Below are 72089 nucleotides of genomic sequence, written 5' to 3'. Positions count from 1 at the left end.
ACTGTTATGCATATATGTAGAGAGCAATGCTTCCTGAAGTGATGTTGGTTTGGAGCCTCACCACCAGTTCCTGTTTTAGGGCCAGACTACTGCTGCTCACACTCTGCCAGCTCTGTACTACAGTGGAGGTTGAGGTCTGTGAGAAACCAATTGTGTATTTCATAATAAAATTCTCTTCTTTTGCATTTTTGATGACAAAACATGTCAAAAGGGCAGTGAGAGGCTGTGGAGAACAATGTTGTTGTTAAAATGAATGGTTAACTTAAGTTTTCATGTAGCATATGCTTTCTGTCTGTTTTAGTTTTTGCCCCCTCAAGTACCTACAGAAATGGAGAAGAAGTGTCCTTTGAAGTTTGCTCAGTCAGTGAGAGCTGTCATGGCTAAGTAAGCATGTCATGTTGCTGTTTCTTCCACGCGTTTATCAAATTATCATCACAGGCTCATTGGAAATATGTGCCTCAGCCTACATTTTTGTGTAACTGCAAAAGCGTACTTCAATATACTCCAGGTTTTACTGCAGTTTCTATTTAAAATGAACACTGTAGGACAGTATGACACCAATATATAATTTGTTCCTTTTCACAATAATAATATTTACAGGGATATATTATAGATGACTAAAGGGTTACTTTCACCAAATGAATACTACAAAACATCATAACAATCTTCATAATTGTAACCGAATACATTTGCCTCCTTGTGTTGTACAGTATTGAGTTTGATTCCTGTGAAACACGGTTGAACAAGAATTACTTTTTGGACCCACATTATAGTAGATGTCCTTGACTACTATGTACTTCAAAATATAAATACGATGAACTTAATGTGTTGATTATGTATTGCAGAACCCTCCTGGTGATATTAGAGTGGGATACAGGTCAGGTTAGGAACAGGTTTTGTGGTATGGGTAGGTTTAAAGGTGGGCTAACGTGTAAGGGATGGTCAACAGTGTAATTATAAATGTACAGAAATTAATGCAATCCCATGCAGGTATGCAATCGAGCATAAGAACAATGTAAAAACATATATTTACGCAATAAGTACATTGTAATGAATGATTAATTTCAGTGTAAGTACATTTTAATTAAGGACACTTAATATAAAGTGGGGCCGACTTTTTTTTCAAATCAAAGTTAAAATTACCCAGTCAAAGTGCACTTTTGCTTATGCTTTTGAAAACACTATTGGTTGGGTTTAGGTCAGTGGTTCTATAGGCGATCTATATGACAAGTCTTGCCTTCTTGTGAGCAGATGACTAGAATAATGCTTAATGCACTATAAAATGTAGCATAAAGCATACATTTTCATTGGGCCTCGATTGGAGATTATATTTCACAGACATTTAAATTGTAAACACAGTAAAGTATTTCAGTGTAAATATGTTTATCACAAGTTATTGTGCGTTTACTAGATCTCTGAAGCTGCCAGTCACAGACCACACTTATGAAGACTGCCGTTTGATGATTGCTGCTGGAGAACTGACTCTGCCTATGGAAGCTGGACTAGTGGAGTTTACCAAGATCAGCAGAAAATTGGAGTAAGAAAACAGTTTATACGTGTAATTTTAAGAATACCAAATATGCATAAACTTGTTGTTTTCATATTGGTGGTGTAATGGTACACCTAAATTAGGGTTAAATATGTATCTTGGTCTTAAAATCACAATGTGATACATTTTCAGTAGAACCTGAAGAAACCAAAACCTGAAAATGTCTTCTTTTTTAATGAAACACTTATTTACTGAACAATTTGTGGCTTTATTTTTAAAGAAATATAATTAGCATTTCAATTCGTCGAATACAAATTTGGAAAAGAATAAACACAAATGAACACATAAGCTAATATAATAATTTAAGCAAGCTGTGAGCACTTAAAGAGGTAAATGTAATGCTACTTGATATATTGGTTATTTATAACGAACTGTAAAGAGGAAGGAAGGAAGAAAAGGAAGGAAGTACTGTCTTCATTTGCGCTTTGTAACTTTTATTAAAGCCACCTATACAACAATCTGTCTCTGTTACAACCGACTCAAAGTCGTAACATAAGAGAGACAATGCAGACCAGTTAAAATGTAAAGAGAAATTATTTATTAATAAAAGACAATTAACAAAGCAACCAAAGTCAGTGTTAATGGAAGTCAGTGGGGAAGAGTGTGTGCATAGTAGTGACAGGTGGTAAGGAGGGCAACATGGTGGATCAGTGATCCAGCAAGAAGGACGCTGGTTCGAGTCTAAGCCAGTTGGCATTTCTGTGTGGAGTGTGTATGTTCTGTTCGTGTTTGCATAGGTTTCCTCCAGGTGCTCTGGTTTTCCTACAGTCCAAAAACATGCAGTAAAGGTGAATTGAATAAACCAAAATGGCCATAGTATATGAGTGTGAATGAGTGTGTACGGATGTTTCCCAGTACTGGGTTGCAGCTGGAAGGGTTTCTGCTGTGTAAAACATAAGCTGGATAAGTAAAAGGTTCATTCTCCTGTGGCGACCCCTGATAAATAAAGGGACTAAGGTGAAAGAAAATGAATGAAAGTTCTTTATAGATGACAGATAAAGAGTCTCAGGTGAGATGACTTGCCTACAAATCACAAATACACAAACAAAATAACCAGCTCCTAATAGTCTCAAACCATCAAAGAGCTTCAAAAGAGCATTTGTTGTGTTACTTTCTTAATTAATCAGAAAACATTTGAAGTTTGAACTTTGTTTCTTTCCAAAAGAAAAAAAAACTATTTTTGGACATGGATGCGTGTTGTCTACTGTAGTGAAGTTGAACTTTTATTTACGCATAAACTAAAAAAAACTGACAGAAATACTGATTGTAACAGGAGAGTTGGGGTACAACACATTTGAGGGTCCAAACACAGTTTAATAATCAAGAGTAGTCAAGCAGGCAATGGTCAAACAGGAACAAACAGAAGCATGCAGGTAATCCAAAAGAATTGTCAGGGTCATAGACGAAGAGATCAGTACAGGCGGCAAACAACATAAAAACAATAAACAAGGTGAAGGTCAGGAAACACGGCAAGGCAAGACAATGGAATAACGCTTCATAAAGTTACAGGTAAACAAGACCCAGCAAAGTGTGTGTGTTTGTGTGTGCTGTTTATATGATCCATCTGATGTGTCTACCATGAGCTTCCAGCTGTGTGAGTCCTATTCTGGAGAGAACTGGAACTGGTGTGTGTGTGGTGCATGATGGGAATTGTAGTTCTTATCAGTGGCATTGTCCTCCAGCCATCTGCACAGGCTAGATCGCTGATGATCGTGACACTGATATTGGGATTGACAAACTACTTGTCAAAAGTATGGTAAAGCTAGACTTTTCAAATTAGGATTTGCACATACAGTGTTTTCAACAACATACCAAATAAAAAGGACTTTAACAATATGAATACTGTACAAAAATATGTACCGTTACACCCAAATATTTGGAGTTATTAAATGTTATGCGATGAGTAACATCTCTCTCTCTTGAAAACTCAGATTAAAATGGGACAATGTGAAGAAGGAGTTGGAGAGTTTTGCCAACATAGCTTGTTCTTGCAAAGGCGGGAGGATCACCGTTGAGGAATTCGCCAGCTTCCTCAAATTACCCATCAGCCCAGCTCTACAGCAGCTCTTCGCTCTGTTTGACAGGGTAAGTGAGCTCATGAAAGAAGATGCATAATTGTAACAATCAGTTGAATTATAATAATTTGTGGATTTTTCCCCCAAATTCTCTCATATATCTGTTTTAAAAGCTTGCTTAATACAGAGTTTGTTATTCAGAAACAGCCAATTTAACATCCGAGTATGGATAAATCAAGTGATATCATTTTTTATTGACTGACTTGCCTAATTAAAGTTGTGTTTTCTATTTCTGTTTGTAGAATGGGGATGGCACTATTGATTTCAGAGAGTATGTCATTGGTGTCACGGTTCTGTGCCGACCAGCTAATAATGAGGAAGTTATTCAGACTGCTTTTAAGGTAATGGTAAAGATGCTGTTTTTGAAGTAATGGTTGCAATACATACATTCCCATAGAGTGTCTATGCAACGATTACAAGAAGATTTAATGTACTGTAGTGAAAAAAGATGCTGGGATGTGGTAAACCATTAAAGCAATGATGTGTTAGTGGTTGTTAGCACATTGGGGTGGTTTTTCTCTTGAGTCTTGAGCTACTCAGCTAAAAGAAAAGATAAAAGATACAGTAAAGAGGGATCATTAATGTGTGTTTTATTGGCCTTCTGTGTTTGTATAAAGTTTGTTTAGTTTATGTTTTTGTCTGCAGTTGTTTGACATCGATGAGGACAACTGTATCACACAAGAGGAGTTCAGTAGTTTGCTACGTTCAGCTCTTGGAGTGTGTGATCTCGACGTCCACAGCCTCTTCAGAGAAATTGATGCAGATGGATCAGGACACATAACTTATGGTCTGTATGCCAACTGTACAACAGCTTTCACTGTGATAAATGCTGTCGGTCAGTCATTCTAAAAGTGTGATCCTTCAAAGACTGTTAAATGGGTTTTCATAAATTAGATGTCAAACAATTGGAGTGTATTGTCAACCGCCAATAAAAGGAAAAGTAACAGCTCAGATATGTGTGCATGATGCACAATAATCAAGTCTTTTCTAGCATGTAACATCCAAAACTTGATTTGCCATATCTCAAAAATATTTTTGACAACAATAAGCTATTTAGTAAAATACAATTAAAAATATATAATTTATTTTCTTAACTTTTAAGCTGTTTTCTATTTTTATATATATATTAAAATGCAATTTTCTTCCTTTGATTGCAAAGCTGAATTTTAATCACCATCACTCCAGTCTTCAGTGCTGATTTTCCACTCAATTTTTGTTTATAATTTTTTTCTCCAAATTTTTTGATGAATGGAAAGTTCAAAAGAACAGCATTTATCCGAAATTTAAGATCAAGCATCTACTCAATATTAAAATAACAACAACAAATAATCAAGGCATCGCTTTTTTCCAAACACATTGTGTTTGAAGTTTAGCAACAAATAGCATATCATTTTAAAATACATTTCAAGTGTTCTCTGGGCTGCCATGATAATTACACTTTTTAACAATAAGTATTTTTTACATGCCATTTAGAATGTTCGGTAACATTTTACTTGAAGAAATGTTCATAGGACTGTCATAAAACTTTTAGAATCATGACATGACACAAATCATGAATATGAATGAGATTTTATGCATGTTTATCACAACAGTCATTAGGTGTCATTCGCTCAATTATCACATTTTAAAAAACAAAGATGACATTGTTTGTTATGACAACTTGACATAAACTAATAGATCACAACTGGTCTTTATCTTTATCATGATGATTTGACTACCTAAACAACAAAACTTGTCATAAATCTTTCATAAACATGGTTGTCATGAAGCCATTATAAATATGTAAAAAATGTCATTAATATTTTTTTTACCTCAACTACAATGGTACAAGCTGAATTTGTTATTAAAATATAATTAAATATAAATGGCGCTCTTAAAAATTAATTTGACAGTAATGACACTTTTTGTAAAGTCCACTTTTCAAGGACATTATAGCTTTCATGATATCTTCGTTGTTACCATCCGAAGTTATTGCTTCGTCATCATCTTCGTCAGGGCCCTCACCAGCTGCCATGGCGTCGTTCGTTTTTTCACCCTCAGAATATTCATCTTCGTTTCTGGTCTTTTTCTTGTCTTTTCTGGTACCTTTGCGTGACATTTTTCTTCCCTATGCTTTTATATTTGTGTTGCTTGACTTAAGATACAATTCTGGTTGGTATTGTAGGATTGATCGCAAGTTAGCAGCAGAGCTAAAAAATTTCAACCTCTCAGCACCTCGCCATAACCGGAAGTCCGTAATGACACTTTTAATGTGACATTTTAATGTCAAATAGTTTGTTCCATTAAAAACGTGATCTGAAAAGCATTTATGACATAATTATAATGCCTCATGACAATCATGTTTTTGACAGATTTATAACAAGGTATGCTGTCTTGGAATTGTCAAGTTGTCATGAAAAAGATAAAGACTTGTGATAAAATAAAGTTTGTGATCATGCGTCATAATTGTAAAGGTTTCATGACAGTCCCCTCAAGTAAAGGGTCACCAAATGTTCATATTGTTATTTCACAGGAATTGTGACAGTGGTTGTAGTTTGCAGAACTATCATTATTATTATCAATATTACAGTTGGATACCCTGATCTGCCAAAAATAATTGTGGCATAATTCTTATTCATGAAATCTACGATAGATATTAAAGCAATATTCTTCTATAAACGGCTTTATAATAAAATATGTTTATCCTGACTTCACTATAGCATACCAAACACTATCACAGTCCAGATTTCTTAATAGAGATCATTGATTTGACTTTGATTCTGAACTGCGTCTTTATTTAATTTGTTTGCATGCATTCAGCAATAATTAGCTGATATATCAACATGAATGCTGTGTTACTGAGGCTTAATAGTCCAACAATTAATTCCACAAACAATATTAGCCAGCATCTCCCAGGGCTTTAAGTGTGAATTAAAGCAGAATTATGTAAGCTCTCTATGTAAACACCTTTCGACAAAATGTCTGCACATTCACATTATTCACATTATTCTTTTAGTATACCAGAAAGGTTGACATGCTTTACCCCTATAGTGATTTATTGCCCAATTCAACTTCAAATTGTTTTGAAATGAGGAATTAGTTTTGTACTGTAGTACTTTCAGGAAGTTTTAATGACCTCTGAGCTCATTTCAGGTCATCAGCTACATGTTTTAGCCTACTTGAATACCTCAAATACATTTTCAGGAAACATCTGTGCCTGATTCAAACATACTCTTTACCTATTATAGCTGGTTACTAATTTCATCCCTGTCTATTACCTCGCTTCATTAGTCTGCTTTCATTTTGAGTTCAAATTTCTACTAACTTTGCTATTTCAATGTCTCTGTCAGATGAGTTTCGTTCCTTCGCTCTCAATCATCCCGAATATGCAAAGCTCTTCACCACCTACATCGAGCTCCAGCGTTACCAGGGTCTACAGGGGGACGAGACTGACTTCGACAGTGCTTTTTCTCACTGCTGTACTGCTGCTTATGATGAGTATCAGGAGGACAGTGCCTCTGATAAGAAAGATGACTGACTCAGATGAAGGAGATTGAGCATGCAGACATAAGGGTAATACTCCAAGCCATGCCATCTGAACATGTGCCTTAAGCCTGCATGGGTGGTGTGCTTCTGCAGACGAGCACATGCCCTATCAAAAAATCTAGTTTTCTGTTTACAGCATCAAGTGTTTCATAAACTATTTAATGATTTATTTAAAAGCTTGTTTATATGTATAAGCATGCTGAAACTGTTCTTATTGTGATTAAGGTAAAAACATATCTGCAGCTTTTAGACTTAATGGCATGTAATTCCACAGTTTTATATGAAATCTAATTAATACTTTTGAATTGCTTATAAATAATTAGAGGAAATGTAGATTTTTTTAGATTAGGTACTTTCATTACACACACATGAAAAAACATGAAAGTTTTTTTTTAACTTGTATATTATTGCATTCATTCATTTTCTTTTTAGCTTAGTCCCTTTATTATTCAGGGGTGGCCACAGTGGAAAACAACACCAACTTATTTATGTTTTTGCGCAGCCCTTTCAGCTACAACCCATCACTGGGAAACACCCATACACTCTCATTCACAAACAAACACTACGGACAATTTAGCTCACCCAATTCACCTACAGTATAGTACATTTCTTCCCTGCAGGCACAGGATGTCAACAAGACTTTATATTGACATTGTACCCTAACATATCCCAACTTCGTGGGGATGTTGGATTTTGCTTGTAAATGAAAATCAGGTTGACATCAAAATCCAACGTCAGGCTGATGTCAATGTCCAATGTCCAACCTAAAATCAACCATATATCAACGTTTAATCATGTTACACCTTGACGTTTGGTGGCTTGATGTTGGCTTTTAGTCACGTTCCAGTACAACCTAAAATCAACCAAATTTCTACGTAATTTGACATCGTTATTGAACATCAAAATAACATTGTCCTTGGATGCTGACTAGACGTTGAATTTTGATCACCTGACATCATGACCTAAATCTACCCTTATATTACCGTCTTACGATGTTGTGTGCCTGCTGGGCTTGGACTGTGGCAGAAAGTGAAGCACCTGGAGGAAACCATGCAAACATGGAGAGAACGTGCAAACTCCACACAGAAATGCCAAGCCAGAACTCAAACCAGTGACCTTTTTGCTGTGAGGCGACAGGGCTACTTACTGCGCCACCTTGAAGCGCACCCAATTTCATGAAATCTAATTATTCATTAATTTTCTTTTCGGCTTAGTCCCTTTAATAATCTGGGGTAAGCACAGTGGAATGAATCCACTGCTGGGAAACACCCATAAACACTCATTCACACACATACACTACTGACAATTTAGCTTACCCAATTCACCTATAGAGCATGTGTTTGGACTGTGGGGGAAGCTGGAGCACCTGGAGGAAACCCACGCTAACACGGGGAGAACATGAGAACATGACAGTGCTACCCACGGTGCCACTGCACAGGCAAAATCTAATTAGTAGATATAAATGGTTTATTTTCCCAGAGATAGGTTACAACTGCTGCATAAAACATATGCTGGATAAGTTGGCGGCTCCTTACGCTGTGGTGACCCCAGAATAATAAAGGGGCTAATCCGAAAAAAAAAAGATTGAATGAATGAATAAATTGTTTATATGTTGGGCACATATGTTTTTGAGATCCTGTACTTTTAATACACGCAAGCAAAAAAAGAGAACACTTTTCATTCAATTTTCATTCAAATTTAATTTAATAAAATCTAATTAAATATTAATTGAAAAAATATTACACATTTCCTTCACTTACGAGAGAGACACACACATTGTGTAAAATTTTTAAACTGAGTTTCCACTCAGAAATTACAAAAAGAATTCAACAAACTTCAACATAATACATGTTCCACATGTTGTATAAAAATGAGCACACTAAATGAAAGATTTAAAGAAAAATAGAAAATCTAAACATGTAAAAAAAAATGCTTTCGTTTGTGTTTTCTTTATTTATAACTTTTTTTTTGTCAGTGAGCATTTCTCAATGAGTTTTTTCTTCACATTAATATTTAAAAAAAGATTCCTATGCAAACTTTTCTTTTTCTCTCCATCCCTTTTCTGTTCTTTTCTTTCTTCTCTGCTCAGGGACTTTGGTACCGAAAGTGAGTTGTAATCAAAGGTTTTGCTTTGCATCTTGTTTTTATTTGCATTCCCATTGAGGGGAGATGTTGCTGAGTTAGCGTTTTGTTCCTGCTGCTTGTTCAGACTAATACTCTGTTGCATGCACTGAAAATAGGCCAATTTGTGAGCAAACAGGCAACACAACACGCCCACAGTATCAAGCACCATAGGGTCTGCTTCCAAATTATCCCACTGCAGTGGTATTTATTTAGCAATGCGGCTTGCAATTAGGATTTTGTTAACACAGCAAAGTTAGCTTCTTTTTTTGCAATTAAAAAAATCTTTTGAATTTTAACTAGTATTTGTTGGCCCTTTTATGTTTGAGTGGATGAACACTTGTTAGAAGAGTTTGTACATTCTTTTGAATTATCAAGAGATGTAGAAGGAAAACTTGCTGATTAGCCGACCCACTGACAAATACGTTCATACTGAAAGCATCCACTAGGTGACAGCAACACCCAGAATATAAAATGACCGACTGCTTAAATCACTCGAGAAATCCATCCACTGTAAATCTGCAGTGAATGTGCAGATACTGTAAATGTGCATCCATTATAGCTCATATAGTCCTACTTTCATTTCACTGAGAGTATGGGTATGTGTTTTTGCGTACATGATGTGTACACTTTTTGTCACTTCTCCTTGGTCATTTTATAAAATGTCACTAAACATGGAGGTCAGAGGTCAAGTTTTCCTTTCTGTGCTCATATGCTGCATTCCATGTGGGATAAATCTACGTCTGAAAGGCACATTAATGTGGGGGAAAAATCATCAATGCCTTGTTGAAGGGTCGTTCCGAACCGAATAGCTCTAAATTAGTTACTTCAAAGGCCCATTTGGTTGCTGTTAAACGTATTTGCACATTCATTTGGGACAAAATATGTTACAAATAATAAATGAATTGAAGGGACAGTTTGTTTCTTTTTAATCTTTGTTTCTTTTGGTTAGAACAACCTGTCCAGTCCTGTCCGATGGGGCAGTGCTGCAGATTTGACCTCCCATCAAACTTCTAAACATGACCTTCATTTTCTGGTTCCAGTGTGTTTAATTCAGATTGAAGCTAAACATTACAGAACAGTGGTCCTTCAGGAAGATGGATAGATTGAATGGATTAACACGTAGGGGAACTGGCCATTCAGTATGAAACACAGCCCTAGTCAGCCCTGTTTAAACAGTGGCCAAAACCCTCTCAATCTGAGCCGACACTTTGATGACAAAATGCAGCACAAACTGTTTGGTAGAAGACTGATATGGAGTCAGCATCAGCACAGCTCAGCAGAAAAATATTCTGAAGGCACACAGTGGTCATAAAGAGTCCGTTTGTCATTTTAAATGTTCTTCAAAATGGCAAGCGAGACACCCTGGCTACATCCGAAGCGCAGGCGGTTGACTTGTTGCCTCGCCGCCCTATCAGGCAATGACACCACAGGCAGCGTTTACGCACAAAAGCACCTCACAAAACTGATTTTGAGCAGTTTTCAGAGGCTGCATGAAGATTTAATGATCTACAGCAAAGCAGACAGAGCCCTGGAGATGATTTAAGTGAATGTTTGCTTCCTACAATGCTCATTTATCACTAGAAATGAAGTCAAAAGTTGTTAAAATACACAATCTGGCCACCAACGATTATTTTCAGACATCACCGAATCAAGTGCCAGATCAGTGGGATATCATATAGAGAGGGATACATTTTGTTCTCAAACATCAGTCAGATGAAGGTAATTGAATAAGAACTGCTGGATAAAAATGACATTAATGATACTTGTTTAAATCTATTTGGAGATTGTATTTTAAAGGGATTGGGGCGTTCACTTGGTTACAATATAATGAGAAAAAAACTACAAGCATTTATACATATATTAGAGCTGACTTATTTAGGACAATCTAAAATAAATTAAAATAAATAAAAAGGTAAAATATCACTGCATATTCTTTATATTAATGACATTAATCAATAGGGAGGCTCCGATCAGAATTTTTACAGCCGTTACCGAGTACCTATTCCTTATCATGGTGATTGTCCCATACCAAGCATACTGATTCTGAAGCTTCAAGCTTTATAATGCATAAAGCACATTTTCCCTTTATACTTCAGTGGAGATCTTGCCTTACCTAAATAATAAATTAAAGATATTGCATATAATTCCTTAAACATGTATCTTATAACCATTTAGCGTAGACATGTAATGGTCAGATGCAGCTTTACAGAAAATAATAGAAAACACACTGTAAAACCCAAAATGTTAAGGAAACTCAAACCATTTGAGGAATCTGATTGCAACAAACCATTTAAATTTTAAAAGTAATCCTAATGAATACTGTGAACCTAATCCATTTGAGTAAATAAAGCAATCTGAGCACAGAAAAACCCAATAAATGAAGAAAACTCAAACTTATCGAGTACTGTAAATTGTACTGTGAACTTACTCCATTTAAGTTGAAGTAATGAGGTTTTTAATTAACTAATTTCCTTCAACGCTGAGTTCAAAACTCTTTTTAAATGAGTAGACTTAACTTTCAGTCAATTTTGAGTTAACTACACTCATTTCATTTAATAAATCTGACTGTTGGGTTTTACAGTGTACATACAAAAAAATTGGTAAGAAAGATCACTACCGAAGCAATTTAGAAACATTGCAAATTATGGAAGAAGAGTTCAACATGTCTCAAAGAAGTTTGGAATGCATATTTGATGCAAAATAAGTAGAAATGCACACCTAGTCTTTACTTCTTTAACAAAGGAAATAGGCCTATAAACTACTGTGTGAGTAATGACAGGAAAGCATGGGGAGCAGAGAGAGGGGAAGGATCGGCATAGGACCACAAGGCAAGAATCATCCGCCATGAGCACTGGAGTGCATGTGTCAACACACTAACCACTACACCACTGGTGCCGAAACAATTGGCTGCTTTAAATGGTTTAAGTTACCTTAACTTTTACAGTGCAATAATTCCAGCCAAGTATTCATGAACTTTCAATATTGTTAAAAACACAATAAGATGTAAAAAGATTTGAGTTCTTATATGTTCTTTGCTTGTAAACTTGTAAACTTGTAAATATGATTATCGGCCGATACCAATCTATGGCCGATCAATTGGAGCATCCCTATTAATAATACTAGCATAAATTTAATTGGAAACGCTTCATATTTTAAAAGGATCGGGGTGTTCACATGCTGACAATATAATGAACAAACTACAAGCATTTATAGATATAATTGAACTGTAATCGTCTTTTTTCAGGGGAGTCTAACAGAAATTAAATAATTTAAAAAGGTCAATTAGCACTGTGGCGCAGTAGCACAATCGCCTCACAGCAAGAAGGTCGCTGGTTTGAGCACCGGCTGGGTCAGTTGGCATTTCTGTGTGGAGTTTGCATGTTCTCCCTGTGTTTGTGTGGGTTTCCTCCAGGTGCTCCGCCAAGGGTAAATTGGGAAAGCTAAATTGACCATAATGTATGTGTGTGAATGAGAGTGTATGGGTCTTTCCCAGTGATGGGTTGCAGCTGGAAGGGTATCTGCTACGTAAAACATACGCTGGATAAGTCAATGGTTTATTCCACTGTGGCGACCCAAGATTAATAAAGATACTAAGCCAAAAAGAAAATAAAAGAATGAATCATTGTTGCATATAGTATGGATATGAGTATGAATGAAATTTGGACATGCTACATCTGGGATATTGTCCTCTTAACACACACTAATGCCATTTGCATAATGTCCATTCACAAATATTCTCCCATGGCCTCATGGGAGAGTAAAATGTCCATTGAAGAATTTTGTTGAAAATAGATCATCCAGGTACTTTTTTTTGGTCAAACACTATGAATTCAGACATGCTTCTCAGCTCACATATTGTTTCTCACATATACTGTATATTATGAAGGCGATGTTGGATGCATCGGATCTGACTTGATCATACGATACAGATGTGTCTTCCGATGTCCTGCCAGCATTATACTACGCTTTTTCATCTTTCAGATGCAACCCCTATAACCTTGTAGATCAAAACCACATGTTTACACACAAACTCAGCTCAGCTGTCACAAAATCAAAAACTCAGAATAATGAATCATAAGTGAATAGTGCATTTTGCCTGCATTGTAGCTTGATTTATCTCTCAGAGAAACCCCCCTGTCCATGAGAACTTCATGTATACCTACAGTATGTAGCATCCATTGCAAGTCTGCCAGATGGCCATTTGGAACAGGGCCTACAAATTGGTTAGTCCTAATGCAAATTTGTCTGCACAGGATGTAATATCTGTCCTTTTTAAATATTATAATAGTGGTCGGTAAAGAAGACAAAGGTTGATCTTTAAGTGGTTCCATAATGCACCTTTGGTTGTGCTGAGCTGCAGTATATCAAAACCAAGTCTGTCAGTATGGGTACTCTGCCAGTGAGTGCTTTTGTCAATATATCTTCAGAGGGCAGATCGGGGATGATGATATGATGATGTCTTATGAGTAGCTAATGTTCTCTCTCGTCTGATACATCGGGATGAAGGATGGGATTGCAGTCACTTCATTAAAGTCCTGCTGCTCCGCGCGCTGTGATAAGCAGCTGTGATTTCCACCGTCAATTTGTTTTAACCTTTTCAAACATGAGGGGGGCATTTCATTTTAATCACAACTGATGAGATTGCACGGAATCAATTAAGGCGCATTGTTGTTACTGTTTCCTTTTCTCCCTCACCCGCGCACGCTCTCTCTCTGTTTACCTTGTCGTTCTCTCTTGCGCTGTCCTTTTCTCCCTTCTTTTGCTACCAATATTGCAGCATTCATTTTTATTTCAGCCTGAGGTGAGTCTGCCTAGTCAAATTGTGGACAATCAGGCCAAGTAATCGGGTTTTATTTGCGAAACACCAAACAAGAGTTAGCTGTTAGGGCTTTGGCGGGGCGGTCTGTGCTGGAACAGATGAGGGGGCTTGACTGAAAAGGTCAGTGCCGACAGGCTGCACTGCTAATTGACGGGTTGCAAAATAGCTGCAAATCACAAGCCCTTTACTCCCATTGCATGTGCAGACAATGTATATGTTTTTCCTTTAGAATGAGGGCGTGCATGTAGTATGTTTCATTTTGCAATTTTCCCATTGCTTCTTTCTCCCCCAAGTTGTCAAAATGTCAGAATATTGCTTTAAATCAGTGTGTTTTATTGGTTTAATTTCGTTTTCTCCTTCTTTTCCAGTTTGTGTGATCATGCCCTCTGCAGCAGGAGGTCCTGGCCTTAAAGTTCTTCTCAGCGAGAGCACATATAAACCATGCATTATCCTTGCTAACCGCTGGATGAATTCATGCTAATGTACTCAACTCTGCTCTCTCGGGCAGGACAAGCAGAGCACACAATGTAATTTCACGGATATCATCACCACACCTGCTCTTGATTTTTTGCGTGACTAAAGATACATTGTTCAGAAAAAAGATGATGTATTACTTCACCCTGTGGTGTTTCTTTTTAGGAATGAGCAAAAAAGTTCTGTCATGTCAGTTAAATATTGTTCAGTAACAATAAATTCATTCATTCATTTTCTTTTCGGCTTAGACCTTCTATTAATCATGAATCGCCACAGCGTAATGAACCGTCAACTTATCCAGCATATGTTTTACACATGTTTTATGTTTTGGATGCCCTTCCAGCTGCAACCCATCATTGGGAAACATCCATACACTCTCATTAATACACATCCATATGTCCATTTTAGCTTACCCAATTCACCTGTACTGCATGTCTTTGGACTTTTAAGGGAAACCAGAGACCCTGGAAGAAACCCACGCGGAGACGGGAAGAACATGCAAACTCCACACAGAAATGTCCACTGATCCAGCCAAGGCTCAAACCAGCTACTTTTTTGCGGTGAGGCAACAGTGCACAGTGCTACCCACTGCACCACCGTGCCGCCCCGGTAACAATAGTTCACATTAAATATTTTATATAGGGCATATAGTCTAAGTTATTTTTTTAAGCTTCTTAATATGTTAAATGCCAGTGAAGCGTTATTTCATGTATATATGTACATATTATCTTCACAAAGGTTCTTTGTAAAATTAATTCGACACTTTACTTGCATTTTATGTTTTCCACTGATGTAAAATTCAAATATAGACCCGTGCGCAACTATGTCATCATAAATATGTAATTATTATTATATATAATAGTTACTAAGGCCGTCTTAACTTAATTGAACTTACTGTAAAAAAACATTTGTTTTGCAGTAAAACTAGAAAGCAGTGCATTATTGTAATGGTAAAGTTCATTAGCCATTACTTCAGTCTTCAGTGTCACATCACAATAATTTTGTGTTACATTTTTTAAAGACTTTAAATAATTTTTGTTTGATAGAAGGTTCAGAAGATTTAATTTATTTGAAATTCATTATAAATGTGTTAATAACAGGTTTGTGACTATCATTATAGTCACACTGGAATAATGTCATTGACAATACAAAACAAATTCAATTTCGGTTCAGATTTGATGATGAGAAAATGAGTTCTTCATTTGTTTAGCTGTGTAGCCAGTTGTGACAGACAGATCAATTAATATTGACATTTAGTTGATTTGAAAGCTCCATGCTGCTGGGTTTTATAGATAAGAACACTTTTATAGTAGTAGTTCACTGAACTCAGTTCATCCCATTCAAAACATCATACCGTACATGTCTTTACACTTTTTTTTTTTTTGGAAAAAAAAATTATTACTTAAAAAGTAATCAAGATGCTTAAAAGGTCATTCCTATTTTAGTCTCATGCTATTTGTGTTTTTTTCTTTTTTTTTTTTGGTATGTCACAATATTTTTTTTTACAGTAGTCCAGTAACACGTCTTTCAAAACATGAAGAAATTGATAAAGTTAGCAACCACTTATATTTTCTTAAACATTTTTCATACATTTTCTCTTATATTTTCTCAAATTTCAAACTACATAAATATTACTATATTGTAAACTATAAGTACTGTTTTTCTCAAACTTGTAGAAAAAAAAGAAATTATATATATATATATATATATATATATATATATATATATATATATATATATATATATATATATATATAATAATATTTTAAGCTTCTTTATATGTTAAAGAGTGGAGCGTTATTTCATCCATATATGTACATATTATCTTCACAAAGGTTCTTTGTAAAAATAATTAGACACTTTACTTGCATTTTATGTTTTCTACTGATGTAAAATTCAAAATTAGACCCGTGTGCAAGTATGTCATCAACTATATTGTACACTTTAAGTACTGTTTTTCTCAAACTTGTAGTATATATAATTATTTCAATCAATCAAATAAACAGTTTTGAAAAAATCAACATGTGAAATGTGCAAAACGGAAAAAAAAAAAAAAAAAAATATATATATATATATATATATATATATATATATATATATATATATATATATATATATATATATATATATATATAGGTACCACCCAGTGACAAATTTTGTACCTTTGTTATTTCTATCTTTCTACCTTTATTTCTACCTTTAGTCCATCCAACTTAATGCCTAAATTTGTGATAATTTATGCAAAGTCACAATATAGATATATAATATATAATATAAAATATTGTTTTGACATTGCTCTTATGAAGTTCACATTTTTAGTTTTATAGCAAAATCTAATTTACTGAAGAGGTGCGAGTATCTACATGATATTTACTTCTGTTATTCTTCTTGTAAGCCACCTTCTTTTCGAAGTATATTCATGAATGCATTAATGGTCAATGCTGCATATGGATTGTAAAACACTATAGGTGTATTGATCCAAGATTAAATCCAAACTGCATGTAAATACAATCACTAGAAAATGAAAAGGGCAAAACTGATCCCAGGTCATTAGTCTTGTCCTGAATGACACAAATGACCCCATATTAGTGATATTGATCTGTCACAGAGCTAAAAACAGCATAATTAAGGGAAATCAAGAATACTTATTTAGTGCAATAAGTGTCATTCTACTGTGAGCCCAGATGCGGTCAGACATCATCTAAAAGTATAGGGATTCATAGATATGAAACATATTCAAACATTGTGCCATGAACTGGAGAATATCTTTATCATACAATTTCATTCAATGAAAATAATGTCTAAATAATAGATATAAATGGTTATTCTGAGATGGGGTTTTACAATGAGATTGACTCCTCAGGTCAAAGGTCAGGGGCTGTGTTTATAACATGATTGACTTATTATAAGATGCCCACAGTGGCTCATAATACCAGTGCATACTCCCGTCAAGTGGAGACTACTTGCAATATTGATGGAAAATATGCAAATCTCCTTCATGCCTCGAAGGAAAGGTTGCTTTGCTCCAAAGGTGACCTTCAGCATCAGCCTTTCCCCACATGTACAGCAACATCTTAAAGTAGAAATGAGGGATTCCAGCTACTTTAGGAGGAAGAATGTGTTTTAAAGAACAAATAAATCAGCCTCTAAAACCTAGTTTCTTACTTTTGTTATCTAATCTGAAGCAGAATATGTACAAAACTGCAGAAAAACAGGCCTGTAAAGGTTTCATAAAAGAAACGCTGGAGAGCTTTAAGGGGACATTCATTGACTTTAATGGGATGAACTGATTGCCCATATCTAATAGAAATCGTCGCCTTTGGCTAAAGCGGGTGTGGAATTAGATTACACGTGGAACACAATGCTTTTACTGCTTCTTAGAAAACAACTAATTGAATCTATGTAGAAGAAGAGAGAAGAAACAGGCAACTCAAAGGATGAATAAAAACAGACTTTAAAAAAATACAAAATTGTAGTAGTGTTGGGAGAGGGATAAAGCATAGTCATAGTTTATTTGCTTTTTTATGTCTTGGCAAATTACACAGGGTGTGAATTAGGAGGGAAATTGCTTAGATTTTGGGGGTAAGCGAGATTTTTTATTAAACACATTTAAACGCATGCGCATCTAAATAAGATGATAATTCACAAGACAGTGAGTTTTATTTTTTGTGCAGCAGATTGACACATGAGGGATGATATAGTAAAAATATGTACAGTTCAGAATAGGCCCACTTCCTAACTTAAATGAGTTAATTTTTGTAATCAAAAGGCATAAAGTGTGTCTGGTTAATTTAAATCATGGAATAAAATACATTTAACAGTTAATAATTAAGAAAAATGTTTTTGTGGTTAAACAATGTCACAATTTTTATGTACATCAATACTTTAGATGTATTCATTTTTGAGACATTACAATTACAAATCTTATTCATGTTATGTTTGGATTGCTGGATTCCATCCATGTTTTCCAAATCATGGAAATGATGGGGAAAGGCAAGTAAAGGTGTGTTCATGCTTTACTCAAAATGTATTTATTTATTTATTTTTTGCTCGTTCAAACTACTTATTTAAAATGAGCTGAAATAACACAATTCTTAAAATTTCATTGGGACAATCTTTTTTTTTAATGTTCAATCCACATAAACTTGTTAAAAGTGTTAAGTTAACTTAGTCAATTTGTGTTGGGACAACATAAATGAATTGTGTGGAACCCTGCATTTTTTTAAGTGCTCGAAAATGATTGGAGACATTGGAAACATTTACAAAACATAAGGTTTTCCTACACTGTGACTTTTGAATTGTTTTCTAGATTTTTTGGCATCTTATACTGTAAGAAATGCTGGGTTCCACGCAATTTATTCATGTTAACTGAACACAAATCAATTAAGTTAATTTGTTTTTACAAATATAAGTTGATTGAACATAAAACAATTAAGTTATTCCACAAAACTCTAAGGAATTGTGTTGATTCAGCTAATTATAAATAAATAGTTTAAATGCACATTTTGCGATTGTTTTAATGCTGTTAGCACAAGACTTAGTACCCCATTCTGTGACGTTCAATAGCATCTAAGCTTGTCAAGTTAAATGTTTAAAAAAACTAATTTGACCTTTGCTTTAGCACAGCGCTTGGTCAACATCGAATTAATGACATTGTATATTAGAAGAAACAATCATTTGTAAACAGCTTACTATCAGTGTGTAACTAATATATAATCATGCATTCCATGAAAAAGTAGATTAGACTATTTTACAAAAAAGTAATTTACTCTAATTGCAAGAACTTGATATTTTCTAGGGTGGCGCAGTGGGTAGTGCAGTCGCCTCACAGCAAGACGGTTGCTGGTTCGAGCCTCAGTTGAGTAATAGTTGGCGTTTCTGTGTAGAGTCTACGTCGGTTTCCTCCGTGTGCTCCGGTTTCTCCTACAGTCCAAAGACAAGGGCTATAGGTGAATTGGGTAAGCTAAATTGTCCGTAGTGTATGTATGTGTGTGAATGAGAGTTTGTGGGTGTTTGCCAGTGATGGGTTGCAACTGGAAGGGCATCCGCTGCATAAAAAACATTTGCTGGATAAGTTGATAGTTCATTCCGCTGTAGCGACTTCTGATTAATAAAGGCACTATGCTAAAAACAAAATGAATTAATGATATTTTTATATGACAATCCAGATTTCATGTTACCTGTTACTCTCTGTCTCTCTCTCTGTGAGTGTGACATCTACATTATTCTGAATGTGGGTTTTTGCTCCGTTTTTTATTCAAGTTATGAAAGTAGTACTATAAATGCTCATATTCTGTTGCACTAAACTATTTTGTTGATGTATTTAGATTAATTTCAAATGACAAAAAATGCCCTCAACAAATGTAACACAGTCAGAACGTCAACTGCATCCCATTGTTCTCATGGACACGCCTCCAAGTCGGAAACGAAAATCCCGACGTTCCCACGACTTTATGATGGCTTTCATGTCCGTTCAACTCTTAAAATCAAATTTCCCGACATGACTTACCCTAACGCACCATCCTGTTGTTGTTTCTTATTTTGTACACATCACCTGCAAATAACAAGTGTTTTGGCAAAAGTTCATTGTTAGCTATGACGGTGATAAAAGTTTCAGCTAATAATTTGCATTTATTTACAGAAAATTCTGTGCAAATTCTGCGCTTTTGGGTTAATTTCTGAAAAAGAAAAAAAAGAAAAACAGATTCTCTCCCAGGAATGTAACCACCGCTCACACGTACAGTGTGTTTTCAAAGTCGACTAGCAGATCTAGGTGAAATCATCCAAGTGCTTTGGAAAATCTGCGATAAACGTGCTAAAAAGTACTTGCAAGGTGCGTCGGCTTCATTTTCAAGTCCAGCGGTGGCGCAGCGCGTGTTTACCTCAGGATGAGTTTGGCATTCTGGGCGGAGGAGAAGCTTCCAAAAACATTATCAAGACGATGATGATGCTGGCGATGATGATCATATAGAAATATCACGTGTGAAGAAACTGCATGTTGGTTTAAATACTCACAGTTATAGCCTGCAGCTGGAAGGGAGGGGAGAGTAAAACTTCCAAGAGAAGCGTCAGTCTCTCATTTTCTGGATCAAGCAGGAGGGACGGATCATGGAGGGACCCCCTCATGACAAGTACAGAGTCATCTTTAAACATTACACTCTCGAAAAGCTACACTTTATGCAGACATGCACTGTTATTCCACGAAGTGCGTCCAGCGAACAATGCTGAGCGAATGACACTGTAAAGTTTTCTTCTCTTTGCTAACCGTGACTAAACGCTTTCGCAAATAGCCTACAGTAAATCGCTTTGCGCGCGCTTGGTTAAGAGTGCATGGGATGCTTGACTGCCCCACAGTAACAGTAAACTTTCATTTCTCCTTTCTTTCAGCTCATGAAAGCTTGGCAACACTCTCTACCTCACCGGGAGAGGAACTGCTGTAGCGTGTCTTGTTCATCATCATCTTCTTCATCATCCTCCTCAGCAGCAGCAGCATCATCATCATCAGCAGCAGCATCATCATCATCGTCAGCGCGAGCGGCACGCACTTCACTTGCTCCACATCCTCGGGGCCACGAGAGCGCCAGGGCGCAAAGATGAACATCCAAGTCCTGCCCGAGCACAAACTGTCCTCGGTGGCCCCGCTGAAACAGTTTAACGTGGAGAAAAAGGAAGTGGAGCTGATCCTGGTGAAGGAGCAGAATGGGGTCCAGTACACGAACTCCTCGGTCGTGGCCTCCCCGAGCTCCCGCGCCTGCACCTCTGCCTCCGGTGAAGAAATTGAGAGGGAGACCTGGGGCAAGAAAATGGACTTTCTGCTCTCTGTCATAGGCTTTGCTGTGGACCTGGCCAATGTGTGGAGGTTCCCCTACTTGTGTTACAAAAACGGTGGAGGTAAGCTTAATGCTATTGTTTATTTTGAGGGTTTCCCCATAGCTTATATGGCTACTTCTGATCTAACAATATGTAAATTAGCTTACTTAATTTATAATTATTTGTTGAAATAGATTGCAAACTTTTTTATTGCTTCTGAAAATTATTTAATTGCATTCTTTGTATAACATTGACACACTCTGTCTCAAACTTTTTTATATCATTCTATTCATCAATAATTTGAACAGGGTATTAATATATAAAGATGATATTAAAATAAAATAAAAAAGCAATTGTCAAACATACTAGAATTTATTTATCTTATTCATGCAAAAATTACATTTCAAATATTCAATGTATCCTTTTACTTGTGCAGCAGTAGAATGTATTTACTCCATAAAGTTTGTAGAGTTTTGTTCTAATGTTAAAAGAGCTAGTTTGAAGAGCTGTTAACAAACACCCAATTGAACAGCATTTCATGATGCCGCCTGAGTCCAGTCATTATGACTCGAATCACTCAATAATTTCGAACCAGTTGTTTCTATGAAAAAAATGTCAGTGTTAACAAACTCATTAGCCATCAGTGGGCTGTTGGGCTGTATTATTTGTATAACTTAGCATATTTTCGTATCTATCTTTGTGCAAAAATGCATTAAATGACTTATGCTTTTACATATTTTAGTATAATAGGCAACACATTGTCCACCATGAATGTTGAAGCTTCTTTTAACATAATAAACAAATTACCAATTCTAATATTAAAACTATAATATTGAAACCGGTGTGAACAAAAACAAATAGAGCAGTGTTTGGTAGATTTATGTTTTCATGTGTAGTTTTCATATTTTCCACATCTAAAAATATTACAAATAACACAAAGTGAGCGTTTAGAACTATGATTATGTTAAAATGATCTTAGATTGACCTTTTCACTACACAAGCAGTTACGATTGAGTGACTATTGTTCATCTGTTTATTCTTTGGCCTTCCATACGTAATCTGTCAGCATTTAAATGTTAAACTCTATAATGTGTCCCCCAGGTGCCTTTTTGATCCCATATGTTCTGTTCCTGTTTATTGCTGGGATGCCTCTGTTTTACATGGAACTTGCTCTGGGTCAGTATAACAGAGAGGGAGCAGCTACTCTTTGGAAAATCTGTCCTGTATTTAAAGGTATGTAGAAAATTGACTAAAGAGTAGTCACAAAGGATAAGAATTTGCAAATCACTGTGCGTTCAACAAATGTCAACTAGTTCATTTTGATATTTCACTACCAACAATCACCAAAGCAAAAATCCTTTTGGATGTCTCCTTTTTCAAAGTGACCAGGCAAACACGGTTAACACAATGACCCAACAAAAGCCAACAACTGTGCTTGTTGAGTCTGTGAACTAGGTTACACAGTGGGTCTGATGTGATCTGATGTAATTCATGGTTCAAGTCAAAGCTATCTGACAGTTTGTATCAGTAAATGAAATGGTATCAAATCAATAACAAGTTTTAATTATGTGCCGCAAGGCTCAGTTCTAGGACTGCTGCTTTGACTTTGAAGTCATTACACATACTTTTAACTTCACATATTAAAACAAACAGACCTAAATTAAGTTTAAAAATATATATTTTTCTCACTTTTCTCCTCAGGTGTTGGCTACACAGTGATTGTCATAGCACTCTATGTTGGCTTTTACTACAATGTTATTATAGCATGGTCACTGTATTACTTATACGCTTCACTGACGAGTGAGCTGCCCTGGCTTCACTGTAACAACCCGTGGAACAGCCCCAACTGCACAGAGCCAAAGGACATCAATGGCACCGTCTTGGGTAATGGAACATCCTATGCCAAGTACAAGAACACACCGGCCGCAGAGTTCTACGAGTGAGTCTTAAATTTATTTTCATCATTGTCTTTTGCAGTTTAAACTTTGTTTTGGTGGCCCCTTTAGACATTCATACTAAACTTTGTCCTGCTGAGTTTAGCTCCAAGTTTCTACAACACAACTGCCAGAAGGTTTCTTGTATATGTAGTAAGAGCTTGATTAGCTGGTTCAGATGTGTTTGATTAGGGTTGGAGCTAAACTCTCCAGGACAACGACTCTCCAGGGCCGAGTTTGGGCACCCCTGCTGTAGACTGTAGGTAGAATAAGCTGACATGTGCTTGCAGAAATGCTTATGGTATAATGTCTTTTGGGCAAGCCTCAAATTAAGTATTATCAGATATTAAGCACTAATATTCTACGGTCTGCTGGTTGATATGTATGACCAAATTTATTTCTAGCCCATAGAATGTCTGAAAGGCACAATCAAAATAATATCAAATTAAAAAATGTTTCTTAACGAATCTGTAGTATGTTATTGTAGCAGTTTATTTACAGAAGTGTCATAAAATATGTCTGGGAATGCAAAGATTTAGCTGTGAAGCAATATCAGTATCAGTTAAAATAATTCATGCTGAGAGTGGATTTAATGGACTGCAGTCAGCAAAAGACTTGCAAGAGGGATTTTTATTAAACAGTCCCGTACTGTATGTGAGTGTTGTAAAACTTTTTTAAAAAGTACATCTCCAAGAACAAAATCTGTAATGGGTTAATAGCTGTTTTACTTTGCTTTGTCTGTGATTTGTGTCAACATTGTTCCAGTTTGTCATCTACCAGTCGCTTGCCGCTTCCTGTGGTCTTACTGATATGACATGAAATGAAACTATCACTCTCTTATCACCATTTTCCATTCAGTCTTGCATTGCATTGTGCATGTAATGTTGCTCATGGCTGGCACAAAGCATGGCAAGTCTGCACAGTATCATCTGCGTAACTGTGTGTGTATGTGTAAGATCAGGAAAACATTCTAATGGATGTTGAGGATTTCTTTTGGATAAGACAGGAAAAGATGAAAAACACATTTCAGACCTGGCTGTGACTTTACCTCTGTCGGGATGTGTCGAGGAGATTCATGCATTTATCATCACTGTTAGTCAGCTATGTTTTAAAACTCCCAGACAGAAGATGCGAATGAGTAAGGAGCAGTCATTGGAATAAGATAGTTGGCTTTATTGATATCACAGAGAAATAACACGAAAAATACATTAATCTGCATTCGTCTAAGAATGTTACCATATTTTTGTAGTTATTTCTGGTTAAAGGCCTTTGAGGAAATAGTTTATAGAAGTTAAAGTTCTTCTGCATTGTTTACTTATGCTCATGTCCTTCTTTCTTCTGCGGAACACTTTTTTCTTGTCTTTTCTTTTTTTTTTTTTGCCTATAGAATGGGTATATCTATCCAAAAGTCTTTAATTTATTTATGTGTGTGTGTTCTGCAGAAGAAAGTCATATAGCTTTGGAATGTCATGATGGTAAGTAAATGATGAACAGAATTGTGTTTTTGTCCAAGATGTCCCTTTAAGTCATCCAGGTATATTTTGTACTCTGTTGACATTCTAAGGTAGAAGTTGATCATATGCAAACACTTTTGCTGTGGTTTTCAAAAATAGGTCATTATCACTGAAACTTGTATGCAGCACTCAAACTCAGAAACTCCTGCCTACAGTCTGTGACGCGTGTCAGGCTATGTTTAAACTCTTGATGTAGACTGAAAGAAAGGCAGTCACTTGCACTTCAAAGAAAAGCAGTGCTTTTCCGTGTTTAATGGAAAATTTGGCTCCTCACGTTAGGGGAAACCAAAAGAATGCATGATGGAACAATAAAGAACCCACAGCACTTGTTGATTTGTTAACAACCGGTGATGGGCAAAATCGTGATGCACGTCATCAAAGTTTAGTGAGTTCTCCTCTAATAATTTCTTCAATTTATTGCGCAAATCATATTCAGAAATCTTTCGAAGAGAGAAATCTCTTTGATGTAGATTATAGCGATTGTTCACCCAAAAATGTGCTGTTGATTTACGAATGCTCGGGCCATTCAAGGTGAACAGTGATTGTTTTTCCTTCAGTAGATCATTATAGAAGATGTTTAGCTGAAAATGTGGTTCTTGGTGATTTATCAAATGCAAATGTTTCTGGTACTTTGAGAATCAAAAGGCATCAGTGTTTCCCCTTGGATATTTGATACCTATTGACTGATTTTACAGTGTCTTTTCTCAAAATTTGCAGCAATATTTGTAACAGATAAAGACTGGGACTAGATTATTGGGAGATAATATTATCTTAGGAGACAAGTATAGGCAGCACGGTGGCGCAGAATGTAGCACAATCGCTTCACAGTAAGCAGGTTGCTGGTTCGAAGCTCGGCTGGGTCAGTTAGTGTTTCTGGGTGGAGTTTACATGTTCCCCTTGTGTTCATATGGGTTTCCTCCAGGTGCTCCGGTTTCCCCCACAGTCCAAAGACATGTGCATTAGGTGAATCGGGTAAGCAAAAATTGTCCGTAGTGTATGTGTGTGAATTAGTGTGTTTTCTAGTGATGGGTTGAAGCTGGAAGGGTATCCACTGCGTAAAACATGTGCTGGATAAGTTGGTGGTTCATTCTGCTGTGGCGACCCCAGATTAATAAAGGGACTAAGCTGAAAAGAAAATGAATGAATAAATTAATGACATAAGTAAAACTGAGCTACTTTTTGTTCTGTATTCTCAGTATAAATCAAATGAGCCATTAAACGTTGGATGTAGTCTAAAATAAAATAAAAAAAAATCAGAGCACACCTTTTCTCTCATGTTTAGCTCAGATTACAATGAAACAAATGTTTGAAAATAAATATTAGTCTTCACGTTATTTGACAGCACATAGTGATTGTGGTGTGTGTTTATGTGTGAGAGAGAGAGAGAGAGAGAGAGTACACTCATGAAGACAGATGTGCATCTCTTGCAACTGTTAGGAGTTTTGTGAATAATACAACTAAATAAATAAAGAAGGCGGTGCAGTGGCACAGTGGGTAGCGCTGTCACCTTAAAGCAAAAAGGTCTCTGGTTCGAGCCTCGGCGGGGTCAGTTGGCATTTCTGTATGGAGTTTGCATGTTCTCCATGTGTTGGGGTGGGTTTTTTTCCGGGTGCTCTGGTTTCCCCCACAGTCCAAACACATGCGGTATAAATGATTTGGGTAAGCTAAATTGTCAGTAGTGTATGTGTGTGAATGAAAGTGTATGGCTGTTTCCCAGTGATAAGTTGTAGCTGGAAGGGCATCCGCTGAGTAAAACTTATGCTGGATAAGTTGGCCGTTCATTCTGCTGTGGATTAATAAAGGGACTTAGCCGAAAAGAAAATGAATGAATGAAAGACAACATAAATAGCCTAGTTGAACATGCTCTGGCTGAATGCGAATTGCGATAACATCACACGACATGAGCCACACATTGGATGCAATGTGCAACACCGCACCTAAAAGCAGGATTTATTTACTTTTGCCTGACTCTGCAGATAATTTTTCGATTTTAATCTGGTTGACGCAACATATTTTATGTGAGTTTACTTACCTGTGTAAATGAGAGCAGAATCCCACCACATGCAATATACAGGGCAACCTCTAAGATAAAGACAGGGGTAACACTGAATATATACAGGCAAAACATTACTTAACAGCTCATTATACATTCAGATCTTTTGAATGGAAAGCATAGGTCTGTGCAAGGAACTCAATTCAGCAAAAGATCCTGACTGTGTTCAAGACAGTCTGGATTGTGACGGGCTCGTCTCATAAGGATGTGTTGTTGATGTGATGTATGCAGCGAAACATTTGTAATCTGTAAAATCTAATCTTTTTATATAGGTTGCAGAGCATGTGAATGTGTTTGTCGTGGATGAAATATTGTAAACAAAGTTCTAAATAAAATTATTCACTTTATATGACCCATGAACCACGGGTATTAAACGGTTAGTTCACTGTAAAAATGAAAGTTATCCCATTCTTTACTCACCCTCAAGGCATCCTAAGTATATATGACTTTATTATTTCAGTTATAAAGAAATATTTTTAATTATATTTGGCTTTTGTCCTTTCATAATAAAAAGTGCTTTCTATGGCTCTGGGAGGGGGAATGAGGGGGTTTCTTAAAAACAGTCAATCTATGTGTTTTTGTTAAATTTATCTTTACTTCACTTCTGCGTTAATTTCAGCATTAAAAGTTTTAAATAGGGATATATTTTCTTACAAAAACACATCAATTCATTACAGGATACCTTTATTCATCCCCCAGAGCCATATGAGACACTGTTTTATTATGGATGGATGCGGTTTATAGGGCTTTTGGACTGCTGATAAAAACAGCCGCCCAATGCCATTGTAGAGCAGCAAAAGCCAAACATGATTTCCACATGCAGTGCCTCTGACAGGATTCGATTGAAAGAATAAAGACATATGCATCTAGGATGCCTTAAGAGGAATAAATCATGGGATAATACAATTTTTTTGGGTGAACTACCCCTTTAATTTGATTTTCCCTGTATGTTTTTTTTGACTCATAAGAGAGTGTTGGTAGGCGTTGACTTACATTTGATCACCAAAGAATAGTTTCAGCTAAACAAATTTACTTCAGTGTTCAGTGTTGAAGATTAAAAACCACCTACATCTTCGATGACTTGGATGAGGGTAAATAAATTAGCAGAAGATGTTCATTTTGTTCATTATCACTTCAAGTGTAAGAAAAGTGACCTATTGAGAATTTAGATGCTTAATCAACGAAGTACCCTGGATAACATCACACATATTGTATTTACATTGTATTGACAATTTATTAACAGCATTGGTGTTCGTCAATATATCTTTCTCTTATATGGGACTTAATATATTTGAATTCCTCCAACCCTTAACTCATTTGTTTTCGTTCCTGGTGATCTACCACTTGTATTCTCCGCTTGTCTTGTTCTCGCTGTCTGTTTGGCTGTTTCTCTCACTTTCTCTCTGCTCTTACTCTCGTTTGGACTGGTTTCCCACCCGGCAGTGCTTTGAAGTGTCATTTCCCCAGCTGTCTTCAGTGTGTGAGTGGATGTGGAAAGCTGTCATTTCCTCTGATTTTCCCCCTCATGCAGCTCTATTATAATAGTTTTCGGCCACCAGTAATCCTGCCACCGTGGAACAGCACACGGGGCACTAGAGAATATTCATTACTGTCACACATACAGCAGACACATACATGCTCAGCAGGTGTGCCATACACTGAATATTAGATTACGCCGTGTGTTGCTCAGAATAGCCAAAAATGACAGGGAGCGGTCCAAACCAATCTCAGAAATATGGTGTTGAACCAGCAGCTGTCAGTCCAGACGCCCTTGATAAAACCCAGTCAGGCTCATTGGTCTTACATGCCATGCAGCTTTCTAAAACAACCGACAGCCAGACAAAAGCAAAATATGACAAGCTCAACAAAGCATATTTCATCATCTAGCGTGCCACCCACTTTCCTTTGACTACACTGTCTCTGCCAATCTTGACATGTTCGAGTCAATCACTGTTTGTTGAGAATAATGAGCCGTTACTGCTCCATTGTATTGTTTTACACAGCGGGTGTCCGAAATCTAATTATTCCGTCATTACTGAAATCTTGTTACATCACAAACGGTCTCAGATTTAACACCAGACTGATGTCATGAAGACAGATATTGTGGATTTTGGAGGTAGAAATATAATCATTTGGAAAGCCAAAACAAAGATTGTGACCACTTTATTGCTGTATGTCTTTAATGTAATAAATTAAACAAGCAAATAAATGTGAAATCTTAGAATGTAGATTCAATATTAGAAGGTTGTTTGATTATTTTACTAATTTATTATCATTGAGGATGCCAAAACAAGGTTTTTGACGACTTGGCTATGTCTTTTTTATAAACAAGCAATAAAAAATGTAATGAAATGAATCGTAAGTTCAATATTAGTTGTTTGATTAATGTTGTCTTTTTTATGTTTATACACATGCAGTTGAGTCAGAATTCTTTAAAATAGCATACACTTTATTTTGATGGTCCATTTGAGTATCAGTAGACTGTCTGCTTAATGTCTGTTGATACTGCTTCTTCAGCAGATATTTAACTGACGATAGGAAACTTTGCAAGTACATGTCAACTTACACTAATCCTAACCCCAACCCTAACTCCAACCTAACAGTCAATCTAATGATAATTAGTTGGCATGTAGATGCAATGTAACTTAAATTTAACAAACAGGCCATCATTATAAAGTGTGACCCATGTTTGTTTTTAATTTAACACAAAAAGTAAAAGGAAGGAAATGTTAAAAATAGATAAACATTATTGAACTCTTGTCAGCCAGAGGGGTTCATAACCACGACAAATTTTAGTTTTACAAACAAGTGTAGGACATTCTGTTGCATGTTATTAAAACAAATATAAAGTTAAGCAAGCTGTGATGAGACCCCGCGTGCCATCAAAGTTCTGGTTTGCGGCCACTTTCTGGCAAAGAGAACATAGCTGAGGATATGTTGAAATCAAAGGTGTTTGGATTTCATTTGGCCAGACAGGACATCAGATGAACTAAGAGCTCTAGAGGGAATGTTTGCCAAGATACTCGCCAATCTAATGCAATTATTCAATTAGAGGAGGCTGTGCTCGCATCTGTCCTGACCCAACCAGCTGAAACCCCAGATCTACTGCCACAAAAACCAAAAAGTGCTTATGTCTGTTTCTGGAATTAGAAAGACTATCCTGGTGTCTCTGTGTTTTGCTATACATGTGTTTTTGGACTATATAGAAGACAATAATCTGGCAGTTTTTTCATTTTTAGATAACAAAGCATGGGAAACCTAAAACTGGCAGCTTGAAAAAGCAAGTGAACACTTAGGCTCCCAAAAAACAAAACAAAGGTGGCCTTATTACTTTTATATTTTGAGCTTTTATTACACCTGTCATATATTTGCACTAGACAATTGATGCCTGTTTAATGTGTATTAGATTTCTCGGAAAAGTTTGACATAAATATTGGCAAGAGATGACTTAGAAACACCCTAATGCTCTGACGAATACCCAAATTATAACCTTTTTACACGTTTTACAAAGAGTTTTTACGTTAACATATGCACATAGTCAAACACAAGTTTTAAAATAATATTAAATTTGATTGCATTTGCAAACAAAGACATTTGACACATACATGTAAGAACTAAAAATGTATCCCTCTCCAGTGTCTGTGCTTTAATCACCTAAGTTATGATCAGTTAAATTGTATATAGTTTAAATAGTTTAAGATGTATTTATAGTTAACCCTCTTCGGTGTCTGTGCTTTATTTTTCTAAGTTATTGTCATTTATTCATTCATTCATTTTCTTTTCGGCTTAGTCCCTTTATTAATCTGGGGTCACCACAGTGGGATGAGCCACCAACTTATCCAGCACGTTTTTATGCATTGGATGCCCTTCCAGCCGCAACCCATCTCTGGGAAACATCCACACACACTCATTCACACTCATACACTATGGACAATTTAGCTTACCCAATTCACCTCTACTCCATGTCTTTGGACTGTGGAGGAAACCGGAGCACCCAGGGGAAACACACGCGAACGCGGAAAGAACATGCAAACTCCACACAGCAATGCCAACTGACCCAGCCGAGGCTTGAACCAGCAACCTTCTTGCTGTGAGGCGACAGCACTACCTACTGCACCACTGCGTCGCCCAGTTGTTATGATCATTTCAATTGTATATAGTTTAAATAGCTTAAGATATAGTTATAGGTATAATTTAATTCAATAACACAATTATTATATAGCTTACTCTAAAAACATCCTAAGCCAAATTTCTTTATACGTTTGAAGTCAAATAAAAAATAGGTGTACCTAGAATACTAAGTAGTAAAGGATTTAAGTAAAAAACTATTATGTAGATTTTTTTTTGTTCTCATCCACAGTATTTGATAGCATAACTACTGTACACAACAAAGATAATGAGGTTCCTAACCAAATACAGACCTCAATACTCGGTAAGCAAAACCAAACGACACTGTACTTAAGTGTCCATTTACAATACTCTTGCATGTGTAATGCTTAACTTTGTCTTACCTATCATGATTTTAAATCCAATTCACGTTTATTTCTCTAGCACATTACAATGTAAATTGTGTCAAATTAGCTTAACACAAATGAAGGCAAGAGAATAAAAGCCAAAATATTTCAAACTGTGGTACATTCCAGCAATTCATACAGGGATGAGAGTAGTGTAGAATGCTGGTGTAGTTCTAGTTAAATTGAAACGGCTTCAGTTCAGTTTAGAATAAATGTCACTCTTGTAGTTCATTGCGTAAGTGTTAATAAAAGGCATAACCCCATGCAGGGATGTTGTTTTTGGCTTTTGTAACTTGAATTATAAAGCAGCATATTGGCTCAGTGGGTAGCAAAAAGGTCACCGGTTCGAGTTCCGATTGGGCCAGGAGCTCTTTATGTGCAATGTTTGCGTTTTCTCCCTGTGATTGAGTGGGTTTGCGCCAGGTGCTCGGGGTTCTAGAAAACTCACGACTACACAATGTTTTTTTAAATTATCTGCATTTACACAGATTCATGTTAACATCCAAAAACCCATTATTACATATGCCACACCTGTTTTTGTCACTGTCCAACTAACTAACTGCATGATTTTGTTAGCTCACATTGCTACTTTTGTAGTGAACAATTCATCTGTGAATGTCATTTAAGAAAAAAAGTTTGCTCTTCTATTCGTTATTGAAATCTGGGAATGCATTTTCTGTTTGTTTTCAGTTAAATTATCAGTGGCTTGATTTTGAGGTAATGAGCGTGGCTAACATATTTAATCATGCTGCTCCAACTGTCAGTTTTGACAACAAACAGAAATGGTGAGGAGGAGGTGTCTGTTAGGTTGTAATAACTCTTCACAAACCCTTTTCCCGATCTCTCTGAATGAAATGTCTACTTTGCTACATCCATTCAGCTTGCAGTAGAAAAAACAAGCCACGCCTACTGCTGTGTCATGTAATATTCAGTTTCTCTAGGAACTGTGTCACAATACGAAATAAAATAACGGTCGCAGCTTCCAGTTCATGGTGACTTTAAGTAAACAGTACCTGTAGGAAAGTGACAATGTGTCATTAGCACCTCGGTGCTCATGTCTATGTATAATGTGCTATGTGTGTAAGATTTGTCTCCGCTTTAGGTTGTGATGTGCACACTCTGCTGATGAAGTGTAAGGAAATACTTAAACACGAACACTACCCAGTACTCCACTACTGTTGTGTATGTTTATTTGCGCTTGCTTTTAATTTACACTTCGCTAACACATGTATGAGATTGTTTTAAAGACTTCGTTTTTTGGTGTTTACATGTACACGATAATGGTGACATCTTCAAAAATGTCCACTTTGATTCTTCCACTTTTGAAATGTGTGTATTTTCAGTCCCAAAAACATTGTCCTGTAAACAAACAGGCAAACATATAAAAAGTTGTCAGTTTTTGGCTTAAAACTGATTGTTTGGGTGTTTCCCACACAGAGGGTTCATGAAGTAATGGGCAGGGTTGCGGCAGGATGGGCATCCATTGGTAAAACCTATGCGTAATTGGTGGCTCATTCTACTGTGGTGACCCTCGATAAAGAGGAGAATAAGCCAATGGGAAGTGATTGAGTAAATAGACTTGAGTTATAGGATCGTTCTCACTGTATTCTAATTGGCTTCTTCACACAGAGATTGTGTTTTGTTTATTTTTTTGCAAAATGAGTGACCTGCTCAATTATGTCATCTCTTGGTAATTGAAATAATTGTGATATTATTGTAGAAAACAAGCGTTATCACAATCTTGATAAAATGTGAGTGAGATCATTTGTCAAAGTATTTTTTTTTTCACACAGCCTGACCTAAACAAGATTTGTATTTGCAAAGTGTAAGTAAATAAAGAGCCAGGGGTCAGATGAAATGTCACAGAGAGTGGATTAAAGGTCAAGCTGTAGTGGGACAGGTGGGTTGACAGGTCCCAGCGTGATGTTATTGGCAATGGTGACGCAAATTGGAGACTTCAAACAATTTGAACGAACGGACAGGGATTGGCCCGTCTCCCGTCTTTTGAGCCCTGAGGGTTTGCCTGGCTTTCCTTTTCCTCATTAACTCAGCCATGACGGCTCCATGATCTATGTTTCTGTAGACCTCACACTCACGTTTATTCCCTCATGCCCAGTGCATGACAAAAAATCTTGCTTGATGAGAAAATTCTCAAGCTCTCTCCAACTTCAAGACAAGTGTCTTAGCTTTGAATGTTGTGAATTCAAGCTTTTGCATCTCCTTTATAGATTTTGATTCACTTTTTATGCCATCAAATGAAGCTTTTATTAAAAGTAAGAGTAACCACCATAAGATTAATGTTCTGGATCTTCAATCTTGTTTTAAAGTTTTTCAAGCCTGCAGCATTGGCTTTAGCTCTTTGAGAAGGAAAGGCAACAGCAATGTCCTGGCAGTGCTATAGGGGTTTGTTTATAATGTAAGAACAATGGCCTGTACTGTTTCTCCTCTTTGAACCTCACTGGGAGGTGCAGCACAGGAATCATTTAGATCACATTCTACTGAGACTCTTTTCATGGGGTGGTTCCAGATATTTTGCTTGAAACCAGTAATAATATTCATCATTGGATGGTTGAGAAATCTTTGGTCTTAACCATTATTCACCTTTTTTATTTGTGCAGCCATAAAAAAAATGCTGGAAACATAGATCATTCCTCTTGGGGAGCAAGAACCTAACGATTTATTGGTAATTTATGAGCTGGCAAATCTTTTAAAACAACTGACGCAGCATGATGTGGGAAACAAATTGGGATTATGTGTGTAATGGTTTGGTGTTATATTCTTTGGAATGGTTTTGTGTGTTTTCATTTTCTGGATACTTGTGGTTCTACCTGGTTTCTCGTTTCCTTGTGGTATTTATATTATATATAGATATATTAGATATATTATGTGAGGAGCTTAGTTAATTTTGTTTCTGTTTAGGCTGGCCGATAATATGATGTTGATTCTTTTCCATTTGATAAAATGATAGCACATGTTCGATGCCTCAAAGTGCCATCCACATTTACTTTTAAAATGAAAATTGTTCTCAGGCTCCTTTGTTTAGCTTCAGTAATTTCACTTTAATGGCAAAGAATATGTTATTTTTATTGTATTTAAAGTGAAATAACTGAACAAAAACACCCTTCCATTAACTTGTAAATAAACAGAGATCCCACACTCATAGTTATAACTATCAACACTGACTATCAAGTTTTTTTTTTTTTATCATAATTGTGTTTTTCAGCCCTACTTTTGGTATTACATCAATATACACACTGCATTTGGATCCACTGCTCCTTTGTTTCTAAATTCTTTTTGTTACAGTAGTGAAAGCCAAATGTTAGGCAATGTCCAGTCAAACCTGCCACTTAAAAATGGTCCTCTCTATTTGAAATGCTCATGAATCGGTTTTCTTCGAATCTATAAAGGTTTCTGTGAATTTTAGGATGATGTTAGCATGTAATAAACATCAGGTCCGAGAGGAGTATCTAGAGGAAACAGCCGTTAAAGGAGAGCGAGAGCAAGCATAACATATAAAGCACATGAAAGCTTGTAAGAATGTGCTGTAAAAACAAGAGTTCCCTAGATGGGGATGGTGTGGACTAAATTCTTTGTAGCTATACAATCATTACAGGCTTTATCATACTTTGACTTAGGAGAACATCCCTTTCTGTTTGATACATGGGACAGTGATAATTGTAATCCCTTTTCCAAGTATCGTACGAGCAGTGACATCAAGCTACAAAACTACTCCTACATAGTGGTTTATGTAGGAGTAATGTATGTTTTGGTTTATGAGGTTTCCCACAATCCTGCATAGCGGATGTGGCTTATATAGTGGTGGACAGTAACTAGGTTTTTACTTCACTACTGTACATTTTTCTAGGTATCTGCTGTTTATCCGAGTATTTTTTCAGAAAGGTTTTGCTTTTATTTCACTAAAATCAAAAACAAAACATTGTACTTTTCACTCTACTACATTTCCTTGATATAGTTGAGTAAAAAGTTATTTTGAAGGGGAGATTTCATCATATGCTCAGAGATGCGATAGTAGTGTTTGATAGGTGAATGAGCTGAATTTTGTTGGTTAACCTGGTAAGTTGGTTCACAAATTGCATTGAACAATTAATTCATGATTTGGAGTGATCTGACCACATCTGTTCTCAACCCAACAACTCTCTGATTCAAATGATCCATTCAGAGTGAATCTTCAGTAAGGGACTGGATATACAAACCGATTTGAACGGGGTCAGTTTTGTTTTAAAACTAAACATGATGTTAATTTAGCGAAGTTTAACAAACTAATTTCGAGAGTAGCGCGTGATATAATTGATTACTGCTGGTCTCTTATCTGTAATCATTAGTAAGCCAATCAGATTATTCCAAACTCACTATAAATAGCCCGTCTAGCATTGCTCAGTCCACCCTATTTTCCTCCTTTACCACATGGAGCTCTCAAGAACTACTTGATCTCATACGCCCTTACATGCTTATTGACCAGGTGGGAGCCCTGGGCTCATTTATCTCCAAACTCAGGGTCTCTCCTGGGACAGCATGCCAAACCTGCTAATATTATCAAGCAATATCTAAGTGTGGAATCTTGAAATGTAAATTGATGATCATTTTGCTGTTGTGGCACATAATAAATACCAAATTAACATGATTACATAGTGTTCTTCTTAAAATGTTTACATTTTAAAAACCATGTTTTTTTTTTATAAACACACATAAAAACTATTTTTTTTAAATATTGTTTGTTTATATTGGTCCGCACACATTTACACAAATTTTCGTTTCATATACTATGGTAGATAATATATTTTGTTATTTGCACTTGTTTGCACAATTGAATTATCATGAATTATAATTAAGTATAACTTTTGTATATGATTGTATAACATTTGGTTACATCTTTTTTTTTGTGCAAAATAAACATTCATCAATAAGATACTTAAGTAGATTACAAATCAAGGACTTTTGTTCTTTCACTAAAACAATTTTGAAAAAGAGGACTTTATACTTTTACTGGATAATATTTTATGTAATATAATATATAGTATATGTTATAAAGTGTATTTGTACTTTTACTGAAGTGCATGATTTGTGTAGTTCTTCCAGCACTGGTTCCTTAGGCCAATAAACCTGTATGGTGGTTATTCAAAACCAGTGCTTGTTTGCAGATGAATATTTTACAGTACACTCTTCATTTGCAGCATGACTAGAGCACGTTATAATAATATATTGTTTATTTGTTGTTAAGCATTGCATAATTTGATACCAAAAGTATCCCATTTAATGTTTTTAAATCATTTAACAGTATTTCACCCAGTGGAGTTACAATACATGGTTTGTACATGATCTAAAGTTTAACATTTTTCATTAGTTACATGTTTGTAAAAACCCACAGTCAAACATAAAAAGAGACAAAACAGCATTGGTCTATAAAATATAAAAAAACAGGCAATAAATAAACATAACAAATGATGCAAAATACCACACACATATATACACAAAAATCATGCCATTCAAACAAGTCATTGCTTAATCTCACATATTATTTCTCATCCTCTAGGCGTGGAGTGCTGCATAGTCATGAGAGTAAAGGCATTGGAGATCTGGGTCTTCCTCGCTGGGAGCTCACCATCTGCCTTGTTGTTGTCGCCTTCATCCTCTACTTCAGCCTGTGGAAAGGAGTCAAATCCTCTGGAAAGGTGCAAAAACTCCAGATATAAACAAACTAGAATAATTATTGGTCACACTTCATTTTGATGGTCTGTTTGTTAAAGTAAGCTACATTGCTTCTACATGCCAACTAATTCTCATTAGATTGGAAGTAGACTGTTAGGGTTAGTGTAAGTTGCCATGTACTTGCAGAGTTTTTTTTATAATCAGTTAAATGTCTGTTGAAGCAGCAGAATCAGCAGATATTAAGCAGACAGTCTACTAATACTCAAATGGACCATTAAAATAAAGTGTTACCTAGTTGTGCAATATAGCTGTTTGATTTTAGCCATTTTATCATTGATAGGAATCTCCAGGCATTGGACAGACGTTCACAGAGCCTTATTTGTGTGTGGGTGTGAGTGTGTGTTCAGGTGGTGTATATTACAGCTACTATGCCCTACATAGTGTTGTTGGTGTTGCTGATTCGAGGCATCACTCTCCCTGGTGCAATGAATGGAATCAGGGCATATCTTCACATTGACCTAAAGAAGCTCAATAACCCTCAAGTAAGTTTATGTGACTAGAATCAGTCATTCAGCTTATTTGATGACCTCGTTGCAGAGATATATCACAAACCTAACATATTTTGCGTTTTATAGATGGCTTGTCACTCATTTTTGTTTGCTGCAGGTATGGATTGACGCAGCTACTCAGATTTTCTTTTCTCTAGGAGCGGGGTTTGGAGTCCTCATTGCCTTTTCCAGCTACAATAAATTTAACAATAACTGCTACAGGTATGACAAATCTTTGATACATGTTTGCCAATAATAATATTTGTCCGTGAACAGGTTCAAATCTTACCAGAAGAAGAATTTCAGTATTTATTTCCATTTCGTGTGTAAGCTCATAGTCATTCCAGTGCACTGAGACTGTGAAGCTGTGCCTCATAGGTTGAAGTTCTCATTGGAAAAGCAGCATGTCCCCACCAGAGATAAAACATAGGTAAAGTTGTTAGTGAGACCAGCAGGTGGCAGTCTCCTTGAGGACTTATTGGATAACAGTCAAGATGGTCGGATCATATTACAATATTCGTTTCAACGAAACTGTCTCTGATCAAGTGATTTGAGATGTTGCACCACTCGTTTGTGTGCTGAGAATTGAACCTCATCATATTAATGTTGCATCCCATGATTCAAGAGAAGCAATGTTAAAGAAGGGACACATGAATGCCGAATTTATTAAAAGAACATTAAAATGCAGCTCTTTTAGTAAATCACATAAATGAAAAAGAAACAAAGATTGTGCAGTTTTTCTTTCTGTTAAAGGATAAACTGTCCCAGTGGGCACCTTGATGTGAAAACAACATCAAATTCACATCACACATGATGAAAAAAAACATGTCAAAAATGCTTGATGATGATGATGACAAAACTTGATATCTTTTTGACATCCACACATTGATGCCATTTTAACCAACAAAATAAAAAGAACACAAAAAAGAAGTATACTATAATGAAAGTCCTTTAATTATTATTATTATTATTTTTTGGTTTGTTTTTAATGCCAATGATAATATTATAATGTCAATATGATGTCATTTTAATATCAAGGTAGTCAACTGGCATTAAATCAAGTAGCATTTTTAATAAGTTCATTTTGAAATTAGGGTGTGATGTGCAATGTAAGGTGCTTGATTGAATGTGTATTGCATTTGAAAATCTGAAATGTGCTCAAACAAATGAAAACCAAACCCAACCAAACATGACAGAACCTCAAAACAAAGCTCCCCAAGTTGGCCCTGTAAGTCTATGCAATTGATTACACATTTAAGTAATTCAACCTATTAAAGAAATTCTCAGAAGATAAAGAGCAGGGGTCCTTACACATTAAGTTGAAAAATTAGAAAATACCTTTTTTCAGAGGACATGAACTGTTCACAATTTTAAATTAAAATAGAAAAGACTGGGTGACACGGTGGCTAAGTGGTTAGCACTGTCACCTCACAGCAAGAAGGTCACTGGTTTGATTCCCGGCCAGTTCAGTTGGCATTTCTCTGTGGAGTTTGCATGTTCTCCCCATGTTTGAGTGGGTTTCCTCCGGGTGCTCTGGTTTCCCCCACAGTTCAAAGACATGCGCTATAGGTGAATTGAATAAACTAAATTGGCTGTAGTGTATGTGTGTAAATGAGTGTGTATGGATATTTCTCATTACTGGGTTGCAGCTGAAAGGGCATCCACTGCGTAAAATATTTGCTGGATAAGTTGGCGGTTCATTCAACAACATTTAAAATTAAGTTTCAAAATTCAAGATTTTTTTATTTGTATTTCTTATACTGCTTTTGTCTTCATGTAAACTCCAAAATACACAGGTCTGCCAGGATTATACTGGCCTGGATTTTACAGCAACCGCATTTATAGTCATTTTCATGCATCTGTGCAAAAGGATATCATTTTGCTAATGTTGGCGTCTGTACACAATATAAAAATTGGAAAGGAAACCACTGTAGTAATGTGTAATAATAATTCTTTCAAGTTTGTTTAGATTGATGAAACATTTAATTGGCCAAAGAAGGATAAAGTGGACATTTCAATTAATCTTTCTTCATATAGCGCTCTTTACAATGTAGATTGTGTCAAAGAAGGCTAACATAGATAATGTCATAGTAAATTGAAACTGCTTCAGTCCAGTTTTAATTGTTAGTTCAGTTCAGTGTAGTGTACATGTAAATGTCACTGCTGAAAGCTGAAACAGTAAAGAGCATCGATGCATAACTACGCTGCAGAAGTCTTCACCGATTGATGAAAGTAAAGGGGAAAAAAACGAGAGAAATTAATATTATTTCCTCTAACAATTTTAGTGTTTTGAAAGTGTGAAGAGGCACAGATTGACTGATTCCCTCAAGACTCAATTCCCACTTTGGTTGACTTGAGCTAAATTGTTTGCAATCATGCTTTTGAAACCTTGTCAATGTGTACTACTAAATCATGTTAATGACGCAATAAGCAGTATTGATTTCACATCACAAAATGCTGACGTCTATAGCTGAAACCCCACTGATCCAACAGGTTTTGCTCTCCAGGGCACAGATGTCCTACTAAGACCTGCAATCTACAGTTATGTCAAAATATTTGCTTTTATTTAATAACACAAAATAATGAAAAGCAATAAAAATGTCAGCTTGAAATATTCACGTTCACGTTATTTACATTTAAATAAGCTCATTTTCAGCAGCTTTTTTCACCTCTTTAGCATTTTGGCCACTATGGCAATATGTTGCAAGCAGACGGCTGTCCAGATTTATGCATTTCTTCACAGACTACACTAAACGGTTCCACCCTCAGTCACACACTTTGAAATGATTCAAATCAGACACGATGGACTTGGACTTGGTCTCTGTATAAATTGTTTGGTTATGAAAAAGGCTATTGTAATGTCTAGTCTCTGCAACTGGCAACTGTTGTGGGAACATGAAAACAAGCCTTCAAAAAAAACTGAGCTGAACCTCAAACTTCACAGGAACCATCAAAAACGAGACATGATAGAGGCTTGAGAGAGTCAATGGAGTTAAGCCGCAGCTTTGGCATCGCCTGACTGTGGGTTTAAAGTGTTGTTATGGTCTGAATCCTGCTCAGCAGTTCTTTGAGTTCTGAGGTGTAATGAAAGTTTTCATTTGTGCTTTCTTACAGGGATGCTATCCTGACCAGCACAATAAACTGCGTAACCAGTTTCTTCTCAGGGTTTGCCATCTTCTCAGTACTGGGGTATATGGCTGAACAGCATAAAGTCAATATAAAGGATGTGGCCACTGAGGGTTTGTTTTCCCACATTTTTTTTTTTTTTAATTAATAACTTTAAAGAGCTGCTTCATGTTTTTCGGTGCTATATTGTGCTTTTCTTTTTGTGGTTAAGCAGAGTGTGACTCCAGACACACTTTTTGTGTTGTTTTGTCTGGTCTATGCAGTAATTGTTCATGTCTGTGTGCAGGAGCTGGACTCGTATTTGTAATCTACCCAGAAGCCATCTCAACACTACCAGGAGCTACATTCTTTGCTATAGTCTTTTTCATCATGCTTCTGACCCTTGGAATTGACAGCTCTGTGAGTAAAGTGTGGTCTTATAATGCCTATGTGTACGTACAAAGAATATGGGTAGCACATTATTTTAATGGTCCCTTAGACACCTATTTCAAGTACTTAAACTATTCTTTCGCATAAAAACTGCGGGGAGTGTGTTCAGACAGGAAATTTCAAGCATAAAAAGTTCACTTTAAACACTTGGTTGATACCCAGAAAACATTAAGCGAGGAATGTTCATGTTGGAGCTCAGAAAAACTATAGTCATCTGCGTCTGTCAATGTGGAGTGTGAACTGCTCTTTTTTTGTTATTGTGTTATATTCTGTTTAGATGGGCGGTATGGAGGCAGTACTCACTGGCCTTTCTGATGACTTCAAAATCCTAAAGAGAAACAGAAAGTTATTTACATTCGCTACAGTTGTGGGGACATTCCTAATGGCCCTTCTGTGCGTCACAAATGTAAGTCTGTTTAGACTGTCAAATGTAATTTTGGGGTCAATACCTAACTGTGTTTAGGCCAACACAATCTCACGGCAATTTGTAACTTTTTGATTTAGTGGCTAATCTGTAGTCATTTTTTATGATCTCATTCTTACATTTTTAGTATGATTTGCTCATTCCCCAATGGTAGGGTTAGCGGTGGGGTTTGGGGACATGGATCCCTTTAAAGAAATCATACATTTGCATATTAAACTGTATGAATTTATATAAATTAGCCACTTTTCTGACAACATGTAAAATAGTTAAGTTTCCTTATGAGATCGGGCTGGTTTAGGCATAACATATTTTGAGAATACTATGAAATGCATGTTTAATATGCTTTTAAAATGGATTGTAAATGGATTGGCCCTGTTTACACTAATGAATTTTAGTTTTAAAACGCATAAGTTTTGCTACGGTTAGGTCTTTTGTCCACACTAGCCCAGAGTTTTCAAGCCCTAATGTGAAAATGAAGGCATGGCTGCAGATAGTCTTGCATCCGTTCCTTGTAAGTTCAGACTTTGCAAGGTTGATATTGAAAAAACTCCTGAAGACACGTCTGATAAATCTTCAAAAGGAACAGTTTACTTTATAACGTCATTCGCATCACCCTGACTACACTTTCAGAAATAAAGGTATAGGAATTGTCACTGGGGTGGTACCTTTTCAAACGGTATAGATTTGTACTTAAAGGGTCCATATTGGTACCTCAAAAGTATATATCAGTAACTAAAAATTTTAAGAGGAACACTTTTGTACTTGTTGGGTACTGATATGTTCCCTAAAGGTATTAATAAGGACCATTTAGGTACAAATTTGTACCTTTTGAAAAGGTACCACCCAATGACAGCTCACATACCTTTATTTCTGAGAGTTTACACTGGTACGTTATCTTTTTTATTTTTTATTATTATTATTTTTTAAGATTTATTTTTGGCCTTTTTGCTTTTATTAGATAGGACAGTATTTAGACAGGAAGCGAAGTTGGAGAGAGAGAGGGGGTAGGGAAATGTCCTAAAGCCAGGATTTGAACACGGGACGCCCTGACATGCTACTGCACCATATGTGGACGCGCTAACCACTAGGCTATTGCGCCGACAATGGTATAAGTAAAACGTATTAGTGTAAATGGGGGCCTGTGTCTTTAGTATCAGTATTGGATTGCTACACTGTGGATCATTTCATAGCATACAGTCAAGTCCTTGTGTCATCCAAAACACTTTTATCCAACTGAAAATGGCAGCCACTCTTCTGAAAACAGCCTTTGGTATTTTGCCAATAGTTGTTTTTGAATATAAAAATGTAGACAAAATGTGAAGTGCTTGCTCTGGTTCTAGTTTTGAATGAAAGTAGACAGACCACCAATTGGTCCAGTTTGGTTAGTGAATGTGGTATTGGACCCACCCCTTTTCCACTGTGAATTGATGACTGGGTAAAAAAAAACTACAAAAAGCACTGAAATAACACAAAGAACATGTTTTCACTCTGGGTAACCTGAAAAAAAGAAGAAGAAGAAGAAAGAAAAAAAAACAGCTCTCAGCATGAAACAGATAGTGTCTCATCAAGATGTTTTTCCCTTCTTTTCTTTTCTTTTATTTTCTTCTTATAAGTTAGCCTATGAAAAAATGCTTGGGTGGATACACAGGCTTAGCGGATCACTTTGATAATATGATGGATAATAATTGGTGCATATGTTTGTGTGTGTAAATACATCATTAGAACAGACTGATGTCCACAATGCAAAATTATATGTAAAAAATATAATGATGAATTTCTTACTAGAAGTCCTTTATCCAGCAGCATTTTGTCTTGTATTTTGGTCATTACAGGGAGGGATCTACGTGTTGACCTTATTGGACAAGTACGCTGCAGGGACGTCCATTCTGTTTGGCGTACTGTTTGAGGCCATTGGAGTATCTTGGTTCTATGGTGAGCAGATATGATCTGCATACATTACATGTTTAATCTTCATTCATTTTAAATTGTTTACTGTTGAAAAAGAAGCCTATTATTACATCATTGTGAATATAAACATATACAGGCAAACAAACACAAACAGTTCAAAACCTCAGGAGTTAAACATTTCAAGATTGACACTGCATTCCATGGTGTTGCTTCCTGACATCCAACGCTTCTCATAACTTTCGAACACAGTTCTGTCTGAGAGTGCAGTACAGAGAGTTCAGATCTTTGTTGATACTGAAAGAAGAGAAGACACAAATCAGATAAAGGTCTTGGGTGCCTTTATCTTGATATGATGTCCAGATGCTGTTAATTTCTTTGTGTCTTTGCCCCATAGGCGTGGACAGATTTAGTGAAGACATTGAACGCATGATGGGCTTCAAACCAGGGATCTACTGGAGGCTCTGCTGGAAGTTTGTCAGTCCAGCGTTCTTGCTGGTGAGTGAATATGGACATAACGTACATAACTCGGACCTGATGTCATTTGACTTTCATGGATATAACTATAATTTTCAGGAAAATAAGTTATTTCAAAAACATTATAAAATAGAAAAGCCCTCAACTGAAATAAATGTGATTTCAAACATTATAAGCTTTCGTTTTTACATGTATTACTCCCTTATTTCACAACAAAAGTTTTAAATTCTGCTGAATTCAAAACAGAATGAGAAATGAAAAGTATGAGTCTAAAACAAACCAAAATTATAGTGGCATTCACTATAAAAAAGCAGTTACTATAAACTACAAGGCTAAAATAATTGATTTGAGGAAACACTTAAACTAGTGGTGTGTGGGAAAAGTGCTCTAAATACCCGTGCACATATTTTTCTGTGTGTAATGTAAGGAAATTTAAGATGATAAAAAGAAATGTGACAATAGAATGTCAATTTCTCTGCCACCTTGTTAGTATAAGATTGATTTGACCACTTAACCTAAAAAGTGGTTTGATTTCTGGTACCCTGGAATTGGGGCTTTGTTAATTGTTAATGTAATTGTAAAAGAAAATCAGACTTGGGGTTGCACTCGCTCATGAAGTTATGTAACCCATGGATGTATTTTAGGTATTGATTAGATTGAGTAGGCATTGTAATGGTGCAGTATGAATGGTATAAACATCACAAATGAATGGCTTTTAATCAGCTTTCTTCTCAAAAGGTTTCAGTTGTACATTATACGCATACAGTGCTCAGTATAATCGAGTACACCCCATTTTGAAAATGAATATTTTAATTATTTTTCTCAGTGAATGTGTGCATTTGAACAGATTTATTTAATACAATTATTTTTAGTCCCCAAACGTATTTAGAAATTGAAAGATAAAACTATTAAATTCAAGCAAAATATTGCCAAAAAATTACAACCCATAAAATTTCAACTAAAGTTTAAAGTTTTTTGCTTCTCTTAATTTTTCCCCATTTTTAATTTGTACTTCTTAATTTGTGTTCCCCTAATATATATGTTTGGGTGTACTAGTTTTTGTATTGTTATCGTAAGTTATTTTGTTAGATTAGCTCCAGATTTGGCTTCAGTACCATCTAATCTAATGTACATGCACAAATATAATATTGTTTAGCTTCCTATTAAATATTAATTTGAAGAGACATTTGTGAGGGGTGTACTTATATGCTAAGCACTGTAATAGCACACAATTAAAAAGGATTCCCTCTCTCTCTATTGTATTTTCTGATATGTCAGTAATTATGTCTATTATAATGAATGCCAGCATGCCTAGAGTGATTGTTTTTTTTTTTACTTATATTATTTTATTTTCTAAAAGTAGAATTGACGTGCAGTGCATCTGGAACTGTAAAACTTGATCAAGTTTTTGAAACATCTCAAGGATGATCAGTGGAAACTGATACACCTGTTGCAAAAGCTGTGAATACTTACGTACACTGTAAAAGATGCAGGGTTCCACACAATTCATTAATGTTGTCCCAACACAAATTGATTAAGTTAACTTAACACTTTTTACAAATTTATGTGGATTGAACACAAAAAATTAAGTTGTCCCAATGAAATCTCAAGAATTGTTTCCTTTCAGCTCATTTTAAATAAGTGAACAAGTAAAAAAACCATGTTAGTTTTTATAAATATGCAAAGATGTCAAATAAACTTCTTTACATTGTCATTGTGACCTATTGTTTGTAGACTTTTGAGAATTTTTTATTAATTTTAGAATAAAGCTATATAAGATAAAAATGTAAAGGGCTCTGATAGCTTTCCAAATGCACTGTACTGTATGTAACCTAACCTAAAACAATAGTACTTACAGAATGGCTGGGAACTGTTTTACTCATTGTTCATATAGAACAGTCACCTCATTTGAACTGGAAATACAGCTCAGACTATTGAGTTTTATTATTCATTTAGTCTCAGCAAATAAAAACTGCTTTCCTATGCTGACAATTTTACTCAATTTGCAATATAGCGAACTATTCCTTATTGTTTCTGTACTTCCTGAATTCTCTTTTCTGTGCAGTTAGTGGTGATCGCCAGCATTGTTACCTCCGGACGACTGACATATGATGAATATGTTTTCCCATACTGGGCAGATATGCTGGGCTGGAGCATAGCATTGTCTTCTATGCTGTTTGTACCATTTTACGCCATCTACAAATTCTTTAGTGTGCCAAGCAGTTTTAAAGAGGTTAGTAAACCCACACACACATTGACAATTACTTACTGATATTTTTACATACAGCAATTTATAAGAACTATGCATTTTACAATATTAATATGTATCTCACTTCTATGTACAAGTTTGTCCCCACTACACCTTCATTTACCCCCAAATACACACATTCAGACATAAAATACTGGGTAGTCCACATTTTCATCTGAAAACAGAAATGATAGGTATACTGTAGTTCTAAACATTCAGCTCTTGAAGACAAATTCACTTGGTCCTCCATTAGTGGAGAGGCTCTTATTGCTTATTTCACATATACCCTTCATTGGGGGCTGCAGACTGATCCAAAGCTGCCTTTCCACTGTACACGACAAGCGACAGACCTGAAGTCATAAATTTCCAATTATCTGCATATGCGGAAAATTCGAATCTGATTTGAGCTGCGAATCTGTTAAAATATTTTAACTCCTGCGACTAGACCATATGCGACCGGCCGACTGGAAGTGATGTATTCCAGTGTAGTCCAAGCATGTCCATACATGCCAGATGAGAAAATACTTTTTTTTTTCGTAATTTTTTGAATCAGAAAAAAAGTTTATATTAAAAAACATTCTATTCATAAATGAGTAACAAATAATATAATTTTTTTTAATATTGTCTCCACATTTCCTCCTAATTTTTTTTGCGGTCTATGAGTTTCTAGTATTGTATTCATTCAAGCATGGTAAACACATGGAGTGTAAAGGCTCTTGCATTTGCATCTCTTTATTTCGGACACTGCAAGAATCAGCTTCTCTCCCATGGTGCACAACAAAACTGAAAATTCTGTGTGACTGCCACAAGGGGGCGTATTTAGACAGGCGTGTCCAAATGTCATGTGCAGTGTAAAGATGGCTTAAGTTCTTTGCCCTGCAGTGAGTTTCTCTATTCTATTGTTCTCACTGTTCCTCTTCATCAGGGGGGTAACCTGTAGACTGCCCACCATCATGCTAAAAGCCCTGGTATGCTTTAAACAAAATCAAAGACTGAACTGAAAGCTTCTGAAATTAATTGTTTCATGAACCCAGCCAGACAGGGATTTGCACATTATATATAGATATAGCTGCAATAGTAACAATTATGCATTGGATTCTTATTCATCTTGACATTTAACACTTTATTTACCATTCACTTTCTTTTGGCTTAAGGCTGATTTATACTTCTGCATCAAGCACACACGTATACTCCAGAGCAGCTTTCGTGCGGTCGTATAACCCTCGTCGGGACTGATGCATAGCGCAAGTTCTGTGGTTGCTCAGCTTGGTAGTGGAGACAAATGTGGCCAGTGCTGAGAGCCGCGAGCTTGATGGAGGGAGTGTTTACAAGTGTGAAGTCCTGTGAAGGAGCTCCAGATGAAAACTTTCATTTCGTGTTAACTTCATGATTAAAATTGTTGCATGAATGCTGGTTCTTGCCTCTGAAAGAGTGAGTTTAGCTACAGAAAAAACAAAACACCTGCGAAGAAAACCCGACACAGAGGAACATAAAAACATACTGCCAGCTAGTGTTTCAGAAGTGTAATTGCAGAGCAACACAAACAGCAAGCTGAAGTATAAATGCACGACAACATGCAAGGCAGACACTGTGGGTTATGCCGATCACTCGACGCAGAAGTATAAATCAGCCTTTAGTTCCTGGTTTATCGAGGTCAGCCACAACCCAGAACTGAGAGTACAACCCTCAGAGCTGGAAAAAACAGAAACACTATTCCAATCACACACTACAATCAATTTTATTTTATTCAGTTTGCCTATAGCGCATGTCTTTGGACTGTGGGGAAAACCGGAGCACCCTAAGCAAACCCACACAGACACGGGGAGAACATGCAAACTCCACACAGAAAGACTTAAACCAGTGACATTTTTGCTGTAAGGCAACCATGCTAATCACCACCGTGCTGCTTTTTTATGTACCGATTCCCTTCAAATGTTTGTTTTTATATGATTCTATATGTAAGGGAGTCAACGTCATTCACAAATAAAAGGCAACCAGTAGTGACCAAACCATCAGCCATTGTCAATAAACAGCGATAAAGTCTCTGCTGGTGTGAAAGGGGCTTCACGTTGACTGGTGACTGTGATCAGCCCTGTCCCACTCATCACAAAAATAATAATAATAATAATAATATACAACATCGTCAGATTTTTTTAGGTCTTATTTTCACACACTCTTTTGTTTTCATGCATCAGTAAGAACACTTGGCCAATGAACTTCCAAGCTTCAGTAGATTTCATAAAGGCCATCAAGTGTTCAATGTCCTCAATAAATCTCTCCATGACTTAAATCTGTTTCATGACTCGGTGTGGTCCAAGAAATGTGAGATGTTTTCATCTATAAATGTGTCACTTCCCAAAGCCACAAGCACGCTACTGACATCTGGCTCACTTACTGTTCACACTCATATTTTCCACAAGCAGCAATCAAGCTTAAATGGCTTCAGAGATCATCTATCATACGATATGGAGAATATAATGCCACATTGCCATCTGTTTCTATGCAGATAATTAAGTTACTGTTTAGATTTGTTGTTTATTATTGTGGTGTGTTTATGCCTGGAAAAGTAGTTCACTTTGTGTGTTCGATGTCCTTTATTTCAGAGGTTAGCGTATTGTGTTACTCCAGAACATGAACATCACTTGGTGGCGGAGGGCAATGTCAGACAGTTCAAGGTAAGACCTGGGTACAGTGTTAAAAGTCTCAATATATCTATGCAATCTGAAAACACCAAATCAACTTTCCAAATCTAAGTTGATACAACTCTGCATTTTTACGGTGTAGTAAAGAGATTGAAGCCTATTTGCCAAGAAACAGAATTCTTACATGTTTTATTGTTCATTTTGTCTTATTTTTGCAGCTCAAACATTGGTTAACCATCTGATGAAGCAGTCAGGTGGGAATGACCTCTCTAATGCTACTTGAATGCTGGAGAAGATGTGGTGTGTGTGAAAGAGAAAGGTTTCAGCAAAGGTCTCATGCCATGTGAAAGTATCCCCTGAGAAAAGGACAGAGCGATGCGATGGCTTTGTGCGTTTCCCAACCACACACTATACTGTCCGGTCTGCTCCATTTGTGTTCAGTGGTTGACTTGACTTTTTTATATTGTAAAGCAAAATAAATGTTACGCCTATACTTTTTTAAAATCATACAATTGCATTTTAGTGTTAACATCTCTCTAAAAACATCAGAAACCTTTTAAAACTTTTAAGATGTTCCACTTTTGTGAGACTTTACTTGAAGGGGCGGTTCATAAGACTGTCGTGAAACATTTATTAACATAATATGACATGTTATAAATATGAATGAAATTTTATGACTTCTTATGACAACTGTTATTAAGTGTCATTCACTCAGTTGTCATTTTAAATGAAAAGGTGACATTGTTTGAGATGTCTTTATCATGACCTGACATAAATACATCATAAATTTTGTCTGTCATGACAACTTGACACTACCAAGACAACATAATGTGTCATAAATCTGTTGTAAACATGTTTGATGAGGCCATTAATATATTGTCAACCACATTTTTAACATTTTCTCGACCACAACTACAAAGGTAAAAATTTAATTTGCCATTAATATGTCATTAAACATATTAACAATGCAGTTATTAAATTGTTTGACAGAGTATTGACACATTGATTTTAATTTTAATTACAAATTAATTTTGTTCCACTGAAAAAACTGATCAGAAAATCATTCATGACACAACTATAATGGTCTCATAATGATAATGTTTATGACAGATTTATGACAAGCTTTGCTGTCTTGGTATTGTAAAGTTGTCATGACAAAGACATCTTAAAAATTGTTATCTTTGCATTTAAAATTACATTTACAACTGAGCAAATGACACTTGATGAGTTATCATACTAATAATAAATTAAAAAAAAATATATATATTCTTCATTGATGACGTGTTTTATCATTATTATAAAGGTGTCATGACAGTCTTATGAACACCCCCTTCAAGTAAAGTGTCACTTTTTCCTTTTAAACACTTTTTTTGGGGTCATAGGTTTGCATTTCTGTAACTGTTTGTGAAATGTAAACAACGAAACAAACTAGAGCTATATTATTCTGTATGGCCGGGAAGTTGAATGTGTGTCTATTTGGAGTAAGTGGGTTTGACAGGTTATCTTGCACCGTATTCGTACTGTAGGTCTAGGTAACACACTAAGAAATGGAAACCCCCTTGATATTCCTGGAAATCTTTACGCCGTTAGACAGGCTTGGAGAGTTTTGAGCCATTGCTACAGTATATGTTAGCGTGCAGCTGTGAGTTTCTCACAGTTTACCTTGTTTCCCAAGAATGGTTTGGTTTCACAACAGCTGGCTTACATCAAGGGTCCACCACAAATTATCTCGAGCACATCTTTTCCCTTTTGGACACACCTCACAAAGCAGACATACACCACTGTGTCAGTGCCTTATCTAGCCATAAACTTCCTGTGATTGAGTCACTCATCCTCATGAAGAGAGTGCATGCATGTTCTTTATGACTAAAGCACCTCATTGAGAGGGAGTCTCAATTAACTTCACGCCAAGGGAACTTTATACTTATAGCTATCAAATTGAACTTATATCCAGATTTTAGATTAGAGCTTCCTCTTCTTATAGGCCAATATTTAAAAAGGGATTTTGTTTTTGAGTCCAGGGATCAACATTTACTTATGCCTTGCAGAGGAACAATTATTAAAAGGTTTATTTCGCTGCCTTGTGTCGATTCAAGAATAAACAATATTGTATGAGAGGACCTTATGAGCCCCTAAATAGAACAATTATGAGCCAGATTTACTAACAGCTTGTTCCTGTGGACACCTTCTTTTGGCATTAAAAATACTATATTCAGGGTTTACTTAAGACAGAAAAAAGCTATGAAAAGTACGGACATTTTATTTTATTATCATTGTATTTTTTTTTGGTTTGTTTGTTTGCAGCTGATCTTACTGCATTGTAATTTGTTGGACTTTCTCTTGCAGACAACAGATTTGTTGGAGGAGAGTATTTAAATCTTGCAATGTGATGTCCTAAAGCTTGTTTTTTAATTTCTATCCATGTTTTAATTTCCATTCAAGTCTCAGCATCTGTGTTGTTAGTAGATTACCTGCACCTGATCATCACTGGCTCTGTTTGCTTGCAATCCAATGCTAATTTGCATCGGTCATTATGGAAATGAGCTGAGAGAACATCTATGTTTTAATTTGCACATTGTTGCAGGAGTTCAAACTCACATTGGTGCTTTAATAGATTGCACTAATTTGATCTGTTCAGTAAATCTGGCCCTATATTCTAAATTAAAAGTCCTGCCGACCATGTCAAACATTCTTGGGCCACACTAGGCTGGGCTATTAAGTTTGAATTGTGCTTGATATGACAAAAGTTGCATCGATAATCTATTTACACCGTACACTGAAAATTCTAGTAATTGAGCTTTTCGTGGTACATTCCCATTATCACATGGTCCTTTTGAACATTTCAGGCTGTTTATGGGTTGTGTGTGTGTGTGTGTGTGTGTGTGTGCGCGCGTGTCTATGTAAGTGTGCGAGTATAGATAACAAATTAGGTTCTCAATCCAGTCAAGATCATTGATCTGTGTATTTGTTTTGTCTCAAGATAACGCATACATTTTGTGGTTCACTGTGGCTTTCTCATTTTAAGTATTTAAAAATTTCAAAGTGCCAAAATCAACTCCCTTAATGTTTGTTTGTGCTTAATTTATTTGTGTACAATCATTTGAAATACAAAAAAAGATGGTAAACACGATCACTAGTAGGAAGCAAGCAACATATTTCGAATATGAAATATAAAGAGATACAAATCTATTCTTTTGTTATATATCTAATATTGTATGTATCAAATTCTTTATAAAACGTGAATGTAAAACATTTTAAGCAAAGTGTCTACTGTTATATCATGCTGTGTGATGTCGGTAAAGTTATAAATATTCAGAAATGTACTATTATTCCGTGTAACCAGGGGTGACATAACCACATGAATGTAAACGGAGCAGCTCTGGCGTTTCTGAGTGATGCTTTCAGAATAATGTGTACAACTAAAAATTCGTCCTTTTGATTGTGAGTGACAAATATATATGAAGAAGTCAAAATATGCACATTATAACAATAAAGTCAATTCCAGTACACATACAGATAGAACTCAATATTGGTCTTTTCTTAATGTGTGTTTTATAATGTTTTGCTGTGCAGAGGCTGAAAGCACTGCTTCCAGTCTTTCCTTTTTGTGCCTGTTCTTGTTGCAGGACATACTGTGAGCTTTAGCCAGTGCTGGGTAGTAGATTATTTAGAAACCGTAGCCCATTACTGATTACACTGAAATTTTAGTGAGTAGCAATATAGATGACATATTTTAGGTAATGTAATTTTAAAAAGTGATTACTTTTAGATTATTTTTAACCTAATTTATCAAATTGATTTGATTATTTAGTACCATGTTTATCTAAAATATAAGAAAAATCAATTAGCACCTCCATTGTTATCAAGTACATCAAGTGTATTAAAAAGTACATTACATCAGGTTCCCCAGAATAAACTGGGGGTTGTGAAAGTGCTGCAGGGAGCTGATAAGATAATTAATTCAATCCCAGCAATAACATTTAAAGATACAGCTGTAGTCATAAACACTTGAACAGATTTTTTTGTTTGTTTACCTGAATGTCATGTGACCATCAGAGACTATGACAAAGCAAATGTGTTAACTTGCTGTGCAAAAAAAAAAAAAAAAAACCTCCAAAAACATTGGCCCAGCAAAAACATTTTTAAAATGTATTACATGAACCAACATTAAATATTTTTGTCCGGATATTTAGGATCCGCAATTAGTAAACAACACTATATATGATAAATACAAATTTTCACAACTATAAATCATAATAATGTAAAAAAAAGTGTATTATGTGAAGTGTATTATGTGAAATTTAGTGTACAGTTATTTGTCTGACTGACTAGTCTGTAGTGTAACATTAAACAAACTTACTGATTTTGTAGTACAGACACTAAACAAAGCATTTTTATAAACAAATCTTGATTTTCTACAGTAAAGCTGACAGCTTATCCCAACCTCATCAACAGTGTGTGCTCATTGGCTGTGTTCTAAATAGCATTTTAATATGTGAGAAAATGAGAGCCTGTAATATGCGAGAAGAGTAGCATGTCATAAAACATGAGTGGGCAAAAAGTGTCCAGATGGATTTGTTTTGGTAAGATTCTGAAATGTGCATATGAGGGACACTTTAATGTCCCATGCAGCCATGGGAGATGATTTGTAAATAGTAAACACAACTGAAGCAACTGCCAATTTTTCTTAATGCACCCTATCCACAATGATACTACTTTTATTGCATGCAAATTTATTCATGTGCACACTCAGATTTTATGCAATGTTGGATATTGATTGCTTAAAGCAGGGGTCACAAATCTTGGCCCTGGAGGGCCGGTGTCCCTGCAGAGTTAAGCTTCAACTTGCCTCAACACACCTGCCTGGAAGTTTCAAGTATACCTAAGGCCTTGATTAGCTTGTTCAGATGTGTTTGATTAGGGTTGGAGCTAAACTCTGCAGGACACTGGCCCTCCAGAAACAAGTTAGGTGACCCCTGGTTTAAAGTAAAAATGATCCAGAACTTCCTACAAACTTTACCTCAGTATTGTACTATATTTTCACCTGAAATTGAAAGCTAGTGTAATAGAATAGAATAGAATAGAATAGAATAGAATAGAATAGAATAGAATAGAATAGAATAGAATAGAATAGAATCAATCCTCCTCACCATCTCACTCGCAGCAAAGGGAGTGGCTATAAAGGTCATATATATATATATATATATATATATATATATATATATATATATATATATATATATATATATATATTCATTTTTTATATTCTTAAGCATAACAAAGACGATTATCAAACATTTTTTATTACTGTAAAATAATTTGGTCCCACTATATTTCTTATATTTTTTAAATTAACAGCTTTATTCATTAGTGACTACTTGCTTAGCTACACACACACACATATATATATATATATTTTTTTTATTATTATTTTTTTATTTACTGAATTTACTAAACATTTTTAAGTTAATTGGTTGCAAATAATTAACTTGGGCCAATTTAAATTTAATTTGTTTAAATTCAGTCTACATTAATTGTTTGGAACCACTTTTCTTAAAGTAAATTTTATATATTAAATATTGCACAATACGTAAGACACTCCTGAGGTGACACAGGTATATTTAAAGGTCGGTTTGGTGGTATGGGTACACTGAAAAATTGTTTTACTCATTTATGTAAGGTTTGTGATTACAAACAATTTATATAAGCTGAATTTAAACAAATTAAATTTAATAATGTTAACTTAATAATAATGTTAATAATGTAAACTTAACTAGTTTGTTTAAATTGGATTAAGGTGTAAAGAATGGGTCAACAGTAATGTAATTAAAAAAATTTATTATAGATGTAAATACATGCATATATATATATATATATTGTAAACATAAGTAGCCTACAATTAAAAAAAAAAAAAACCTGTATGCATATATAATTAGTGCACAGTACCAAATGATTACTTTAAATGTTAGTACATAGTAATTAACGTCACTTGATGTAACTTTGGACATACTTTAAGACTTTCTGAAATACTGAAATACTTTCTTGATTAAAGTGATTTAGGTTTGATGGGTATTTTTGGAAAGATCATATTAGTATGTGAGAAAAAAATTAGGCTTTTGACGTTTCTGTAAGTCATTATTGTATTGGATTATAGTACTAGCTTAATGACTATTATTAGGCATGAAATTAGGGGTTTATTGAACTAACAGTCATAGTTAAGCGAGAATTTACCTTAAAATAAAGTGTGAACAAATTGATATGCATTTTATGTAAGTGATCCGAAATAAACAGGTGTATCGGTAGTTATATAAAAAGTGACAAAGAAACCTGTCGAGTTCATTAAAAAGAAATATTTTGAGGGTACACTGTGCAAAATTTGAGTAAGGTGTCTGGGTGTAAAAATTCTGGACTGATTGAAGGGACTCTTTTCTGTTCACACACACAGTAGGTCATCTTATAAAGGACAAATAAAGCAATGCACCCTTGACCTGGCATGAGAAATTAAAAGATTTTAATGATTTGCTTAGGAAAAAAAGATAAAAAAGGGGGAAGGATGCCAATTAGTCTGAAAGACAGACAGACTACATGAGCAAGAGCCAGCAGGAATTAAGTGCCTGAAAGGAGATTAGAGGCTTTATTCTGCTTCAGTTTGTCTAATCTTGGGAGAAAAAATAATGAATGAAAAAAGGAAAATGACAGGCCTCTGCAAAAGAGAGATGACATCGACTGGAAGAGACAAGCAACATCACACATCATGCAAATAAAAACATAAAAAAATTAAAAGACAACCAACATGAGAGGTAAAAGCTGAATATACTGACAAATCCCTCTACAAACTACAAAGTGTCAAACATGTTTTTTGAAAGCAAAGACAGCAGGTCGGCAGCGCTTTAACATTCTGTCTCTGTGCTGTGAGTAGAGTTTGTCATAATTACTTTTCAAGATTGAGATTTTCAAAAACACATTAAGCAAACATTAGCAAAATTGATACTAATTTATAATAAACACATCCTGCGTGAGTCACTGGAACAGCTGTATTGAAAACGTATGAATAATTGCAAAATGATTAACATACTTTAAGGATGATTTCTAGTGGGTTGAATGCTATTAGCTAGTTTGACTAAATTGAACAAATAGAAAATTTGTAGAGGCTTTTAAAATTAGTTGACTTTTTTATTGTTAATATTAAGTATTACTTACTGTATCAGGTTTGTAAAAATTAACTATATTGATAGTTTTTATTTTGTTATTAATTATTAAGGGGTCTTTGGGCACAAGAGCCTGTTCCTTTAAAAAAATGAAAACAACATTGCTCTGTTCAAAAAACATATTGTAATTCAATTAAAACTATTTAATGGCAGGGTGAGATTTTCAGTAGCTGCTGTTGTGTTGTGGGCAGTGTTGCAGTGTCACTGCTGGTCCGCATAAACTCAAAATGCTTTCAAACTGGAAAGAAATGGCATGTCACTTTTTGCCAGCAGTGTGCAAACTTCTTTAGAGTTTGTCTTGATCAGGCAGTGTAAATTCTGATTTTGGCAGAGTTAAATGAGATTCTGCATCAACATATTTTGGTAACTTGAAACGTCATGTTCGAAAATAAGATCAAACCTAATCACTACCCCTGGATGACTAGGCAAGATGTAGAAGCAAATAACCATAAAAGTCTAAGCTTTAACTGAACAGAAACTGTAAACAGATCCCCAAATCTTATTAGCTAATTAGGATGTTGTTCCAGGATCAACAAAGATGTTAATCCATGAATGCGTTGTACTTTAATCTGGTTCTGTATTGACTTAAAATCTGGAAGGTGGTGAGTATAGAATGACATTTTGACAGCTGACATGGTAACACTTTAGTTTAAGTACCAATTCCCATTATTAACTGCTGTCTTATTACTTATTATTCAGATGCTGGCTTTTTAGTACTTATTAAGTATGATCTCACTCTACATCCCTGATCCCACCTAATGCTTAATCCAACTCTTACTTTACTATTATTAAGCAGGAAATAGTAGTTTATCGAGGTAAAGGTCCTTAATTCTTATTTCTTTTTGCTTTTTCTTGTTTACACAACTTTTAAAAACCTCAGCTGCACTGACCAAAAATGATTTGTCATTAAATAAATAAATAAAACAGAGACAAATGTTAACAGAACATTTATTAGACTCAGAATTAGAAACAGCACAAGACGCAAAACAACAAAGGTAAACAAGACAAGGATCAAAACATGGCAGGGCAAACAGGGAAATGCTTTGTAAAGCTTCACAAGGAAAAACAAGACTCAGCAAAGAGTCTCTGCGAATGAGGTGTCATTATAGTCCTAGTAATCAGTCCATCATGAGCTTCCATCTCCCAACAAGAAACTGGTATGATATATTTTGATTTACTATTTCATCATTTGACCAATTCATTTAGGTATGAATTTGACCCCTGTTAGGGGTGGGGTTGGGTGCCATGCCTCCTTTCATACGAATTAGTATGAATTAGCCACTAAACTGACGAAACATAAAATGCTTACTGTACATTTCTTTGTGAGATCAAGCTGATTAGTACCTACAAATTTTAAGAGGAATACTTCGTACTTTTTAGGTAATATGTACCCTTGGGGTATTAATGTGCATCTTTTAGGTACAAATCTGTACCTTTTGAAAAGGTACCATACCTTTTTTTCTGAGAGGGTAGGGTTAGAAATACTGCAACCTTTATTTTTTCAAGTGCAGAGGTCTGAGACGAACTCAACTAAAGTAACAAGTTTACAGAAGCTTTTTTTTTGGTTGAACTTGCAAAGTTTTGCTTACAAAACTTATCTTTTCAAACTGAAGAAAAGTTTGATTAAGGCTAAGTAAACATGTTAAATGTAGTTGTACAGACTTTTTAAAATCTCATTTTTTGCCAAACCAACAAAAAAAGCAAGTAATTTCAACTTTTTTCAAGTTGAATTTTTTACAGTGCAGAAAACCTTCTGGACACTTTGAATAAAGTTGAAAGAAGCTCTTCATTGTGGTGATCCTCAGAATAAGAACTGAGAATGATCTACTGTGTATGAATTCAGCGGCAGGAAGCGGTCTTGCATTTTATTTTATTTGTGCTTTGTAATCCTGCTAAACTCGTTTATTCTGGTCTGTATATCCTGTACTGATGAGAGAGAGATGACCTGTTCTGAATTTCCGCACTCTGTTCATCCAGTGCTCCTGATACAGGAAGATATTCAGTGCTGATAACACTTTCTCCCAGCCTCTTTCCTTCTGCTTATGTCTTTCTCTCTCTCCTCTTCCACCGCTCTTATTCATCTTATCTGCTGTGGTCTGCCCTGTGTTCTTGCTTAATGCACCAAAAAGGTCAAAACCACAAACTTTCATCAAATTTGCTTAGCCAATAAAAGTCAAGTCGGCTCTTCACAGACAGCGAGCTAATTGCAGACTCTCTGCAGCCGTAATGCAATTAAAGAGGTTTTTTGGTTCTCTTCATATTGAGGGCCTTGTTCTCTCCTTGTAATCCAATCGCTGAAGATTAATCCATGTGACCGCATTGATAAAATCTATACTTTCTGTCGACAGCTAGAGAAGACCTAAATCCACCAAATGAGACAGAGAGTGTATTGTTGTCCGAAGAAGATTAATTCAACATTTAGGAAAAGCCAAAATGAAAAAGCCTGCTGACAACAAGAAGAGCTCCCCGGCAGTAAATCATCTCCGGATAATTCCTCTCATTATTTTTAATTACACAGATAGCAATTTACAATAAAAGACTTTGAATTCATTTTCGATTTAAGCACCACAAACAAAACACAACCTTAAGCATTTTAGAATCCATTTTAATCTGAATTGATAAATGATTAAGCCGTGAGTCAAAGCATTTGGAAATTAAAATGTTGTTTATACACTGTAAAAGATGCTGGCTTCCACACAATCAATTTGTGTTGGGACAACATAAAGGAATTAAGTTAACCTTGTAGTTTTTACAGATTTAAGTGGATTGAGCATTCTACAATTATGTTGTCCCAATAAAATCTCTAGAGTTGGGCTGTTGGGTTCTAAAGTTGTTTGTACAAATAGCAAACATTTTTTTGTGTGCAAAAATTAATTTAAAAACGTGTTTTTTTTCCTTCCATTCTTCCAATCCGAGCTTAGAAAGCTGTTTATTGCTCGATTTTGTTTGATGCTTCTGACAGATGTGCAATTATTATTTATAATGACCAACTGCAGATCCACCGAACCATATGTGATATCTGTTTCAGGACATCAGCACTACAGAACTTTTAGACAAAAAATCCAGGTTAGATGGTTATAGCATATATTTTGTGGTGGTGGAATTTCAGTGATGTAAAGTTTAGTAGTTTGGACATGTTATAGTCAATCATAAACTCTACTTTAACTTCTAGTGTGAGACTACTAGCCTTCTGCAGCTTTCCTCAAACTACTGTCATGTATGGCATTGTGATTCTGTGTCTCCTTAAAATTCACTGTTTACTGGTTACAAATGAAAATGTACACCAGTTTAGGAACATGTTGAATTGACTACATTTAAATCACTCTCTCATTGTTAACCAATGGAATGTGAACCAAACTAATACAATAAAATTGTCCTTCAAATATACTGTTGTCAAGCCCCTGTGGTACGAATAATTTTGGGCTAGACTATATATATATAGACCTTTTTCTTAGAACGCAAAATTACCCATTATGCTAAGAACTTCCGGTCGGCAGCTGATGTGTGTACACAGTCACATTTGGACCGCTTGAAATTATAGTTTTAATCTATTTTATTCGCTTTTATCATCTTTGAACTAACACTGCTGTCGATCAGCGCCACTTCCTGGACTGATCATTTTAAAAAATGCGATGGAAATCAACTACTGTGCTGTGAAGCATTTTCCCTCGTTTTCAGACTGCATCTTGAAGCCTTGTCGTCGCTAAAGTCAACAATTTCTCTTTCTTTCAAATATATAACAAACCCAAACAAATGGAATTCAACCTTAATGTTTGACACACACACATAGCCTACTGTACTGTCCCACTAACATGCTGATTTAAAAACTGTGACAAAGTGAAAATATAGGCTAGTGTCATTTTGAAACGACAGAAAAACACAAACCGTGGTAAATACAACACACAAAATTAAACCTAAACGGCTCGCGATTACAATGAACAGCAAATCAGCCAGCAGAGTATCAGTAACAGACTTTTATTGGTCTTTTTTGTAAATTGCAGGACTTGCATAACGTTACCTGCCCTGCTAAGTTTCATGCCAGTAATCTGGTTTCCTCTATAATGCAGTGAAGTATTGTGTGTGTGCGTGTTGTAGAGCCGTTGAGCTAACAGCTGACAGGCTGGGGAAACACACACACACACACACACACACACACACACACACACACACACACACACACACACACTGTATTCTGACGGCAGATGCGTGAACTAGGAGAACGTTTTCTCTAGCGCTTGAACCACATCTGACACATTATAACGGCTTTTCACATTTTCGGAGCGCAAATTACAGTTGTAAATTCTGTAAATGGAAATTCTAACCCTTCTACCAGAAGACGCTGGTCGCTATGGCGCCCTCCATGCAGCTGCCAAGAAAAAGGTCTATTCTGTAATGTACAAACTAATTCTTTCGGTTTAGATAGTTATGCGGATGCATTTTTAGGAGCTTGTTTTCTTTAACACTATTTAGTTTATTAAAGCTATAAAGCTCTGTGCTGACTTGTTATTCTCTAGACTTGAGCATTTTGTGTGCTTTCACAAGACCAGACACACCACCCCAATGAAAAGTACCTTTACACTGTCTGAATTGATTATCCACGATATGTACATGCTTTTCACAATTTAGAAAATAGTGATAAGTGAAATACTTCAGCCGCAGATTAAGCACCTATTATATGAAGGGTTGCTAAAATTGATGAGAAGTTGAAGTGCCAAATAATGCCATTAAAGTAATGTATCTTGTGACATGTATGGAGCATATATCTAAGTGTGAATTTGTCAGCATAAAGATCACAAAATTGAATCACAAAAGGCAAAAACTTCCATTTTGATGTCATGGGGACTTTCAATTAAACGTTTTGCTTCCAGTGGAGATGCTGCTGCCAAACACTGTTAGGAGATGCTATTTTCTGTGAGGGCTACTGTATGGATTTTCATAAGAAGGCTACATCTCAAAATGTTAGAAAACGGGGTCACTGCAGGGCATTTCCTCTCTAAACAGGTATTATTTGGGGTGTAACAGAGGAAGGCAGGAATCAATGTTTTTCTTCAGTAGAGTAAATACTCCCTTTGATTATTTTTTTAGTCTGTGCCAGAGAGTAAAAGTGTGGACTTTAAGTTCAGCTATGGTGGAAAAGTGAGTTACCTTTGCAAGGTTGACTGCAGATAACTGATTTTGGTCATGAGGGATGTGGAATTTTGTTCTGCGGTAGATTCTAATATTCCATTTAGTTTCCAGTGAGGTGGGCCAAACATGTGCATGTGTAGCAGCACTGCAGCCTTGTTTTCTGCTGAAATTCAAAACAGTGGATGCACTATTACCCTTTCCCTGAAGCTTGTATTAAAAAAAAGAAAAAAGAATGCAACCTATTTTGTTTACTTGATTATTAGATATTTGGTGAAACATAAAAATGCAAGTACTAAAGATGACAACTTTTAGTTTTAAACAATTTGCTTAAAAATCTGAATAAATTAGTATAATTATGATAAGAATTTAATAAGGTTATGAATTTAAAAAAATTATATTAATAATGAAAGTAATTGTTGCTGTTACAATTTTGTTATTAATAAAATTGTACAGCTCCGGTTTCCCCCACAGTCCAAAGACATGCTGTACAGGTGAATTGGGTAGGGTAAATTGTCTGTAGTGTATGAGTGTGTGTGTGAATGTGTGTGTGGAGGTTTCCCAGAGATGGGTAGTGGCTGGAAGGGCATCCGCTGTGTAAAAATTTGCTGGATAAGTTGGCGGTTCATCACTGCTGTGGCGACCCCAGATTAATAAAGGGACTGAGCCGATAAGAAAATGAATGAATGAATAAAATTGTACATAATTGTAATTTTCAGAAATTGTTTATTAACATAAACTGAGGAGACTTGTTTGTGCATTTTCCATTCATGCTATTTCAAAAAGTGTGAAAAATATTAATAATTAAAAAATAATAATAATAAATAAATATATATAAAACATAAAATATTAGCTAAAATTTACCTCCACATTATCAGACTTTAATAAATATTTCATGGAAATTTTCAGAGATTCACATACATATGATTGAGAGCCTTAGCATTATAGATTAGCAAATTATGGAGAATAAGCAGCTAATGCAGGGCTGATGGATCTTAAGTCGGTCAGAAGAAAACTCTCCAACTGGATGAGCACATACTGTGGCCACTGCACACTGAGGAATTCACAGTAATAGCGATTGTGACCACTGAGGGTGCTTTTAATTACCAACCATTCCTTTCTGCCATGATTCTGTTCCGCTCTCTTGGGCAAAGATTTGTGGTGATGTTCAGCTGTGTTTCCTGTTTACTCCCTCAAGAACCATAACTTTTTTGTGACTTCACACAGCTATCACTGACACAAACCTCTCAAACTTCAAAAGAAATGGCATTGGCAGGGCTTAAGCTTCAATATATGTGGCTACATGCTATATACAGTACATTTCCTTGTAATGCATTTCATAGAACAGTAATGAAAATACAACAAGTTTTAACATTGTTCCATAATTGGAAGGTTTTATTGGTTCATAAAGCACTAAAAAAGGCATGTCAGCAAACAAATAATCTGCCATACTTTACTTTCACCATATATTAAAGAGCTCATATTATGGGTTTTTGAAAATGCCCTCCATGTAGTTTGTAACACAGCTCTAAGTGAAGTGAAGTATCCAGCTAAGGCTTAAATCTGTTAGTGTACAGTGTTTAGATTCATCTATAAAAGAGACGACTCATAGTTCCCCTTCGGGGGGAACTTCAGCACTATAAGTGGATTTGATTTGTAAAATCCACGCATTGGGAGGATTCGGATCAGAAGCCGCTTGTCTGGAGAGTATTGAACGGGCCAATGAATGAAATTAATTGGCAGCGTAAGCTTGCGCAGGTGTGCGACATCTGCAATTATCTCAGCATATAAGCACACCTGAAGCCAGCAGACGCCATCCTTTTCGCTTCAGATCCTTTCTGAGTGAGTCGATGAGGGTTCCTCTTGCTGATCAGCACTTCAGAGCGAACGAGTGTGTCTCCCGGTCCAGAGTGGGTCTTCGCGGTGGCAGACGGTCGAGCTGGGTTACTCCCTTGCCTGCGGTTCTTTGGGTCCGGTCCTCCAGAGCGGTGCGTATAGTTGCAACTTTCCTAAAAGAGCAACACAGTCGTGCAGCACGTCCTTTTCAGGATGGCGCTCCGACTGTGCGTTTCTGGATGCGGGGGTTTCCTGGCTCCGGATGATGGACACGATCACTGCATTGCATGTTTGGGGGTCCAGCATGTTAATGCGGTGCTCGCGGGCGGTTCATGTCGTCATTGCGATGCCATGACCGTTGCACAGCTAAGATCGCGGCTAACTTTCGCAAGAGAGCGAGCCACCCCAGTTGCCTCCTGTTCTAAAAAAGCAGCGGGCGCTCGGGCAGATCTGAGGGTTTCAGCGGGAGATAATCCGCCGCCCACGGGCTCGCGGACCTCTCGCTCCTCACGGCGCTCCATCCAAGCTTCGGGTGGTGAGAGTGATCCGTCTAACCAGATGGTAGCTCTCACACTCGCTGACACCGGAGATCAGATGTCCTCCGCGGCATCGGAGGGTGGGCTTTCACTGTCCGACGAAGATCCGGACCCGCTCGCCCCCTCCGGGCAGGTGAACGCTGTCAAATCGGATCCTGAAGCGGACATGTTAGCCGTGCTTTCCCGGGCTGCTTCGGCCGTGGGGTTGGAGATGGTTTATCCCCCAGCTCCGCGGCCGGACCGACTAGATGGGTGCTACGTAGAGGACCAGAAGGCGAAGCCTTCGAAGCCTCTCGTCCCCTTCTTCCCGGAAGTGCACAGTAGGCTCACGCAGTCTTGGAGGGCACCTTTCTCTGCCCGTGCTGCGAGTGCCTCCGCCCTCACCGCCCTTGACGGCGGAGCTGCCAGGGGGTATGAGGCGATCCCGTCAGTGGAGCGCGCTATCGCGGTCAATCTTTGTCCGTGCGGCGCCTCTACGTGGCGGGGTTTGCCCCGCCTCCCGTCCAAAGCCTGTAGGTTGTCTGCCTCCCTCGGAGCCAGAGCTTATAAGGCTGCGGGCCAGGCTGCTTCTGCTTTGCACGCGATGGCCACCTACCAGCGCTACCAAGCGCAGGCGCTGGCCGAGCTGCACGAGGGCGGGTCCAACCCAAGCTTATTACATGAGCTGCGCACCGCGACCGACTATGCTCTTCGGACTACTAAGTCCGCCGCGTGTGTGCTGGGGAGGACGATGTCCACACTTGTGGTTCAGGAACGCCACCTCTGGCTAAACCTGGCCGATATGCGCGACGTTGACAAAGTTCGCTTTCTTGACTCGCCCATATCCCAGGCTGGCCTGTTCGGCGACACCGTCGGTGAATTCACCCAGGAATTCAAGGCGGTGAAAGAGCAGTCGGATGCGATGGGCAATGTCATCTATCGGCGTGGCCGTAAGCCCGCTCCGCCCGCCGAGCCATCCACCTCCGCTGTTCCTCGCCGAGGGCGCCCGCCAACGAGTGCTGCCCCGCCCCCGCCTGCGCCTCCGGCCAAGCGGGCGCGGCGTTCACCTCGAAAGCAGGCAGCCCCTCCTGCCCAGGGCGCCGTTAAGTCCGGTAAACGGACCGCGAAGCGTCCCTGAGACAGGCCATCCGGAGAAGAGGAAACTTGCTCTTTCCCCGCTGGAGGCCGGGGCCCCGATAACAACGGTACTTTTCAGTGCCACCAAAACATCAGTAAAAGAGCACTTTTTCCCTTCCCCGGATGTGACTGCACGAGTTCTGCCAGTCCGGGACGCGCTGCCTTCCGGCTCGCAGACTCTACGTGCTTCGCCAGTGGCTCACGAGCGCTGGGGGGACGGTCTCCCTTCCCTCAGCCCTCCAGCCCCCTCTCCGGAGTCAGGGTGCGGAGCCAGAGCGAATCGCTCTCCTCCAGCTCTTCCGCGGGACCCTCGTGCTTCCCGGATCAGCACACCCACTCCGCGCTGCCCCACCGCTGGTACGTCAGCGATTGTAGCGATGACTCCATTAGCGAGGGCTCTGCCTGCCTGGTTAGCGCGGGCCAGCCCCTCGCGGTGGCTCATACGCACAATCAGACTCGGTTATGCGATTCAGTTCGCGAAACGGCCCCCCAAGTTTACGGGCGTGTATTCCTCCAGGGTCAACCCCCTGTCCGCCCCTGTCTTGCGAGAGGAGATTGCTGCCCTCCTGGCGAAGGGTGCAATCGAGCCGGTTCCTCCAGCCGAGATGGAGAGTGGGTTTTACAGCCCATACTTCATCGTACCCAAAAAGAGCGGTGGGTCACGGCCAATCCTAGATCTGCGCATTTTGAACCGCTGTCTGCACAGGCTGCCGTTCAGAATGCTCACGCAGAGGCGCATTCTCCAATGCGTTCGTCCTCGGGATTGGTTTGCAGCCATAGACCTGAAGGACGCGTATTTCCATGTCTCCATTCTTCCACGCCACCGCCAATTTCTGCGGTTTGCGTTCGAGGGTCGAGCGTGGCAGTACAAGGTCCTCCCCTTCGGGCTCTCTCTGTCTCCGCGGGTCTTCACCAAACTCGCGGAGGGTGCCCTAGCGCCCCTTCGGCTCGCGGGCATTCGCATACTCAATTATCTCGACGACTGGCTGATTTTAGCCCACTCGCGGGAGCAATTGATTATGCACAGGGACAAGGTGCTTCGGCATCTCCGCCTACTGGGGCTTCAGGTCAACCGAGAAAAGAGCAAACTCGCCCCCGTGCAGAGGATTTCTTTTCTCGGGATGGAGCTGGAATCGATCACCATGGTAGCGCACCTCTCCGAGGAACGCGCTCGCCTGTTGCTGAACTGTCTGAGGGAGCTCGACAGCAAACTAGTGGTCCCACTGAAGTTCTTTCAGAGGCTCCTGGGGCATATGGCATCCGCAGCCGCCGTCACGCCGCTCGAGTTGCTCCATATGAGACCACTTCAGCACTGGCTTCACGATCGGGTCCCCAGACGCGCATGGCACGCGGGCACACACCGGGTCTCGGTTACTGCGCTGTGTCGCCGCGCCCTCAGCCCTTGGAACGACCCCTCGTTCCTACAGTCCGGTGTGCCTCTAGGACAGGCGTCCAGCCATGTTGTTGTTTCAACAGACGCTTCCAACACGGGTTGGGGGGCCGTGTGTCGCGGGCATGCGGCTGCGGGCCTCTGGAAGGGTGCCCAGCTGCATTGGCATATCAATCGCCTAGAGCTGTTGGCAGTGTTCCTCGCTCTCCACCGCTTTTTACCGGTGCTGGAGCGGCAACACGTGCTGGTCAGGACGGACAGTATGGCGGCGGCGGCGTATATCAACCGCATGGGGGGTATGCGCTCTCGCCGCATGTCTCAGCTCGCCCGCCGTCTGCTCCTCTGGAGTCACCCGCGGCTGAAATCGCTGCGCGCCATTCACGTCCCAGGCACGCTCAATCGTGCAGCCGATGCGCTCTCACGACAGCTGTTACGTCCTGGAGAATGGAGACTCCACCCCGAGTCTGTTCAGCTGATATGGGCGCGATTCGGGGAGGCCCAGATCGATCTGTTTGCTTCCCCCGAGAACGCTCACTGCCAGTTGTTTTTTTCCCTGACCGAGGGCTCTCTCGGCACGGATGCACTGGCCCACAGCTGGCCTCGGGGCATGCGCAAGTATGCGTTTCCCCCAGTGAGCCTGCTCGCGCAGTTTCTGTGCAAGGTCAGGGAGGACGAGGAACAGGTTCTGCTAGTTGCGCCCCTTTGGCCCAACCGGACCTGGATAACAGAGCTCTCACTCCTCGCGACGGCCCTCCCCTGGCGGATCCCTTTGAGAGAGGACCTACTCTCTCAGGGACAGGGCACCATCTGGCACCCTCGCCCCGATCTTTGGAACCTCCACGTGTGGTCCCTAGACGCGAGGAAGACTTAGGTAACCTACCGACTGCGGTGGTTAATACCATCACTCAGGCTAGAGCCCCCTCCACGAGGCGCGCCTACGCCCTGAAGTGGAGTCTATTCACTGAATGGTGCGTCTCTCGCAGAGAAGACCCCCGAAATTGCCAGATTAGTGTTGTGCTCTCTTTCCTTCAAGAGAAGTTGGACAGCAGGCTGTCGCCCTCCACTCTCAAGGTTTACGTGGCCGCCATCTCCGCTTATCATAGCGCGGTAGCTGGCGGCACCGTGGGAAAGCATAACCTGGTCATCCAGTTCCTTAGGGGTGCTAGGCGAATTAATCCATCTCGCCCCCCTCTCATGCCCTCTTGGGATCTCGCCCTCGTTCTCACGAGTCTGCGATCCGATCCCTTTGAGCCACTCGAATCAGTATCTCTAAGATTTCTGTCCCTGAAGACAGCTCTGCTGGTTGCGTTGGCCTCCATCAAGAGGGTCGGGGACCTGGAGGCATTTTCGGTCAGTGACTCGTGCCTGGAATTCGGGCCGGATTACTCTCACGTCATCCTGAGACCCCGCCCCGGTTATGTGCCCAAGGTTCCTACCACCCCCTTTAGAGATCAGGTAGTGAACCTGCAAGCGCTGCCCCCGGAGGAGGCAGACCCAGCCCTTTCTTTACTTTGTCCAGTTCGCGCTCTGCGCATTTATGTGGACCGTACTCAGAATTTTAGATCATCTGAGCAGCTCTTTGTCTGTTATGGCGGCCGGCAGCAGGGAAGTGCCGTATCGAAACAAAGATTATCCCACTGGATTGTGGATGCCATTTCACTCGCTTATTCGAGTCGAGGTCAGCCGTGTCCCCCGGGAGTTCGTGCACACTCCACTCGGAGCGTTGCATCCTCTTGGGCGCGTGCACGCGGCGCCTCTCTAACAGACATCTGTAGAGCTGCGGGCTGGGCGACACCCAACACATTTGCAAGGTTTTACAATCTGCGAGTGGAGCCGGTTTCCTCAAGGGTATTAGGTAACCCTTTGGTGATTGAGGAGACAACTCGGTAGGGTGTTGAAACACGCTTGCTGCGCCATTCTCCCTAACACGGAGGTACGTGCGCCTTTTTATCTGTCAGTAAAGTTCCCCGTCAGGTGAGCCCTGCAGATTCCTCCGTGGCCCCCAGCACTGACTCAGCGGAGGAGTCACTTGCTGGCCCACTACGTTGTAGGTCTGCCCGCTGGTCAGCCCGCGTTTTGGGTATAGGTGCCTGCTATGCGTGATCCCCACTAGGCGATCCCATATGCTTATTCCGCCACGGTTAAGTCCCCCCCCTGGGCGGACCCGTGTCTTCCCTCTCCGCTAACCACTCTTTTGCTATGCGTATTCCCCCTTTTTAGGGCTAGTCCATATGTAAATTCTGCCATCTATCCCCCCTTGGGTAACGGATGGCCTCCGCAGCGTCCTCCCTATCGGGATTGCACGCTTCCCAACGTACTGTCGTATTTCCTAGAATTATCTAGATGCTCACGACTTCCCAAAAAATATATCTAAATCCGTAAAACTTCTGTTGAAGTAGGATAAATTAGGGCCAGGGACACGTTGGAGGACCGCGCCCCCCATGATGTGGGTGCGTCACGCTTGCTTGACTATCTCCTCATCGGGAGTGTTGGTAAGGTGCAGTCATTATGGCGCTTTCAATGGGCTCCCAATGCGTGGATTTTACAAATCAAATCCACTTATAGTGCTGAAGTTCCCCCCGAAGGGGAACGTTCGAGGTTACTAAAGTAACCCTTCGTTCCCCGAGGAGGGGAACGGAAGCACTATACTCCGTCGCCATAATGACTGTCCCTTAGCTGTTTGAAAGTCTCTTCAGCTTAAAAGGATGGCGTCTGCTGGCTTCAGGTGTGCTTATATGCTGAGATAATTGCAGATGTCGCACACCTGCGCAAGCTTACGCTGCCAATTAATTTCATTCATTGGCCCGTTCAATACTCTCCAGACAAGCGGCTTCTGATCCGAATCCTCCCAATGCGTGGATTTTACAAATCAAATCCACTTATAGTGCTTCCGTTCCCCTCCTCGGGGAACGAAGGGTTACTTTAGTAACCTCGAACGTTCTTCAAACGAGTCGCCTTGATACCGAGTCATTAGGTGTTTTGCCATGACGTACGAACGAAACCAAGTTATTCATGTGCACGCGCAAACCCGGGAGATTTCAAACCTGAGGCTCCGCCCTCTGACATAGAAACCCAGACACACACACACGCACACACACACACACACACACACACACACACACAAACATGCCGGTCGATTGAAGTCACACTGCAGATGGAAAATATTGAATCTCTACCCAAAGATGAAACCTCAGCATTATAGCCAAGCAGTTGGAAACTACTGGAAACTTCTGGAAACTACATGCTACAAAGAAGACTTCATCGGCGTTTGTTAAAGGAAGGATCAGTAAAGAGTAACTTACTGCTGGACATGTCAGGATGGGTTTCTTCCTCCATTTCTCAAGTGTAAGTATGTGCGATTAAAGTTGCCTCGTTTACTCTAGCTTGCAAATGTATTTAGTTGTGATTTGTGACTTGTAACCGCGTGTACTGTATCAGGTTAACTGGCTATATTCTCATATTGCGTGCAAAGCCACGTTAAAAATGCGACGCGTGCTGCTTTGTTTACGGAGCTCCATGGAGGAGGAGTAGTGTGTGTGTCTGTGTGTGCGTGTGCTCGCGCGTTGTCGTCCAGAGGTGTGTGTGTTTGTGTGTTTGTGTGTGCGCAATATGTGTGTGTGTGTGTCTGTGAAAAGAGCAGAGTGCAGTGAGTGCATCAACTGTTTTTGGAGTTTTTGCTCAATAAAATAGTTAGTCGTCGGTATTTTCAAGTCCATAGTCTGTATTTACATTGACCCACTGGCAGCTAAAATCCACGCCTACACTATCGAGCGTGTATGAACTGTGATTACTTTTATATTGCTGATTAGTTATTGGGCATTTCACCCTCTCACTGAAGGCAGTCGACCAATCGCAACAGACTGTCATCGGTCCAATCAGCGCTGATTAGCTTCGCGCTAAGGAGGGGTTTGGGAACAAATGAATCACTGGACGATTCATACGGGAGTCGCTGGGATAATTAGGTAAAAATAAATGCAGATTATAAGACCATGTTTTTTGACCTTGCATGCATATTACACTGTTGTTGGAGACCCTTGCAACCAAGATATGACCCTATTTCATGTATTATATGGGCTCTTTAAATGTTCAGTGGGTCTTAGTCTTGCTTTGGTTTCGAGTGCATACTCAGTCTTACCTCTGTCTCAGCCTAAAAGGTTTCTGGCATTTATTAAAATATCTCTAATAATTTACTTATCCGTCACTTGTTTAAAACCTATTTGAGTTTCTTTCTTGCGGTGAACATAAAATAAGATATTTTTTTAAATGCTTGTGGCTGGCACTCATTGACTTCTGTAGTCAATTTTAGACACTGGAGACATCAGTTAGAGAACACAGGAGACTAAATACTTGAGAGATCATTGGACATTGCAGCTAAGCTAATGGGTTCTACATTACGGTGAGTAGCCTATAAGGAGTAATTTTCCTTCTCATAAACTAGATGTAGAATGAATGATGATGCATGTTTATGAATTAGTGATTTTATCCCACAAGTAGGACAGAATCTTGGATGAACATCTATGTTAACCATGAAACAACATTCCAGTCAGCAAATCAGAATTAAGGGATGAGTTAAAAGTTTTGTTCAGTTTAGCTTACAGTTAGGGTTATGTACCTCTACATGATTGTTATTCTACTATTATTTCCATTTAATTTTGAGACAAATACAGTTATGCTTGGGTTTAAGTGTATAGGGATTAGGTATGGATAACATTTTTATTCATATTCTTCAGCTTAGTCCCCTTATCATCAGGGGTAGCCACAGGACAATGAACCGCCAACAAATCCAGCATATGTTTTATGCAGCGGATGCCCTTCCAGCTGCAACCCATCACTGGGAAACACCCATACACTCTCACATTCACACACAAACACTACGGCCAAATTAGCTCAACGCTAATTTAGCTTAACTGGCCAAATTATGCCAACACAGGGAGAACATGCAAACTCCACACAAAAATCCCAATTGGCCCAGTCGGGATTCGAACTAGTGACCTTCTTGTTGTGAGGTGACGGCGCTAACCACTAAGCCACCATGCCGCCCCTGGATTACATTTTCAAAATTCAATTCGTTTACTTGTATAGCACAATATTTATATTTATATTTCACAATAGTTATCATTCCAAAGTAGCTTCACAAAAGGTGCACATACTTACATTACAGTCATACAGCAAAAAAAGTTTAAAGAGTTATCAGTAAATAAATGAGTTATAACCTGCATTTGTACAGTATGGTTTTTCCAAAACAAATCCTTTTAACATTTAATAATAATATCTGTTCAGTGAAGTGTATTTGTGTATTAAGAGTTTTGTATTTGGGTATTATGTGTTTGTTATCCTGAAAGATCTTGCATGGTTGGCATCATCTCTTCAAACCATTGTAGGTTTGGCATTATGAACAAAAATAAATCAAATTGTACTTCAAAGAGGCAAAATCACACTCATCATGTTTATACACCCAGTTGATTCCAACTCAGGCTCATTTTGAAAACGTACCTCATCATCATCATTATTATTATCATATACATTTCTGGAGAGCGCAAAATACCTGCCAACGTTTTTTGCAGTTTTTGTTTTTTGTGAATACACCAGAAGACACTGTGTACGCTTTTTGCACCTGTTTTTTCTCGTAAATCCATCAGAGGGTGCATCAGAGGGTGATCAGAGGGTGCATCAGAGGGTGACCCATCCACCTCCTTCCCCAAACCCAACTAATAGTGTTTTCAAAATCACCAATTGACCTGCCCACCCACTTCCCTATACCCAACCAACAGTTTCCAAAAGCAATCCAGAAAAAAATGCCTCCACCTGATTTTTACCATGTTTGCAGATTTTACCACATTCTCACCCTGTTATTTACTTGTTTTTTTTTTTGCAGGAAAGAGGTAATACATAATATCCGGAAAAGTCTACGTTTTCAGAATGAGCCTATGCTGGTTGATTTACTCAATGAATGTTAACAGGAGGGGGAAATTAGAAGGTGGCCATTGTGATACAGTGTTTGGATGATATTGGTGAATGCGTC

General features: G+C 37.8%; 2 protein-coding genes across 4 annotated transcripts in view; both read left to right on the top strand.

Moving 5' to 3' along the window:
• Positions 1–14802, top strand: part of lpcat2 (lysophosphatidylcholine acyltransferase 2) — a 22280-nt gene extending 7478 nt beyond the window's left edge. Inside the window, exons 8-15 of one of the 2 annotated variants that reach the window (XM_005168979.6) lie at positions 80–134; positions 302–384; positions 1412–1537; positions 3481–3634; positions 3867–3965; positions 4270–4411; positions 6954–7176; positions 14461–14802. In XM_005168979.6, the coding sequence (XP_005169036.1) occupies positions 80–134; positions 302–384; positions 1412–1537; positions 3481–3634; positions 3867–3965; positions 4270–4411; positions 6954–7141 (847 nt within the window). In that variant the 3' untranslated portion in view covers positions 7142–7176; positions 14461–14802. 2 annotated transcript variants of the gene reach the window in all.
• Positions 14803–19974: 5172 nt separating this feature from the next.
• slc6a2 (solute carrier family 6 member 2) lies at positions 19975–52384 on the top strand. 2 transcript variants are annotated; one of them, XM_689046.10, is made up of 15 exons: positions 19975–20697; positions 20954–21457; positions 22478–22609; positions 23078–23315; positions 36943–37081; positions 37466–37600; positions 37725–37828; positions 40721–40845; positions 41019–41131; positions 41439–41567; positions 43418–43517; positions 43888–43988; positions 46033–46200; positions 48819–48890; positions 49076–52384. In XM_689046.10, the coding sequence occupies exons 2-15, from the start codon at positions 21160–21162 to the stop codon at positions 49097–49099; spliced, it is 1878 nt and encodes a 625-aa protein (XP_694138.3). In that variant the 5' UTR covers positions 19975–20697; positions 20954–21159; the 3' UTR covers positions 49100–52384. The 2 variants fall into 2 exon arrangements, with proteins under 2 accessions (XP_694138.3, XP_009301625.1); XM_009303350.4 differs by having other exon boundaries at positions 20049–20806.
• Positions 52385–72089: the final 19705 nt, after the last annotated feature.

The sequence above is a fragment of the Danio rerio genome, chromosome 7 (genome assembly GCF_049306965.1).
Source record: "Danio rerio strain Tuebingen ecotype United States chromosome 7, GRCz12tu, whole genome shotgun sequence".
Classification (NCBI taxonomy): domain Eukaryota; kingdom Metazoa; phylum Chordata; class Actinopteri; order Cypriniformes; family Danionidae; genus Danio; species Danio rerio.
The sequence above is the reverse complement of the archived record's forward strand: the minus strand, read 5'-3'. Positions and strand labels throughout refer to the sequence as shown.

Coding starts and splice junctions, on each gene's coding strand:
- slc6a2 (XM_689046.10), top strand. CDS start 21,160: ATGAACATCCAAGTCCTGCCCGAGCACAAACTGTCCTCGGTGGCCCCG. Junction 37,082..37,465: donor GAGTCAAATCCTCTGGAAAG/GTGCAAAAACTC, acceptor GTGTGTGTTCAG/GTGGTGTATATTACAGCTAC. Junction 46,201..48,818: donor TGCCAAGCAGTTTTAAAGAG/GTTAGTAAACCC, acceptor CCTTTATTTCAG/AGGTTAGCGTATTGTGTTAC.